The sequence below is a fragment of the Camelus dromedarius genome, chromosome 19 (assembly GCF_036321535.1).
Source record: "Camelus dromedarius isolate mCamDro1 chromosome 19, mCamDro1.pat, whole genome shotgun sequence".
Taxonomy (NCBI): domain Eukaryota; kingdom Metazoa; phylum Chordata; class Mammalia; order Artiodactyla; family Camelidae; genus Camelus; species Camelus dromedarius.
Genome location: NC_087454.1, coordinates 19,116,527 through 19,186,143, shown reverse-complemented (window position 1 = coordinate 19,186,143; position 69,617 = coordinate 19,116,527). Strand labels below are relative to the sequence as shown.

General features: G+C 47.7%; 3 protein-coding genes across 6 annotated transcripts; 2 read left to right on the top strand and 1 right to left on the bottom strand.

Moving 5' to 3' along the window:
* The first annotated feature begins 11,648 nt into the window (after positions 1-11,648).
* ZFP57 (ZFP57 zinc finger protein) lies at positions 11,649-15,758 on the top strand. The gene is given in 6 exon segments (XM_064476623.1): positions 11,649-12,374; positions 12,803-12,929; positions 13,405-13,482; positions 14,287-15,456; positions 15,459-15,637; positions 15,747-15,758. Coding segments are annotated over 6 exon segments (1,962 nt in total). The 5' UTR covers positions 11,649-11,978.
* MOG (myelin oligodendrocyte glycoprotein) lies at positions 14,114-25,582 on the bottom strand. Of its 4 annotated transcripts, XR_010376827.1 has the most exons (9): positions 25,350-25,582; positions 23,715-24,062; positions 20,340-20,453; positions 19,039-19,059; positions 18,675-18,695; positions 17,239-17,355; positions 16,917-16,937; positions 15,180-16,494; positions 14,114-14,796 (listed from the first exon to the last, which is right to left on the bottom strand). XR_010376827.1 is itself a non-coding variant. In XM_010994246.3 (8 exons), the coding sequence occupies exons 1-8, from the start codon at positions 25,432-25,434 to the stop codon at positions 16,208-16,210; spliced, it is 1,014 nt and encodes a 337-aa protein (XP_010992548.3). In that variant the 5' UTR covers positions 25,435-25,582; the 3' UTR covers positions 14,114-16,207. The 4 variants fall into 4 exon arrangements, 3 of the variants coding, with proteins under 3 accessions (XP_010992548.3, XP_031290937.1, XP_031290936.1); XM_010994246.3 differs by having other exon boundaries at positions 14,114-16,494; XM_031435077.2 differs by lacking the exon at positions 14,114-14,796 and having other exon boundaries at positions 16,379-16,528; positions 25,350-25,581.
* Positions 25,583-40,853: 15,271 nt separating this feature from the next.
* GABBR1 (gamma-aminobutyric acid type B receptor subunit 1) lies at positions 40,854-68,255 on the top strand. The gene is made up of 23 exons (XM_031435086.2): positions 40,854-41,001; positions 41,443-41,533; positions 42,220-42,423; positions 43,179-43,364; positions 44,742-44,762; positions 46,180-46,340; positions 49,682-49,816; positions 50,198-50,368; positions 51,400-51,501; positions 51,938-52,003; positions 52,447-52,638; positions 57,803-58,045; positions 58,667-58,730; positions 59,987-60,064; positions 61,404-61,554; positions 62,047-62,179; positions 63,435-63,551; positions 63,652-63,759; positions 64,153-64,246; positions 64,984-65,111; positions 65,671-65,799; positions 66,014-66,157; positions 66,784-68,255. The coding sequence occupies exons 2-23, from the start codon at positions 41,443-41,445 to the stop codon at positions 66,955-66,957; spliced, it is 2,892 nt and encodes a 963-aa protein (XP_031290946.1). The 5' UTR covers positions 40,854-41,001; the 3' UTR covers positions 66,958-68,255.
* The last annotated feature ends 1,362 nt before the right edge of the window (positions 68,256-69,617 follow it).

Below are 69,617 nucleotides of genomic sequence, written 5' to 3'. Positions count from 1 at the left end.
GGAATTAGGATTCAAGCATAGCCCTGTTAGGTTTCAAAGCCCATGCTCCAAACCATAAATAGTATAAACAAAAGTACAGAGATGAAATGCCAGAGATCCTTAGTGGCTTATTTATGACCTCACAGTAAACTCAGTTTAGACCAGGGATGACACACAAAAAGTTGATAGTCCACTTGTGTTGCCATCAGCCTGTCCTATACATAAACCTAGGGTAACTACAAATTCTGATCCCCAGGATATCAATGGGGAATGATCTCATAATGATTTAGGGTGAAGGATGATTGGTAGAGTAAGGCAGGCAAGCAGAGGGGTGGGCGATCAAATAAGAACAGAATTCAGAACAAAAGATAATGGGGCAGAGATACTATATGTGTTGATAGAGGCAGAGATGGCCCGGCTCAAGAAACTGCACAAGGGGGATGAACTGATAACACTGAAGTCGAGAATTATCTCAGGAGACAAAGAAGGCTGTGGGACTCAGCATACTCTCATAGATGTGCTTGGGCAATGCATCTCCAAGGAGCCTGTCTCTTCACTCTCTCAGTCCCTGGTACAAGACTCAGAATGGTCCACATTGAGTTCACAGGAGAAGTATGCTTTTAGTTTATATGAAAGCCTTAAAGTTGGCCCTCTGTATCTGAGGGTTCTCCATCCACGGATTCAACCAACTGTGGGTGGAAAATATTTGGAAAACAAAATTCTAGAAGTCTCCCAAAAGCAAAATTTGAATTTGCCATGCACTGACAACTGTTTACATAGCATTCACATTGTACTCACAACTATTTACATTATATTTACAAACTATTAACATAATTTTACATTGTGGTAGGTATTATAATTAATTGAGAGATAATTTCAGTTATACAGGAGTCTGTGCCCAGGTTATATGCAATTATTATGTCATTTTATATAAGGGACTAGTGCATGAATTTTGGTATCTGGAAGTGATCCTGGAACCAAGGTATGTTAGGGGGTAGTCTGCAGACACTGAGGGATGACTGTATATGCTCTTATTTATATGTTCTTATTAAAGGAGCATTTATTATTCTTCACCATAAGAATGCAGTGGTTTCCCATTGGGACTGGCCCTGCTGTAGTCCTGCTTATTATCAGGTTTTCTGTTTTTGAGGGACATACCCTTGGCCTTGGCCAAAACAATTGGGTGTTTTGGTTCAGTCAGTCTGTAATCAAATTTGTTCTGGTATCTCCCACATTCTAATCTACCTTTGCTTTTTAATCTTACAGATTGGCTTGGGCTAAAGTATCTAAAGATCCCAGGATTGCTGCAGGTCAGCAGTCCCCACTGGAGAAGAAAATCTTGGTAAATAAATTATCTTCACATCATACAGTTTGAGACAACTAGGAGAAGGAAAGTTAGGTTTAAAATCCTTTTGCCCAAGTGACACCTTCTGGTAGTGTGTCCACACTGACAGATGTTTTCTAGCTAAATCTTTACTTGCAAAGCAAAGTATTATTTTTAAAACTCCCAACACTATGTTTTTCAAAAACTGTTATTTTGGTAGTGGGTACTCCTACTTTCAGAGCCTCGCAGGCTCCCCTAGGAATGATGGAATCAAAATCACTATTACTTACTCCAAAGTAAATGAAAGATCATGTGTCCTTTCTTGGTGTCAATAATGAAGATAAGCTCCTATTTAAATGTGTTCAAAGTAAAAAGACAGTCACATCATAAAATCCTGTCCCTCACTTTGGCAGAACTGAGGTGGCATGCATACAACATCAGCAAGACAACTGATAATTCAAAAATATCAAGAGGAGCGGGAAGCACTCTGTAGGGAGCAAGCGCTTTCTCCTGACTACTGGCTTGCCAAAGCGGAGTCTTACTATAATAAAAGAAGTGATGGAAGAACAAGAGACAGGCAACGAAATCAAGAAGAGATTAGAGGGGGAAACAACCCAAAGCGCAGAGAGACAAAAACGGTATTATTTGGTACCTGAGAGAGAAATGAAACACATAGAAAGGCACATACATTGAGTAGGACAGGTCAGAGAGTTTAAGAATAAAAAATTTAGGCCATTACCACAACGCCCTAGTGGAATAAAATTCCCCAAAATTGTGCCAGAAAAGCAAGGCATCCAGAACTCACAGAGAAGAAGGCAGGTAAATGAGAGGGAACAGATGCAAATTAAAGATCACCAGGAGCACATGATTCGAGGCAGAGAACTTGTAGAAAAAAACTCCAGGAAAAAGTCTTGAGAAAAGCCCAGAGCCAGCCGCCTACACGTGAGAAGCTTGAGAGAGGAAAGAAAGAGATAAAAGAGTTTGAAAGCATTATTACATATCCACTTTTCCAGCCATGCAGTAGCAGTCGGATTAAAGTGAATATTCTTATGGAAAAGCCTCAGAATAGAGAAGAAGAGAATACAGATATCAAACCATATCAAAGAAAATTCTTAACTATGCCACGCTTCTTGAGAAGTCAAATAGGAAAAATAAAAGATTAGTGGAGTTTCCGTGCTTTTATGATGAAGCCATGTCTCTTAAATGAACCTTTTTTTTTTTTCAATGCTAGTTTTCTTCCACAAGGTTCAGTGACTATTCCCATTTATGTCTGATACAGAAATGTCAGATAGGTCTGGACTTTAAAACTAGCTTGGCTATTTTTAGTCGCCTTGTGTTTGTTCAAGTTGCTTATCCTTTCTGATGCTTATTTCTAATCTGTAAAGTGGGAATCATAGTTCATAACATTTATGGGAGGATTTCATTTTTGTGAAACATTAGCATATATTAGATGTTTCATAAATGTTAGATTTCCCACTTGGGAAGCCCTGGGTTGAGCAATGATGGTGAATTCGGAATTGTTCTAATCTGCCTCTTCCATTCCCCCTGCTCCCAAACTTCAAGGTTAGCTTGATGAGATTGCTGTATGTCACTATATGGTCTTTTATTTTCCATTCGTACCTTTATCAGGGAACTGCTAACCGGGCCCTAAAAGTCTAACTTGCACCATCCAATTTATTTGTATTAGAAGCTTAGTTTTGAGAACCTCCTGTGTGCCAGGCATTGTTAGTTACTGGGGGTGAATAAAGAGAAGTCTCTGCCCTTAGCTGGTTTATAATTAATGGCATAGATCACTTTAAAAACGAATAATAAAATAGTAAGGGTTATGATAAAGGTATGTGCAGGTGTGGACAGAGTGGGGACACCTAGCCTGGCTGAGGTGAGCAGGGTGAGGAGAAGGAAGTCAGAGAATGGAGGGTGGTAGTCTCTCATGTCTCTTCCAGCTCTGTATTTTGTCACTTTCTGTCACTCCAGCAAGACCTTCCCAATGTTTGGATTCACTCGGGGGTAAGCAAACTGACCTTCTCTCAAATAGATATTCTCCAGCACTCATTGTTAAATCAGAAAGCAAATTTATGAATTTAATGGGAATTGTGATTGCCAAGCAAGATGAAATTTGTTGTTTTCCAGTTAGTTCATTTTCTTTCCAGACACCAGAAATTTGAGAAAGTAGCAGTTCAGAGTTGGTGAGTAGAGAATCAGAGAAATGGAAACTGGATGGCTTAACAAATATTATACTTTAGTTATGATAATCGGATGCCCACCCTTCTGAATTAGCAGGACACCCTTTACCCAGGATATTGCTAGATCAGCACTGTCCAATAGAACTTTCTGCAATGATAGAATTGTTCTATATTTTTGCTTTTCAGTATGGTAGCCATTTCCCACATGTGGCTATTGGACATTTGCAATGTGATTAGTGCAAATGAGGAACTGAACTTTTAATTTTATTTAATTTGAATTAATTTGAAATTGCTACATATGGCAAGAGACTGCCATATTGTACAGCATGGCGCTAGATAAACATAACTCCCGTGTTCTAGGCTTCAGTCCCACAGTTAGTTGTCTGTCTTTGACAATATTTGCAGCTATGATAGATCAGTGCTTATCTTACATTAGTATAAGTTTAGTGTCCTTTATATTTGAGAGGTTCCCTAATCCCATGAAGTGATTTAAAAAACACAGTAGACAACTGTGTGGAATGAGGTGGCTAAAGTTGCTTAAATTGGGTTCAGGAACTGGCTCTCTCTTTGCTTATTCTGGAATATGACTAGGACACATACCAAACTTTCATTCCTACCCACCTGATTTGCCTCATGCAGACTTTTTTGTCTTGTCTGTTCTCTGGTCTCCCATCATCACATCCCAGCTTTAGATTATATACCTTGTAAAGATGTGGATTATCAAGATACAAGAGGCAGAAGACTTAGAAATTCAAATCGATAGGGTAATGATAAACCCTTTGAGTGAGACTGAAAAGTAACCTGTCAATAATTGTTTACCACGAAGATACTCACTGCTGGACACACAAGTTGGTCTCAGCTGCTCTTTTCCCTCCAAATCTAGCATAAAAGCAACTGGTGATCTCAGGGCAATTTCATGCATCATATGGCCAAGAATAAAAAACTAGATCATTCCTTTTTACCTATAAATGTGCTCAAATATCCCTCCTCTAAATAAGCTACTATGCTACTTCCTTGCACCCCTTCAAAGCCAAGTCTCTTAGAAAGTCTATACCAGCTCCCTGCATTCTGGCTTCAGTGCTCATCAATCCACCAAATCCCTTAGAACAAGATAAGTGAGCAGGATAAAATACCAGACTAGGAATAGAAGCACTGACAAATCCAGGCTGTAGAACTATTGAATTGGGTTCCTCTAAGGATGGGACAAGTCTGAGACTTAGACTGAGCTGAGTCAATAGTTGAAGGTTAAGAAGGTCCAAAATAGAGATTATCAGGTCACAGGGGAAGAAGACAAAGCAGATAATTACTATGACCCTCATACCCAGGTACATGAGACTTTGAACTCATCAAAGCATGCCTGATATTATCTTTAATTATGAAAGTCGAAGTGGCTTGAAAATTGAGCCTGAGGATATAAGGTATACAAGATTGGTGTGTTATTTTAAATAGAACTAATTATAAAGTTTCTCATTGGAATAGAACCACAATTTAGAATAAGGCTGAACACAAGAGTATTTTTATCCTTCATGGGGGATGGTAAGCAGATCAGCAATGCCATTCAGCATAGGCTTTCTAAAATTCACATGTTTCCTACTCTCAATTCAAATAGTGAATAAAGTGTTTCTCACCAATCATGACTTATATTTTTATTCGTAACCCTATAGCAGAAAGGAGAAATAGTGGAATGGTGGGAGAAAATAAAACTTTTTGTCTGCCATGTGTCAAAGACCATTTATTTTCTCATTTAATCATCAACATACCTTGATTCCAGGGAAATGAACACTTCCTGACTAAGCTGAGAATGAACTATCTAAAGTCTTCCATATTGACAGAAAATTATGTTGAGAGGAAATTTAGCCAATGGATTTCTCAGTTTTTCTGGGATGTGCATGTAATATATCTAGTTACTCCTTTATTTATATATGTGAAGTTGTGGTCTATAAGTGTGGGTTTTCGTCTGTTTTTGCCTGTCCAGTGTCCCTTTTTCTCATAAACAAAATCCCACCCTCAGGGAACTGCTTACCCCCACCACAAGTCCCAGCCAATCATAATACCATCCTCTTGGCTATAGCGCTTGACATCAGTGTAGCCAGTGATTGGCTACAGGGGTTGGCATGTGACTCGAATGGCCCCAATCATAATCCTTCCCTGTTTCAATAAGAGGGACAAGAACATTTTCATAAAACTTACAGAGGTTGATTATGTCCCCAACTTTGGTCTGTGTGGGACTTGGGACTTAATGAGCAGTGAACTGAAACAAGTGGTCATTATCCTTATAATCTAGGACCAAGTAAACCCAACAAAAGAATCCAAGTAGCTGGACCAGAGGTAAGTTTGGATCTCTTAGACTTCGCCTTTAGCTGGGCTGCCACCCAGAGGATGTACCAGCTAGGGCAGCCTGGGGTTGCTGTTTGGCTCTTAGGAAAAAGAAGCATCATGTCCAGGGATTTCCAAAATATGACCTCCCACCCCTTTCATCTTGATCATTACTAGAGGAGATGATACTTTCAGGGGGACAGCAGATTCATGACCAAGATGTCTTACTAAGGTATGTGGGCCAAGAGGAGGTGAGGAAGAAAGTAAAATATCATTTTTAGTCAGCTTTTGAGAAGGCTGTTTCAGCCTGTGAATGGTGGTAGGAAACATGAAAGGTCCATTGATACCTTAATTATCATCCCATTGCCAAGTGGTTTTGCAATAAAAGGCACACCATTGTCATGTTTTCTGGGAAGCTGAAAACATGACACAGATTAGCTTCAAGGGGCATGATGGTATGGATGGAGGAGGTGACCTAGAATAACAACACTGCACCCTAAAGTGGCAACAGTGGAGAGGCACCGCTGATAGCCCTGAGAGGGGGTCAAAGATCCAATAAAGTCCATCTGCCAGGAGCAGGTGTGGACAGTGCTTCTTTCTATGTGGATTCCCTCATTGTAAGACAAGTCAACTTTTGGCAGTAGTCATAAGTCCAAATCAGAAACTGATTCCTTTACTTTGTGCCCAGTCTGTGATGGTGAATGTCTTGCCATGTCTGGTATGATATGGACCCAGGCAGCAATGGGGATAATCTTCACAAAACGTTTCCATCAGCAGCTTGATTCTGGTCGATCTTATCAGAGACCAGGCTCTTCTGTGGGCATTCACCTGAGTGACCCAGATAAGCAGCTATGGTTTATTTCCACAGTATGTAGCTCCAAAGAGAGATATCTAGCCAGTCTAGTTTTTCAAACGGCAGACCAAATAAGCAGGCCATTGGCAACAGCCCGAGAGTTAGTAAAATTATAGGAAGGTTGATCAAAGGGGTTATTGGTGAGAACTATGAAATGGCCTTGAGCTCTGCCCACCAAGCGGAGCGACGACATTCCATTTTTTGATTCTGCATCACTGGCAATGAGATTGCACGGCTGTGTCAGCCAGGGGCAGCATTGGGTTTCAGCTTACCCAAACCACAGTCTCAGTCACAAGCATTTAGGGACTCTCTGTGGACTGAGAGCCCCATTGAACCAGCAGCTTTGCTTCAGCTGGTAGAGTAGGGGGTAAAGTTTTTCCCAGAGCGATATCTGCCACTTTTCCATGTAAAGTAGAGGTGTTGAGGCCAGGCCAGCTACATCCTTAAATATACCATTTCCAAGTGAAGATTATTGGGTTCTTCCCACTTTGTTAGAAGTCAAGTCCAAGTTGACCTACCCTCAAATGTGAATATTAAGCCAGAATGTCCAAAGGCCTCCATGGGTCAAGTGTTTAGTTTTGATAGGAGCCCAATTGCAAACTAATGCTGCTTTTCAAAAAGAGTGCACCCAGTAACCATGTTAGGAAGGTGGCAGGTCCAAAACCCCAAGGGGTGCCACAGAGAACAGGCTGCCTCCCTTTGCCAGAGGCTCCAATCAGCAAAATCATCCATCACATTGACTTGCAGCTGTTGGTTCACCTGTTGGGAATTTCCTTTGTGAACTCTGAAACTGGTCCCTATACAGTGAGGACAAGGAAAGAGCAAAGAAAGAGGCAGGCTGCTCCAGATTGGTTGGTGGCTGTTTTAATAAGCACAGGAGCTTACATATGAGGCTTGTCTTTGGTGGCTGCAAGGAGAGTAGATCTCTGCACTGCCCCACCAGAATCTTAAAAGAGGTTCAGTCTTAACTGGGTTCAATCACATATTCAGTCCAGATGGCCTCAACAACACATTCTCTCAAGACTGTGTCCTTGAAATGGCTCTTTGTGTGAGAATGGCAGTTGGAATTTACATTCCAATGACAGGGGAGGCAGTGAGGAGCCTTGGATTGCCTGGGTCTGGCTCTCAGGTCCACTGGCAGTCACATCTTCTCAATGATCTCCTCCAGCAGTGGCTCAGAGGGTTTGTGGGGCTCCAACAATAGAGATCTTGCCACAGCTTGCTAGATTGTTACAGTGGGGTGAGGTCTTCCATTTTATTGTCTGTTAATGAGAAAGAACTGGGGCAATGGTTACAGACTGAGAATCAGGAAGTTGATTCATGGACAGCTGCCCAAATAGTACCGTGGCTATTAGTAAACTTCATCCTGGAGTCTTCATCATAAATCTGGTTGTTAGCTCAAGGGTTTGTGTTAGTATTTGGAACCATGTAGATCAGAACCAGAAGGGCTTCTCCCTTTTCCCCTTCTTAACAGCCCTCTATTCTATCAAACTCAGGCCCTTAGAGTCTTTATACCCTGGCTCCATAAATAGAGGTTCCCACAATACCTGGCTCTCCTCCAACTCTCTTCCCCCACCTCATCCTCTTTACACTCAGACCTCAATATCTGTCCTATAGCTTGTTCCACCTCAGTGTAGTCCCCCCAACCCCTACCCCACATTTCACAATGCTCCTCCGTTGCTGTCATGAGTTGAATCAGTTTCCCTTACTTGGTTTCTTCTCTATTTTAGGACTTTGCACTGCATCATAATGCATATGGTGCTGCTCTACTGTCTAGCTAGAAACTCCTCTACTCAGTTGAGCATCTGCTGCAAACTAAGCATTGCACTGAATGCTGCCGAGAGAGCTGCGGAGATGAATAAAACTGGTTCTGTCCCAATCCCTCCACCCAAACCTATGGTCTATTGCTTACTGAATGAATGAATAAATGTCCTATTCATCCCACTTTTCTTCGCTGATTCTCAAGATTTGAGGATCAAATCAAATCTGCAAACTATGGTGTAGGGGCTAGCTGCCTAGTTTTGTAAATAAAGTTATGTGGAAGCAGGGTCAGGATTAGGGTAAGACAAGTGAGGTAGGTTCAAGCCTGTGTAGGGTCAGATCCTGTCTTTATTGAAAGGATGATTTAGTTCCTTTATGGAAATGGAAAGCATAATTGCTATCCCTCCCCCAGCCTGTTTTCATGTTGGTCTAAATAAGATGGTAATCTGCGCAGCTGCTTCAATCCCATGCTCTTCCCACTGCCTTCTCCACCAGCAGAGTATCTCCATCTGACTGTACAGGAGCCTCTCAGCCTCTGACATGAATTGTACATCCGCAAGGGCAGAGCACAGTGTCAGGTCCCTTGAGAACGCTAAGAGACTTAAACCTGCATCTGCCAGCCATCCAGTACTAACCATGGAGCCGAGACTTAGTGTGCAGACCTGAAAGTCTGGTTCCCGTCCCAGTGCAGCTCCAGCAAGGCTCAACATCTCTCAGCCTGTCTCCTCACCTATTAAGACAGAATAGCAATTCCTGCCTCACAAGGTGTTTGTGCAGATTTAATGGAGGCTATGTTTACAAAAGTTTTGTATATATTGTAAAACCCCATGCCAATGTGAAAAATAAAAAATCATAATACAAAGTGGTGGATGGTTAAATGGTAATTAAGTGGAAAGAAAATAAATGATTTTTGTTAAGCTGATTAAAAAAAACAAAGGCATTGCTGAGAAAGGTTGAATTGGATTCGGTTACATGGCCATGGGAAGTAGACCTTTACCTGGGCGTGGTGCTCTCTGCCCCCACCTCTGTCAGCTATCATTATTTAAGTCACAGTGAGTGTTCTCCTCCTTTGCTTTTGCTTTCCTAAGGTGCTATATGCCTCCAGGTCTCTTTCTGGGGACCCATGAAGGTCTCATTTTTCCTTTGGGCTCTGGGTGATGGTGGTTGATGGTTGTGTGTTTTAATCAGAGGTAATTTAATCCTTTTTCCCCAAGAGTCAATTAAGACTGGGAACAAGGAAAGATCCCAGCGCTAGGTGGGACCAGTGGTTGCAATTGGTCAGAGGGATGGGCTAGTGAGGCGGGGCGGGCCCTCTTCCTTTTAAGCTTCCTAAATTGTGAACTCTTGACCTTGGCGGGCCCACAGCTTATCCCGGCAGGGTACGCGGTGGGCTTGCGGAAACCAGCGGGGAGATCGGGGCCGGGGCGGGGCCGCGGGCGCCCGGTAAAAGTGCGCTGGGGCGGAGCGGGCTCGCCGCTGGCCCCCACCCCGGAAACCCTGCGTCCCGAAGTCCCAGGCCTCGGCACGCGGCGGGTGAGTAGGGACAGCCGGGAGTTGAGCTCGCCGCGGTGGAGGCTAATGAAGGGTCTTTGTCCTGTGCTCCTCCGCCCCTGGCCTCTGCAAGGGAGCGGAGCATTGCCTGCTGATCTTGGAGGAGCTTCCAACCTCTGGGGCCCCTGGGGAAACCTGCGTGAGTCAGGGTGTGGCCTGGTGCGGCGACCACTCCTGCCACGTTGGGGATTTGGCCAAGAGAAGGGGCTCCTGGCACGTGTTGAAAAAGATGGGATCCCAGCAATGAAGTTTTGGGGCAGATGGGCATCATCGGGCAGTGCCGTCCCAGTCAACGGGACCATTTCAGTGGGTACTGATGAGGTGCCACGCGATGGTGACCAGAACTTTCCGTCCCGGCCCGCGGGAGCCCTCGAGCCTGGAGTGCAGGAGCTGGGCGTGCGACCTGTCTGGGCAGGAGTGGGAAGGGCCCTCGAGGGACAGAGCACAGAGCCCGGAAGGCCGCGTGAGAAGGGCGAAACTTGAGGGTCGTTTTGCTTGACCGAAGGGCAGAAAACTCTACTGGTTGGAGCACCTGGGGAGGGGGCGCGAAGGCTGACCCCGCGAAGCCTGGCAGATGTGTTGGGGATTTGAATCGTTCTCAGAACTGCTGTGGGAAAACACCGACGGATTTGGGGGTTAGAGGGAGATTGGGTGGACTCAGAAGACTGGAAAATGGCGACACACGCCCTCGAGGGAATTGCTTTCTGGAAGGGCGGGGACAGGCCCGGGAACAGATAGACCGGCCTGCGCCGGAAGTCTGTTGAGTTATACTCAGCCTCCCTCCACTCTCGGGCCAGCCGGTTGGAGCTCTGGGCCTTGTGACTGTAGAAAGTACTACGGGAGGCAATAGTGCCAGGGGCAAGCAGTAGCTGCCAGAAATTAAGTCTCCACAGTCATGCTCCCTTCCCAAACCAGAGAGCCAGCTTTGAATCTGGGCCGTGGGCCTCTTTTTGACAGCTACTGACAGAGATGGTACTGAGAACAGGAAAGCCAGACCTTGGGGATACTATTATTGAAACTGTTTGGAAGTATTACTTTTATTACCTTTGGCTGGAGAGTAGAACCACCCAGACCTGCACACCTCATTTGGAATGACTGTGGATGGTCTTGAAGGAGAGGGAGGGAGGGAGGGGCGGGGCGGAAGCTAGCTTCACCTCCCAGGAATGCATCTTTCTCTTGCATCTGCCTTCTTTTTAGCCATCCCATTAACTCCATTCCATTGTTAAATGCCCTTTTCCTTGCTGGTGTTTTCAATTCTACCACCATCCAAAAAAGTGAAAGGAAGAAAGTCAACAGGTTTTAATATCTTTATTCTATTCCTTCCATCTCAGGAGGAGGTGGGAGTTCAGCCATGTCTGCCTCTGAGCAGGAACTTCCCTCGAGGGCCCTGCGAGCCCTGAATAAGTGTTTGCTGTTGAGTTGTCATCGATATCATTCTTTACAAGAATCTGTACCTGTTAAAAATCCACATAACCGTATATTTTGGGGGCCTAGATGGGATCTTAGAGATCTCCTTTAATCTCATTTTCCAGTGAAACCAGAATGAAGAAACTTGCGCAAGGTGGTTTGTGACAGATCCAGGGCTGGTTACCTCAGGCATGTGCTTTCTTTCCAGAATACCGTACTATTGCTCTAGAGAGGGCTTTGGGACAGCAAAAATCATGTCCTCAGCAATACAGAGTCGAGGCTTTGAACACTAACTCTGCTGTGGACGAAGGGTATCCTTGATCACGTTACCTAGCACCTCTGTACTTGAGGTTCCTTAAAAAGGGGTCAGTAGTTGCTATCCCATGGGCCAGTGCTGAGAGGTTTTAGGTACAAAGCAGGGGGTCAGTGACTCTTGGTGGCCCTGGACCAAATAAGGAAGCTGTTGTTCCTCATTCCCCCTCTTGCTGATATGTTTTGTTTCTCTCTGATCTCAGGTTCCTAGAGGTGGCACCAGCCGATGGCTGGAAGCAGGGTGAACCAGAAGGCAGACATCTTCTGAGCCCTAATCTGGAGTTACCGAACAATGGTGACCGGGTCCCTGAACTCTATAGCCTAGGCTTGGAGGGGACCAAAGGTGTTCTTGGCTATGAAAGAAAAGAATTTGGACGACAGAACCTAAAAGGAAGACTGCCCCCTGGAGCAGATACATTTGCCACGGGAATCCATGTCAAACTCTGGGACCTTTGCAGAATCTCTCTGTCTACTCAGTTGTGGGGAGGTAGATGGCTCCAGGAAGGAGTCTAGTCAGCCTTGGGGGCCAGGCCAGGAGTGGATAGAGCTAGACAAAGACAGTATGAAGGAGAAGGTGTTTGACCAGCCGAAGACAATCGAACCTGTACAGAAGCTGCTCTCTGGGGTGGACGAAGAGGCTCTGCAGGAAGCCGTGAAGACAGAGTGCTGGTGGAAGATGTGGGTGAAGGTGAGACCAAGCTAGAGAAGGAGGGACCAGTCCTGGACCCTGGGAGCCCTTTCACCCATTTTCCTGTCTATAGACCAGATGGAATCTCAGACTATTCCAAGCTGAACAACACCCAGGAAAAGAGGCTCAAGGCTCTTCTCAGTCTCCCTTGGCATCCTTCATGGAGTACTTGCTGAAGTTCATCAGAGTGGCAGCCTTTTTCATTTGTTTCCTTTCTATTTCTATTCATTATATACCCCTCCTTCCTCCCCCAACATTTTTCTTCCCTCCTCTCCATCCTTCCTTCTCTGTCTGCGCACTGAAGTTGCTGTCTATTCATATTTCTCCCCTCCTTCCATAGTTTCCCTTTTCTCTAAGTTTTCTGAACCTTGAGACTGAATGTCTGTCTGTATGCATACAGACTTCCTGAATCTCTCCTGTTCTTCCAGAAGCCAGTCTCCTTTGAGGATGTGGCAGTGAATTTCACTCAGGAAGAGTGGGAATGTCTAAATGCCAGTCAGAGGGTCCTCTACCAGGACGTTATGTCAGAGACCTTCAGAAACCTGGTGTCTGTGGGTAAGAGGCTGGGGTTCCCTCACCAGCCCCCTGTCCAGGACTCTGGGACACCTGGTTCCCCTGGGCCAGTAGATGAGTTCATAATTAGCTTTACTGACTCTTGGTTCCATACCTTCAGGTGTAACAGATCTGGGTCACTAGGCTCAGGGTACAAGGAGAAGAAATGAAAGCTTGCATGAAGGCAAAGATAACACTTGCAACATGATGACAGTGTTCTCAAAGTTTGCAAATTTGCCTATTCATCCAACCAATACTTACTGAGTCACTCCTATTACATACCAGGCACTTTTTAGGAGCTGGCCTTTTGAGTGTCCCCTCCCTGTACCTGAGTGTCCCAGATTATGGTTCTTAAACCAAGGGTACAGAAGAAGGTAGCCTGTTGTCCCCATCAGGTGTGAAGGGGCGGAGCCTGGGGGGGACCTCAACTCTTCCTCTCCTTCCCCCTCTCCAGCCAGAATCTTTCTGTCTAATCCAGATCTGATCACCAAGCTTGAACAAGAAGAGAAACAGTGGAGAGCAGATCTCTGTCCCTCAAATGGAGGTCTTCATTCAGGTAAGAACTGCAGAGGAGAGAGGAGGGTGAAAAGGGCCCGAGACGTGCCTTGGGAGGATGGAAAGCTGGCTAAGAGGACCAGGGCTCTGCATCTCCACTCCTAGCCTGCATCCTCCCAGCCTGGTCAGACTTGGAGCTGGGAGGAACCTTGAGATCATCCGTGCAAGTCCCTTGGCTTCAAGAAGATGAGTATGGAAGCCATTTGGGACAAGTGAATAGCTTCAGTTTCTAGGGACAAGTGAATAGACTACATGTGGGCTGCTTATGTCAGTGATACCCCTGTGATGAAAAAAATCCTTCCTAAGAGAAAAGAAAGGGAAGGGAGGTGAGCTTGATGTTGAGTTGGATTAGTGGAGACTTGCTTCTGAGAGTTGAATAAGGACTTGAAAGAAATTTAAGTCTGAGCTGACCACACCTCCTGGTTTGCCAGAACAGCCCTGGTTTATGCTTCACACAGTTGCTTGATTATTAATGCCATCTCCTTTCACTCATGTGTCCCAATTTACAAGGTCACCTGTGGGTGTCTGTGGAGTGCTGGTGGGAGTATGAACAATATTGAAAAACAACAGGAAACAGATTTCAAGAAATGTGGTTATAGGTTAAAATTTTGATCTCTGATATTGTTGGAAGATTCCAGTTAAATTTTTATTTGCTTTTATTTCGAAAACCCTGAAGTTTTTTTCTTATCTCTGGCCTCTGAGGTCTAAGAGTGAGAGTGAATGTTGGGCAGGAGAAGGAGGGCAAGAGTGGGGGAAGTAAACTGAACTGAATGGAGAGCTTGTTATTCTTCCTTGTTCCCCCCAGGAGGCAAGAAGGAGAAACTTGAAGAACAGAGTCAAAGTGAGAGAGATCAGGGGACTAGTGATGACAAGAAGGTCCCTCTTGCTGGCAGAGGGGTGAGCCCCTCCTCCACTCCAGCTGGGTCCCTGGACAGGACGTCAGTGTTGCCCGCATCCTGGGCGGGGCCACCCTTTTCCTGCCACATCTGTGGCAGGTGTTTCAGCAAGCGCTCCGGCCTCCACAGCCACCAGTTTGTTCACAGTCCCAAGCGGCATAACATCACCTGCGGCCAGTGTGGGAAGTCATTCCGGAACCCCAAGGCCCTCAGCTACCACCGGCGCATGCACCTGGGGGAGAGGCCCTTCCGCTGCTCGCTCTGCGACAAGACCTATTGTGACGCTTCTGGACTGAGTCGTCACCGCCGCGTCCATCTGGGTTACCGGCCCCACTCGTGCCCCTTCTGTGGGAAGTGCTTCCGGGACCAATCCGAGCTCAAACGCCACCAGAAGACACACCAAGGCCAGGAGCAGAGGACTGGAAACCAGAAGCATATTGTGAGGATTCCAGATAGCGCAGCTGGATTCCAGGGACTCACAGCTGGGAACCAGGCACCAGTGGCCAGGACCCAAGGACCTGCATTTAAAACCAAGGGTCCTGAGGCTGGGGCCCAGCCATCTATAGATAAGAACCAGGCACCTGTAGCCAAGAACCGAGTGATCACTATGAAAACTCAGGCCCCCGTCTTTACAACCCCAGAGCCTGTGATCGGGACCCAGGCGACCAATACTAGAGCCACCTTCCTGGATTCCAAGACCAACTCTCACCCAGAAAAGCCTTCAAGATTCAAGGTATCTGGCTCTCACTGTCCCTTGACTTTCAGCAAGAGAGCCTGTCTCCCTGGCCCCCAGAAGGCCCACCTCACAGAGCAGTCCAACTGCTGCTTCCACTGTGGCAAGTCCTTCACTTTATTCTCGGGGCTGGTCAGGCACCAGCAGACTCACTGGAAGCAGAAGGTCTACCGCTGCCCTATCTGCGACGTCTGCTTTGGGGAGAAGGAGGACCTTTTGGGCCACTGGGGGGGCTACAAAGCCAAGGGGCTGTGGCTGGGGAGTCCGCATCAATGCTGGGCACTCCTGGGTCAGTGGCTTGGCTTCTTTCATGATACACCCCCTACAGCAGGGAAGGAAATGGATTTTTTTCTGGATCCATACCCCTGGAAGAGGGAAGGAGGGGAGGGGAGAAGGGAGGCAGAGGAAAGAAAGCAACTAAAGGTCTTGGAACAGAAATAAATGACCTTTCTGTCCAGGTCTTTCTCTGTTTGGTTTTCCTGAAGACTAACCTCCAGGGTAAGGAGACTGGGGGTAGAGGAACCCAGGTAAGGGGGTAATGAAGGAAATCTAGAAAGGAAAAGGGACAAGGAGTGGCACATGGAAACTTGTATTGTTATTAATTAGCACCTAGCTTGTTTCTTTTGTGTCTGATAGACCATCAAGTAGTAATTGTTGAATAAAACAGTGAACACTCCAATAGGTATGAAGATGGGAGAATAAGGATGAGGTGGGGGGAGAGTCTGAGGGACCCGTCTGGACTAGATGTGGTTGTAGAAAGAGTTGAATGCAGGCACGTTGCCCAGTTCCCATCCCTGGCTCCCCTGGCTCCTTGGAAGGCTGCCGGGCAAGATGGAGCTCTGGCCAGCCTTCTGTGGGTTCCCCCCTTCTCCTGGTTTTGGTTAGGGCTCCCCATGTCCTCACTCTGCAGGAGTCACTTGGCTCTCGGATGTTTTGGACTTTTCCTGCGCCTTCCCTTCAACCCTGCACACCTCTCAGCTCCGCCCCTCAGGGCTGAGATCTTGGAAGAAACAACCGCCATTTGCAAAGTTGGCATGCTGGAATTTGCAGCAAGGAGGTCCCTGGTCTCCAGTTTGTGGCAGAGACCCTCTTTTGTGTTACTCCCCAGCACAGGTGTCCTCTAAAGGAGAGAAAATCACCAGCCTGGCTGTGGCCAGAGAGGGGTTCCAGATGGGAGACAGGAGCAGAAAGATGTGGGTAACAATCTGGGGAAAGGGAGAGACAAGGTAGATGACAGAAGAAATTGATCCGACTTGGAATCCAGAGCATTCCCAGAAGTGCAGGTTGGAATGTCCCCATAGCGAAGAGGCCAATGAGTGTGCAACTTGACGAATGTGACATCCCCTAGGATCAATTCTTGGAGCAACCAGGCTCTTCTCCACCCCTGCCGAGATGCAAAATTATTCAGAAGGGGTTTCCTAGAAGGAGGAGAAAATAACTTGAAAAGTCTGTTGGTAGTTTCTATGATGAAACCATTAAACCAGGTAGAATAAAAGCCCCGTGAAGTCATCTGATCTCTGTGCCTGCCTCAGTGATTGGTCTCAGAGGTAAGGCACAGGGCAGCTGCTGTAGGAACGGGAGAGGAGGCCAGCTGGAGTGTGATTCCAGGAGAGGGGCATGGAGGTGGGCAAATCAGGCAGTAGGTGGGCGTGCCCCCAGCTTCCACCTCCCAGGAGGAGTCCTCCCTCCCTCCACCCATGCTTGCCCACCCCTCCTTTCCTCTGGGATTTTGATCCCTCAGTAACCCCCCTTCCCCTGGCTGCTTTCCTGGTTTTTTGTTCTCGTAAGAAAAAGAAGAAGACTTACTTAGCTCTTCAAGAAATTGCCCTGGAATCAAAGAGAAATAGGTGATGGGGGGAAGATGACCAGCTCCCTCCCCACATCCGCCCTGTGGAATTCACAGTTGGGCACCTCCTACCCCCTTTCCACTAAGAGACCCCTCAGATCTCAGAAAATGGTCCTCATGGATTCTCTGGGGAGCCGGGGATTGGCCATGGGCACAGAGCAGAAAGGAAGTCCCAGCTCCGACTCTTGGGCCCTGCGTCCATGCACCCTTTTTGTTTCCCCTCCAGGGCTGGCTTGGTCCCCTACTGCTCTGTTGGTCCTATTTGCTGCCCCACCACTGCACCTGCTAGTCTGCGATGTAGCCAGTTGTAGCAGATGATCAAGGCGACCACGGGTCCGAGAACGGGCACGATTACAAACAGGGTTATCTTCCAGCAGGGCACCCTCAGAAAGTGGGGATCTGAAGCGTTTGCCACAGAACAAGTAAGATTAACACGTGTTCCTCCTTCTGTCCCACCTCCACCCCACCTCCCCCATTTACTATTGGGTTTCTTAACCTGGGTTCCAAGAACACCAAAGGAGTCTGGGTAGAATCCAGGGAGTCCATGAACTTGGATGAGAAAAGCACTACGTTTTAATTTTTGCTAACTTTGAACTGAATTTAGCATTTTCTTCCACTAAAAATGTAGGTAATCAGTTATCAGCAGTCCTTTTGACTTTATCATCAATGGAAACCATATTCTTATCAGAGTTGTTGCAGAAGTCTCAAAATACTGTTTATCAATATTTTGAAATGGCAAGTTACTAGACCTGCTGCTACATTATTAATGTATTTTTGTTATTTAAAGGGACATTTGTCACAAATTTGTTTATATTTCAATGCAATGGTTTTCTTCGTAATTCTGCATGTTATATTTTATGTGTACATTTCAAAACATCCTGGGAAGGGAGGGGTCCACGAGGTACATCCCATACAAAAAGAGTGAAGACCTTTTGTTATTCAAATCCTACAAAGCAGAGATCCTATTCCTCCCTCTTTGAGTTGCAGACTGAGTGTGTTGTGCCTTCTGCACTCCCGATTAAATGCCAGGGTGGAGCTCTCCTGTGCTAGGTCTCAGGGGTACCTAGAGTCAGGAGGAGAGGCTGTTCAGGAAGGCTTCTCCAAGCAGGGACCACCTTATAATTTCTGCAACATCCATGCAACAGATATTTGGGTGCCCTTCTGTTGTGGGCATTGCCCTTAGGCACTGGACGCTCTGCAGTGAGCAAAAAGGACAGACTCCATATCCTTGGGCCAACATTCTAGTGGGGTTTGGTGTCTTCACCCTCCCCAAGAACCTTCCCTGAGTAGTCATGTGTAGTTACAGCTCCTCATTCTGTACTCAAGAAAGCTCATTCCTCCGTGTGAGTTTCTTTGATGATATATATGTACTTTGTTCTCCTGTTAATTTGTGTATATCGATCACCTCCTCAACTAAGCATCAATTGTATGTGCAAAGAATCTGTTTATCTCCCCTTTGTAATTCCTGAAAAAAGAAATAAGGCACATAAAGAACTTGTAATTCCTACAGAATGAGTTAACATTTGGGAAGCTGTTAGTTATAGTGTAATTTATAGTGTATTTGCTATTTAACCAATCCTAGACGCAAATGATGACATTCAAAGAAAGAACAAGAGAGGGAGGAAACCACCCAGGAGCCAGGGGTCTTATCTCCCCAGGTGACAGGAACCAGTGAAACGCCAAGCTGACCTGGGGGAGCTGGGTACCCCAAGACTTACCAAAAGTCCGGTGGAGATTCTCTGAAAGAAGAACAGATGGAAGGGACTTAGTGGGGCGCTCAAAATGATCCTGTCTCCTCTGATCCTTTGTTATTTAATCGCTTACAGTTGCTTCTAGTTGTGAGGCATGATGGAGGAAAGGAGACTGTAGGATTTCACTCTACCCTGGCTGAAGGGCAGGGAAGAGGAACGAGACTTTTCTACAATTCTCCGCTGGTTATAGGAGTTTTCAATTGTGAAGCTCCCGCCTGAAGGTCGCACAGAGTATTGGGACAGAGGCAGAGGTGGTCTGAGAAAATGACCATTTCAGTTATGCCAAAAGACCAGGAAGGAGGGCTGGGGAGGGACAGTGCCCAGAACTCACCTATTTCTGCTCGAAGTTTTCCTAAAAGAGAAAAAGGTGACACTTTTAGTTCCAGCTCAGGCACTAGATGGGGCGCCTCCACACCCAGCGCCCTGGGCCTTCCTATGGGCTGTTTCTCAGCTGCCTGGGAGCGTCCTTAGGAGGGTGAGAAGGGCACTGAGTTTGAAACCAAGAGTTCAGCTCTTTCCCTGACTATTGTCTGGGTTCCATATTGCGGTAAAGAGAGCTGAGAACCCTGGTAGACACTGTCCACCAATACCCCAAATCAACCTAAAGTTTTATTACCGCCCCCACAGCTCTCTGCTCCGCTTCTTGGTGGCACAGTTCACAAAGCCACTCCACCCCCTGCTGAGTTGTCACTTTGTAAATCTAAAGCCACTTCCCACCTGAATGAGGAAGGAACTAAATGTTTTGTTGAGCAGCTACTTGGTGGCTGGCTCAGTACTAGGGACTTTCCATAAGACTCGCCCCTTTAATCCACCCTTATGATGTAGGAGGGAGGCTGTCGTCTCCACTAGACAAGGCAATGGACGCTTGGAGAGTTCAAGTCACTGTCTGAGCTGGCTTCTAACCCAGGCTGCCTAACCCCACCAGTCAGGTTCTTTCTGCTCAGCCAAGTGGGCTGAAGACCTTTCTCATTTGGGAGAAGAGGTAACAGTATCTGGGATGAGGTCAAGGGGAGAAGATCCCACCAACATCCCCCCTGACATACTCCAAGCCCTCCTGGCTGCTTTACCCTCTTAGGAATGGGGGTGGGGGATTGAAGGTCCTGCTGGCTTTGGCTTTGAGAGCACTTGGTTGGGGGAGAAGTCTCCGAATGGAAGCTCTGGGCACAAGAGAGCTCCTTAGACCGCTGAACCTGAGTCCTCTGTGTTGAATGGAAAAGCAAGAGGAAACAACTTTCAAACACCTACTCCATGGTAGGGACTTTTACTCACAGGATCTTTATTTAAACCTCCTAATAGCACGGTCCTGCCCGATTCTGAAGCTCACACTCCCCCAGGTGCTTGAGCTGCTAGGGCTGGTACAGGGCCCAGAAGATGGAAGATTAGACCTGAGCTCTGCCACTTATAAGCTGAGTCAGCTTGAGTAAGTCTCTGAATCATGCCAGGCCTCAGTTGCCTCTTCTGTAAAATGGGGTCCTGTTATCTAAGTGATATTTACATTTGGTAAGATGTAAAACTTATAATTACAGAGTGAGTTCTGAACCCAGAAGTCACTCAAGAGTAAACATTAACTGACCACGCTCCAAGAGGCCAGGTCACTTCGGGGGAGGGTGCCACCCTGCCTCCAGTCCATACCTCTCAGTCTGCGCTGCAGGCAGAGGAAGACAAGGCCCACAGTGATCTGCAGGAGGAGCACAGGCAGAACCGCGATGAGAACCAGCACTCCAGGGTTGATCCAGTAGAAGGGATCTGAAAGGCAGAACCGGCATGGCCCAGCGCTGTACCCTCGACTCCCAGCCCCATGCTTGAGGCTCCGTTAAGTCATGTTGAAGAAAGGAACAATATCACCAAGATTCAAAGATGAAGACTTAGAGCCGACATCTTAAGTCACCTGTCACCTGATTGAGCTTAGTTAAAGGAAAAGTGGTTGTTTCCAGGAAAGTCCAGTGGCTTAGAATAATAGGAGTCTAGCCTCTATATTGGGCTGGTCCTGGAGAGTTTTAAGACCCACAGAAGGGACTTAGATCTGATCCTCCAGGCCAGGGGGTACCTTGAAGGACTCCATGCTGAGGAGTAACAAGATCTGATTTATCAACTGCAGGACTGGGGAGCGGGGGAGGGAGGTCATTTAAGAGGCCATGGTCATAGTGAAAATAAAAAACACGAGCCTGAACTAAGACAGTGATGGAGGTATAGGAAGTCAAGGGCATCGGTGAACTTAAACAGGAAAAAAACATTTATTTTCAGTAACTTTTAAACTGAAATTTAATGTTGCTTTCAATTGTGTTTGTAGGCAACCCCCCACAACAATGTGAACAGAACTTGAGAATTCGTCATTCCTAAAAATCAAGTATTTTCATATCACATCAGAATTGGTGCAGAAATCTCAAAATACCACTTAAGTTCAACATTTTGAAATTACACTAAGCAAGCTTGACAAAATAAATCAAACCTGAATCTGACTATGCATATTCTAATCTATGAGTTTACAGGAAATCCAGGGTTTGAAACACCGTCCAAACAGCATGGCAATGAAATCAGCAAAATCTAAACCATCGGAAACTCTACAGGACAAAAACCAACCTGTGGATCTTGTCTGGATCGGATTCAAGCAAACCCAATTGTAAAAATACATTTATAAAACAATCAGAAAAATGTGAGCACAGAGTATTGGTAAATGTCTGTTAAAGATGTCATTATAGTATTTGGGGTGTTTTGTTTTGTTTTGTTTTGTTTTTAGAGTTTTTCTATTTCAGGCTTACATTCTTGAGGATTTAGCAATGAAACGATAATGCTGCCTAGGATTTGCCTGAATGTTTCAGTTGGGGAGGATGGTAATGAGTGGAGTCAAATGAGACAGGTTGCCGGTCCTTGGGTCATAACTGTTGCAGTCAGGTGATGGAAACCTGGAGGCTCATTATAATAATCTCTCTACTTCTGTATATGTTTTAAGGTTCATAATGAAGAGTTCAAAGAAAGGATTACAGGCAACTAGGAATAAAACCACAAAAATGACAAGAAAAATATGAAAGTTGGAAAGAAAGACTAGAAACTCTTTAGAGAAAGAAAGGAGATAATTACACCTGAAACTTGGCAATCATATAGTTACTGCATTTCAGCCCTAAATTTGCCTCAGCTTCCTGAATCCCCAGGCTAGGTGGGTGGTCCATTGTTTACTCCTAAAACACTTTTTTAAAAAGACTCTTAGGCATGGAGATTATGACAGGAGGAAGGTTGGAATGTGGAAACCAACCCAAAGGAAAACTTGGACAAGTTTGAGAAAAACTCCCTGAGGCAGGTTTGTTTTTTTGTTTTTTGGGCTTTTTTTGTTTTGTTTTGTTTTGTTTTGTTTTGTTTTGTTTTGTTTTGTTTTGTTTTGTTTTGTTTTGCTTTGCTTTGTTTGATGGTGGGGATAGGGAGTTATTAAGGTAGGAAGTTGCTAAACAGAAATGAGGAAAATCTGCAAACTGGAGAGGTCCTCAATATCAGACATCTTGCCAGGTAAAAATAATCCCCCAAAGAAAACAGCTGTGTGGAGAACATTCTGTGACACACAAAGCTATTTTCATGTCCCTGAAATCTGTCTCTAGAAATAGGTCTTTGTTATCCCGCATACAATGCTATCTTCTGGTCCCAGCACTGCAACTGGAGCCCTGGCGATACTAAAGTGACCGATTGTCTGATGTTGAGCTACAGGTCAGGTGGAGGGAAAGGAAAATGACCTGAGGTTCCGGCCTCCCAAGAGTTTTTGCAACTAAGTTAGTTTTGCAATTAACTTTCTTTTCTTTCTTCCTTTTCAATGAAAGTACTAGGAATTGAACCCAGGACCTCCTGCATGCTAAGCATGCGCTCTACCACTGAGCTGTATCCACCCCCTCCAAATAGCAATTAACTTTCAAAGCTCCGGCTCCACCCACTTCCCCTTGTCCAAATCTTAACCCTTCCAGGGTAAAACAAAAAACAAAAAAAATGCCCAAGTCATCCATAGCACAAGACTTACTGAAAACGAAATTCTAGAGAAAGAAAGCAGTGGAGGTAAAACCCATAGGTAACATCTCTTTCTATGATTATATTCAGATATTTGTTTTACTTGTTTACTTCACTTGGACTGTATTTAGAAGAACAGGAATATGTTCTTCAATAATATTCCTTGTCTAATAAAACATCACAAATACATCAACTGAGGGATTCATTGTACTAGAATTTGATCAGTTTGACTCGTTAGGAATAAGGCTTTTTTGTTGAATAACAAATAAACAAAAAGACAGTCTAAAGCAAAACAAGAAGGGGAAAAGTCCACTTGGATATTTTGATTAATTTTCAGATTACTCATATTCCCCTCCAGTAGCACAAAATAATCACGAATTGATTACTTTGGATTTTGCTGCCTATCTTTACAATTTTTCCTATTTAAAATTTTAAAAAATTCTCTGTATGTACTCACAAATGTACATATTATACATACTTTTACATAAATGGATACATATGATCATATGGATAAAATTATGGCCTTTGTTCTTTTTTGTTTAGATCACACCCCATCCTCCCTCCTTTCCCCCATGGTGAATTAGCTTTCTTAGGGATATCTTTTTATATATTTCTCTGATCTTTAAAACATAAGCTTTTGTCTTTGTTCTCTGCATTCTGTAGCTTGCTTTTATCACTCAACAGTATCTTTGGGATACCTCCAAGCCGGTGGTATGGTGCTAAAACAAACTTTTAATGGCTGCATGATATTCACTGTATGGATAACAGTGTTTATTCAATCACTTCCCAACTCATGGGCATGGACTCTGATTCCGGTTTCCTTCCCATGCTGAATAATGATGCAGCGGACATTGTGTGTGTATAAATTCCCAGATACTGATGTGCATACCTCTATGGCTTGGATTTCCAGGAGTGAGGTGTTTGGATTGAAGGATCTCATTTCAGTGGAGAGGATGATTGAAGTCTCAAAGGGAGGTCTTGGCCACTCAACAGATCATACCTACTAATATTCGCAATACTCACCTTCCACTTTCAATTCCATCGCTGCCTCCTCTTGGTAAGAATGATCTCGGAAGAAGCAGGTGAAACCTCCCTCATCTGAGAACCTGACTTTTCGGATCCTGAGGGTCACCTTCCCCTCCCCAATGGTCTCTTTCAGCAGCTCCGTGCGGCCCCGGTATTCAGGCGCCTGCTCTTCGTCTTGGTCCTTGCCACTTCGGTAGAGATGAACCACCCTGGAGAAGGGGGGCCGGTACCACCCCACCTCCATGCCTGTAGCATTCTTTCCTGGAGATATGCGACAAGGCAGTTCCGCTTCATCCCCTACCAGAGCTCGGATGGGATGCCCTGGTCCGATTACTCTGAACTGTCCTGTCCAATACGCCAAAGAAAAGAAACTGGGCATCAGAGGGAACCTTGACAAACAAGCATGTCGTGGGAAGGGTTGCTTCCAAATAGGGAAAGAAGACACTTGATCAAAACAGGGCAAGAAGAAGACACTTGATTTTTAACAGGATTTTTTGAGGGGTGGGGTGGAGAGGTAATTAGTTTTATTTATTGAATTACCTTTTTAATGGAGGTGCTGGGGGTTGAACCCAGGACCTCATGTATGCTAAGCATGTGCTCTACCACTGAGCTATTTCCGCCCCCTGAATGCATGTTTTAAATAACATTCTACAGCCAGAGAAGAGTTCATTTTTTTCTTAAAGGTCTCTGGTTATAGAGATATTTTGAGTGCCCTGGATAGAACATTCTAGCATGTGGTCATCCCAGCCTTTAGGTCTCACCTTGGAATATAGCCTCCCTCTTCAGATATGGCCAAATTGACCCTTATTCTCCCATTAAACGTTTTGCTTTGGTCACTTCTCTGCAGCCCTCTCTCCATCACTTCTCAGCCCTCTTTCTTGGTTTGCTCCCTGGTCCCAAATTCTTCTCCTCTGAGATCTTCCACCCTAGAGGTGGCTCTCTATCCTTCTTTTTTTCCTCTGTATCTTCAGCCCTGGTACAGCTCCTAGACCCTGCCCTGTACATACTCCCAGTCTTTTTTTCCTCTGTGGGATATCTCCTCATCAGATTTGGAGCTACTAGAAGATGAGGCTGGATTCTCCACTAGACCTGCAACGATTTCCCAGGGGCGTGCATGGCCTGGGCCTCCTCTGATAGGTGGCTCCCTAAGGTTGGAAATATGTCTTTTGACAGCAGAGCTCCTCTATAAAAACTTACTAGTGCGCGATTGTGCAGAACAGAACTCCAAACACGACAAGACACTATGACTCAAAACAAACATTTATGGAGATTTACCAAGGGACAGGCATGACTAAGCACAGTATAGACCTCATCTCACTGAACCCTGACAGCAACTCCCAGAGGCTGTTATTATGATAGTCCCCATTTGATAGGTGACAAACCGAAGCTGGAAAGATAGGTAAGAGAGAGTTCAAGAAGAGCCTTCAGTTAAGGTCTTGTGATGGAGTTGGGGTCCCTTCTGCAGGCTGTAGGGAAACCCTGAAGGTGTCTGAGGGGAACCCTGTCAGCACATCTACATTTCGGAAAGACAACTTGTATAGCAATTTGAGGATGAGCTGAAGGAGGTGAGCCCAGAGAACTAGTCTTTCTATTCTCAGGAACTCCCAGGGCAGGAATAAAGATAAATCTTACCTGCGGAGCTGGAAGATAGCTGGAGGAGGAGGAAGAGGAGGGATGGGAGGCAGCTGGGCAGAGAGGCGCTCAATAAACTTGCCATCACTGCTGTCAGTGGGGACAGGGAGCCCCTGCATCAGGGTCAGGCTAAGCAGAGGCCCTCAGGGCACATGTCCCCTACCACTGAAAAAGCCCCAGGGGAGTATCGGGGAGGGCAGTGCTGCCCAGGGGCCCTGCCTCCTCCCCACAGAGCTGCAGCTGTGCTCCCAGGAACAGCCCCGAGTCATCCTTGCCAGGCACTTACACAAAAGGGCTACAGACGGAGGGGATGACCAGGGCTTGCCTTCCCCACCCCCTCAGAGCTGCGGAGCAGAGGCTGCCTGGTACTGCGCCTTCCTCCCCCGCTCCCTCCTGGTGGCCCAGCCTTCGAAGGGGCTTCTAGGATCTGACCTGCTGGGATGGACCGTTCACTGGACCTCAGGATGAGGCTTGCCCATGTGATCTGTACCCTTCAGCCCCTCTTCTCTAAGTTTTAGCCAAGGGAGAGGGAACTTTGTTGGATTTTTTTTTTAAAGAAGGAACATTTAGACTTGGTTTCCTGTTTCTAACTGTTTCATAACTGTCATCACCAGGTCATTCTTCTTGGTGTCTGACCTCCCACTGCAAGTCCAAATGCCCCTTCTGGTGTTCAGAGGTGTGATGGGTTGCTTGGGCTTAGTTAGCTTCTCGCTCCCAAGGAATATATTTAGGAAAATCATGAATTGAATGTCAGGAGTTGATGGTCACCTGTGCTCAGAGGGACAAACATGAAGAAAGGAAGATCCGCACAGTCAGCAACTGTCAGTCAACACAGGCACCGAGGATGGACCAGCACCAGGATGCGGGCATCACTCTCTGGTTTCCTCAGTGTCTTGGGGGGAGTAAGATCTGGGATGGAAATATGACCTTCTCCCTTATCATCCTTTTCCCCAGACTCAGCTAATCACTGAAGGATGAGACTAGTACTAGCACCAGTTTGAAAAATATAGAAATACAGTTATTTGCCAGTTGTAAAATAAGGATGTTGCATCCAAAAAAAAAAAAAAAAGAAAAGAAAAAAAAAAGTCAGGACAGACTATTTATTTATTTATTTTGAGGATGGACAATTTAAAGCCATGTTGTCCAATACTGGTCAATCACTGGTCACAAGTGACCATTTAAATTCAAATTAAATAAAGTTAAAAATTATGTTCCTTGATTGCACAGAAGCCATGTTTCAAATGCTCGGTAACACACAAAGCTAGTGGTTACTGCATTGAACAGCACACATACAGACCATATCCATCATCAAAAAAATTATATTGGGTGGCACCGCTCAAGGGCTAGGAACATGACTGGGACATAGATCTTCTGCTTTTGTCTGTGATGAGCACAAGGGGCTAGAAGGCTGGACTCTGGTCAGCTGAGTCTGGGAGTTGTGTGTTCACTTTTCTCTGCAAGGCAGCCGGAGTTTGGGCACAAGCAGGCTGACTCTTCTGAAGAGTGAAAGTCAAGGTCTGGAGGATGAATTAGGTGGGAAGAGGACTCTCTGTGCATGCCTGATTTCCTCTCCAGTGGGGAGTCTCTCCTTCCAGAACCTAAAATAGCCTGTGATGTTCTTCCTCTGTGATACAAGTTCAGGTTCAGGTAAGAGATCTATGCACAAGATGCTTTCCTGGGCAGCGTTTGGGGTTGTAGAGTGCTCAAAATTGTCTAGCACTAATCCAGTTGTCAACAGCTGGATGGGAGATGAACATGGAGTGGAGGGTTGGGAGAGCGGAGACTGGGAGGGGCTAGCCAACCAAAGCCACTTTGGAGAAATTACAGCATTTGAAACAAACAAACCAAAACCAAAAGCTTCCCACCTTATTAAAAGCTTCTAGGTGCCACTGTTCTAAGTGATTTGCATGTATTAACTCATTTAGTCCTCTGACAGTGAATCAAACATTAAATTATTATCATTCTGATTTGACAGATGAGGAAATTGAGGCACAAAAGAAATTGTCACCTGCCCAAGCCCAGACCACTAGGGGGTGGCAGAGCTGGGATTTGAAGCCGGGCATCCTAGCCCCAGCACTGGTCCTCACAGTGACTACACTACTCACTCTGAAGAGCTTGCCTCACTCACTTCCATGCTGTCAACTGCCTCACATCTCTGGAAAAGGGGTGGATTTCTGGAGCTGGGGCAAGCCTACCCTTGGATGACATGGTCTCTGGGCAAAGATGAAGCAAACAAGGGAAGGGACCAGAGACCACCAGCAAAAATGAAGCCAGTGGTGTTGTCATTTACAGAAATTCGAGTGTAGGAACATTTGCGTTTTGCTGGCCGTGGAGCATGGTGTGGATGTGTCTAAGAGGTCAGACCACCCTGTGTGGTTGGTCAGGCTGGTCATTTCCTTCAACTCTTAAATATTACTTTAGTTTTATGCAGGGGGCATGGAAAAGCTCAGTGGTAGAATGCACGCTTAGGATACAGGAGGTCCTGGGTTCAATCCCCTGTACCTCCATTAAAATAAAAAAGCTCTATAGTAACTTTGTGTAGCAAATGCAAATATTCTCAGGTTGTTTCTTGCTCCTCAGTAATTTCCATTTAATCTATATCTCTTGCCCTGTCTGGTAACAGGCCCAGTACATAGTCATGTATGCAAAGTTGACATAATGGAAAAATGATAATGTGTATGTTAATTAACACACTATCCATATGTGAAATATTAAGCTCTCAATAAATGGGAGCTTACCTAAACAGTTATCCAAATGCATAAGCTTTTCCAGATAATGTAAAAATATGTATTAATTCACTTTTCTGCTTCTTGTGTTGTTTACTTATTAATGCATAATTCCACATTAATACAAAATATAGCTCTTTTTTAAAAAACTTTAAACCTGGATTCTTATGTATTTGTTTATTTGGTTGTTCATTTGCTTCTGTTTCCAAATCCAAAATGGATAAAATGACATACTTTAAAAATCTTTCAGCCAACTTGTTTTCTCTGAATCCTTCTTCATATGTGCCGCTAGAGGGCGCTCCAGGAGGAAGTCCCTGCATGTGAGGACTAAATCCATCCTCCCTCCCTTTTTAACATAAATGGTAACAACAATTTATCTTGGAGACAATCTATGTCAATACCTAAGGAACAACCTTGTTATTTTATACAGCTACACAGTATTTTATGGCGTGAATGTATCCTACTTATTTAACTAGTTTCCCAGGACATTTAGATTTTTAAAATCTCTGTTTTACTAGGTTAAATACACATGCATTCAATCAATTTAAATTAATAAATACTTAACAGAAAGTGCTATGTGTCAAGCTTTATATTAGCCTCTGATTATAAAAGTTTCAGAAACAAGGTTCTTGCTTTCATGAAAGTTATATTCCAGTTATTTGTACCTATATTCTAGTTACATGTTACCCGAGGGCGCAAGTCAATGAGTATTAGGCAGTTATTTTCAATCTTTTTGCTCTTACATATAATTTGACAATAAATATCAGTCTATTAGGGACACCTACATCATTTGAGAGGCCAGGCACAGAACGAAACTATGTGGCCCCTTGCCCCTTATTCAAATAGCAGAAAAAGAGACTTTCCTTTCTTCTGTGGTTTCTTTCTTTTTTTCTTAATAAGGGGAGGTAATTAGGTTTATTTATTTACTTACTTAAATTTTTTTTTAATTGAAGTATAGTTGATTTACAATGTTACTTTCAGGTGTACAGCAAAGTGACTCAGTTATACATATGCATTTTTTCTTTTCAGATTCTTTTCCATTATATGTTGTTATAAGACATTGAATATAGTTTCCTGTGCTGTACAGTAGGTCCTTGTTGTTTATCTATTTTATATATAGTAATATGTGTCTGTTTATCCTTATCCCCTAATTTATCCCTCCCTGCCCTTTGGTAACCATAGTTTATTTTCTATGTTCTCTACTATCTTTTAAATGGAGGTACTGGGGAATTGAACCCAGGGCCTCCTGCATGCTAAGCATGTACTCCACCACTGAGTTATACCCTCCTCTCTCCCCTATCTTGGTTTCACATCGTGGTCATGTCAGCTTTGTTTTTGTTTTTGCTATTTCATGTCCTGTTCTTTCAGGTGCAAGGGTATTTAGGGGAGTGAATGCAGGCCTTCCCAAGTGCCGGGGGTCCTGCCTCTCAACTTGGCAAGAAGGGGTCTCCTCTCCCCTGTGCCCAGGCCCCTACTAGGAGAGAGAAGCTCAGAGGGTGGCAGTGGTTCCCTCGGGGAGTTGGAGGCATCTGAAAACCAGTTCTGGAGAGGCTGAGAGGCACAACCAAGCTTGAACATAGGCTCCAAGCCCTCAGCGCGTGTTCTATCACCCCATCAAACTTCACTTACAACACACAAATTGATAGATAAAACTATTAAAAATTTCAAGATAGTGACACAGAGCATTAGCACCCAAACACAGTATCCTCTTCTAAGCAAGGGGCCCTCTGCGACTTCTTTGGTGGGAGGCCCATGAAGTTCACTGCCTTCTACACAGGTGGAGTCGTATACTTTGCACAGGTGGATACATGATAGCTCAGCTCTCTCCTCTGTAAGTGGGGAATACTGACATCTACCTCACTAGGGCGGTCAAGAGAATCACATGAATGAGTCCATGTGGACTGTGAATGTTACCAAGTAAATAGCTGTTAAGTGCTCACATTAGCCCTCACATGCAGAGATTTTTCTTCTGGAGCTCCCTCTAGTGGTACAAATATCAGGAGGAAATTGATATTTTCTTTTCTACTTTTGTGGCCCTATTTTCCTAGTATTTGTGTATTTAAATTGGTCTGTAAATTCCATGGCGATTCAATGATTGATAGACGATGAAGTGTCTAATTTATACCCTCTTAGTTTCATAGGCCTTTTCCTAGCTGTAGGATCCTACAAGAGTATACATTTTCCTTTCCCAACTTTCTCTCGCTCCTCCTTGTCTTTTTTCCATCTCCCTGACGCCTTTATTTTTCGCCAGCATCTCTGCAGTATCCTGCAGGTGAAAGTCTGGGAGACGCTCCCAAGTCTGCCTCGCAACTGCTAACGTAACGGCTTCCCCACCGAGAATTGGTTGCCAGGAGCCTTTGTGGGCGGAGAATAAGGCGGCGACTACACATCCTCAGTAAAAAGCCAGGCGCCTGCAAACGGCGGCGCAGTGACATCTAGTTCCAATAGGCAAAGCTTTTCTTGCCCTTTTGCTTCAGAACCACTGACCTTGGTTACCTGCTTTCCTCCTCTGTCTGCTTTGGCCCAATGCTTTAGTCCAGCCTGGACGAAGGAGGGTTAAAATGTTGCGGGGCCAATATAGCAGGAGAGGGAAGACCTAGGTGGCTCTTCTGGCCCCTGGTCCAGTCTCTGAAAACATCCACCTGTGATGGCTCTTCGGTCACTACGCGATTGCTCCGACACGAGGAAAACATGATGGTAGCTATTTTGGAGCTGGGCGACTGGCATTTTGCCCATCATCTTGGAGCCTGTCCATTACAGTCCTTTCCCCTTCTCCCTCCAACTCCTAGCAGAGAAAACTATATGGAGAGAGAATTCTGTAGTCTCGAATTCTTTCAGGACTCCTAATATCCCTATTCCAGAGTATGGAGGACCCTGAATTTTCACATATAATAGGATTTATAGAAGCTGGATGCTCAGATGCAGATTCCAGCTCCACTCAGTTGACTGATGAATATGTCAGACTCCAGTTGACTGTACCCTGGGCTTGGACAGATAAGACCTGTGACCTTGAACAGATAAAGAAACCTCAGTTGCTTTAACTGTAAAATGCTGATTATACCACCCACCTCATGGAGTTGAACTGAGAACTGAATGAGACAGGGTGCCTAACGTGCTTAGATTTGTGTCTGGCTTTGGGTGTCTGGGCGTAGAAAGTCAGGCTCACAGGACCAGGACCCAAGTCTTTCTCTCGGTGTCATCTTCCCTTCTGCTCTAGGAAAGGAATCGGAAACAATCCCATTTCTGTGTATATTCCCAGGGATGCTGATGCTTCTGGAACTTTGGCCCCGGCTGCTCAAGAATCCTCCAAGTGCCAGATGAGAAGACGGAGGTCCAGATTTTTTTTTAATTGAGTCCGATCAAATTGACTCAAACTTGGACTTCCTTGTTGAGTGAACTTTATGACAGCCATTTTGACCAACCGGAGCAATTTGGTTCCCACTTGCCCTTGGTTCTCAGCAGCGTTCTGAATGGTTGGTACTGCCAAGCCACCTGATAAAGGAGGCATGTGTAGTTATAGTTTTGTCTCTGAAAAAAATGTCATGGAGGATATAGCTCAGTGGTAGAGTGCATGCTTAGCACACACAAGGTCTTGGATTCAATCCCCAGTACCTCCATTAAATAAATAAATAAATAAATAAACCTAATTACCATCCTCCTCCCCAAAATAAAAGAAATAAAATGTTATAAGCTATTCCAGAACAAATGAAAAGAAGACAGACCATTAAAAAATGGATCCATCTTTTTAAAAAATGTTATGGAGGGGGAAAAATGATTATGTTAATATATTTAACTGTAGGATGTTTAATATACTTTCTGAAATCATTGATTCAGTAACTGACTTACTAACAGTCACAGAAATCTAACCAGCTCAGTTTGTCTGTTAAGGCTGTTCCCTTACGGAAGGACAAGAATTTTGAAAGGTGCCAGTAAACTATGAAGGGGACTGGGGCCTTAAAATTACACATGCCTCCTTTATCGGGTGTTGGATGTGGAGACGTGTATCTAGGGGGAGGGTGGGGTAGACATGGGTACACTGGTTGTGTGTTGGTTATGGTTACACTTCTGGTGTGGCCTTGAGATATTGTGGTGATTTCTACTAGATCTGCTTGGCTTTCTGCCTAACTGGAGTTAAACAGGGCTCTGCACTATTGTATTCAAATCAAGGCTAGGAAACTGCCAGAAACGAGGCATTTCCTTTTTATTTCTTTTTGGTTTTGGGGGGACGAGGGTAATTAGGTTTATTTATTTTTATGTAGTTATATTTTAAATGGGGCTACTTCAGATTGAACCCAGGACCTCATGCATGCAAAGCACACACTCTACCACTGAGCTATACCCTCCCCTCTCCTTTTTATTTCATACACTGTTTAATATAACTTCACGGTGAGCATATGGCCTTTATATTAATGATTTTTTTTAAAAAAGTTACAAAACAAACCTGCAAAGGCTCCTTAGTTGGGAAAAATAACTATTTCTGGAAGGACTTAAGTCTGCCTTGTAACTAGTGCCATCTAGTGGTCAAACTAAGTTATTGCTCTGAGGTTGGACGCAAAGCAAGCGCAGGGAAGATACTGGGGAAGTTCAACCGGGATCTGCCCCTGTGAGAGTAGAGTGGAGACGACATGTCATAGTCGTTTGCCAAAGTTGTACAGAGTTTAAATTTACTTAAATATTGATCCATCAATGAACTTACATTTAAGGACTTGATGGTGTCTAACATGCCAACATCGAATGCTAATCAATGGAAGAAATTCTAATTTTCATTCATGTGGAGTTTTTAACTTCCTCAAAACGTTTTCTATGATTGTACTTGTTCCTCTCAATAATATGCAACATAAGCAGATTTATTCCTTTTTGCAGATGATGAAATTGAGGCCAGAGGTGTTGTGAGGGGCCGAAAGTCTGCCAGATGGCTATTGTCAGGGTGAGACTAGAACCCCGGACTCTAGGCATTTTTTTCCCAGGTGTTTCTACTGCAGATAGGGGTGGAGATATACAGGCTTGATTTTATATTTAGATATTTTATTGGATACCGTGACCCAGTGGTTCTCTAAGTTTTCTCTACCATTTCTATAGCTTTTGTTTTATTTTCTATCCCTTTTTATTATTTGCCCCAACCTAAATTCTGTTCGGAGGTGTGATTTTTAACAACAGAATTAAATTCGTGTACAATTCATTTTTTATTAATCAGATTTATTTTTTAAATTTTATTTTATTGATTTAAGTGGAAGTATTGGGGAGGTACTGGGAATTGAACCCAGGACCTCATACATGCTAAGCATGTACTCTACCACTGAGCTATTACTCTCCCCCATTTTGTTTTGTTTTTTTTTAACTTCAAATCCTGTTCTCTTTTACCTATGCTTTGCTGCCCTCCTTCATCTAAAATAATTTCCTAAATTATATTCCCTATGAGGCTGTCTCATAACAGAGAAAAGTAGACATGACAACATCCTAATTTAAAGTCTCTCCCCCCCCACCTCTTTCTCTCTCTCTCTCCTCCAAGCAAGGAAACATAACCCTTGATTTGCTCTTTGTTCTTCACCACAAAAATACACGTAAAAAAGACAGTTTGTAAATAAACAAAATACATAGGTGTGCCTCACAATATGGAATAAAAATGTTCTTGTAAGCTGTGTTTTTATAAATCGAACAATTCATATTTCATTAGATACACATGAAGTCTAAATTGATTCCATTCTAAATATTTTCAAAATAAAGCAATTCTATTTCTAAAGTATATTTTATTGAATTCACCTGGAGAAAGATCTATCCACCACCCTGCGCCCCACTACCCATAAATAAAAGCAAAGCAACCTCCTTAAAAAAAAAAATCCCAACTATTAGTTTTCTCTAAGGCTGAAATTACTCCCAGATAGAATTTGGAGCTTGCATGACCCCTCAATGCCCACAGGAGGAAATTACTTAGGAGTTGAAATTAAGAAAAATGGCTGGAGGTGTTTAGCCTGGTCCCTTTGTGCCTCTGTTTTGAAACATTTCATCTACCTCCTTGACCAGTTTATCCATCATCCCCACCATTAACCTCTAGTTTGCTTTGTCCTCTTCCATCATAGGCCCCTAGACCTAGAAGCTGGTAAGAACCTAGCAAATTCAGGGGCACTTGCTTGGTACACTTTTCCTGCTATTTAAGGTTTTCCCCACAATAGCCGTGCTTGGGTTGGGCTTAGGGAGAGAGATTTCAAAGGGCATCATTTCTAGGGTTGAGGACGGTGAGCACAGGAGGAAGAGGAAAGAAGAAACCCTGTCTTGCCTGCTAGCTGCTTGACAGCGACCAGGGACAAGCAAGGTTTCCACTCCTTCTCCTAAGGTCCATTGTGTCTTGGCCTCCCTCTTCTTTTTATTTGTCCCCTTCCCCTGACTTGCTTGTCATTATCCAGACAGAATGAATGTTTGCCCAGCTATGGTTGGAGATTCTCCACCTTTGTCCCTATTTCATAGCAGGACCTTCCAGTAAGACCAAGGAGGAGGCTGATCTTTGGAAGGGTACTTTCTTAAGAGCAGCAGGAAAAGCAGCAAGCCCATCTTCCTGGTAGCGTCTTGCTGTGCTAGTAGTCTGACTTGGGCCCCCATGCTGGCATGTGGAGGAAAACCTGTGTGTGCACCCAAAATTATACCTGTAATGCCATTGGAGGACTCTTGGGTGGTGGGAGACAGACAGAGGTCCTACCAGACTTAATGCCGGTGAGGAAGCTTCAGCTGGCTAACTGTAAGGGCTACTGGGCAGTAAGGGGAGGGTACTGGGCATCCCAGCATCATGGACAGCAACACAAGAGCATCTGCAAATAAGACAAGTAAGTAAAACTAAGGGGGAACATCCAGAAAAACACTAGAGGAGTTTTCCTGGAGAAGGACCCTGCCTGTGTCCCCGCCTACCCCCTGCTCCATAGCAGGACGAATATACTCTCAATGGAAACCTTACCCATGTAATGATTAGCCCAGTGGTTTGTTTCATCCACAACAGCAATGCTGGTGTGCAGAGGACTCCCAGGGAGACAGACCCTGGGTGCCTGGGGGATGCTTCCCACAGCTGGTCAGCTGATGTGGCTGAGCAGGGTCATTGGAGTCAAACAAATGTTTTCTTATTGTCTTATCACGTGGGATACATTGGGCAACTTATTAAGTTCATTTGAGTTTCAATATCCCCATTTACAAAATGGAAATAACGATATTTATGTCGGAGAGTGTTATAAGGAGCAAGTGAGATAATCTGAGTAAAGCACACAGCTCCGAACTGGTTATACTAAAACAAATGCTCTTATTATGATCCTGGAACTCACAGGGTGGAAGAACCCAACCCTTTTAACTGATATCTAGAGGGTCTTTGACAAACAACAGACTCCACCAAGAGGTTAATAGGCTTGGAGAGTAGGGGGATAATTCTGCACAGTGGAGTGAATACTGATCTTTGAGCCAGAATATGTTTTTGTTGATTGATGTTTTATGAAGCTTCTAAACTGGCAAAAGGCACTGGGCAGCTTGTAATTAGGATAAAATGAGCACCATATTCAGGTTCCCTGCCCTCATGGGGCTTAAGATCTGGCCAGGAAGGCAGATATTAAATAAATGATTCCATAATTATTTTAGCGGGGGAGGTTATAGCTCAAGTGGTAGACTACATGTTTAGCATGCAGAAGGGCATAGGTTCAATCCCCAGTACCTTCTCTAAAAATAAAGAAAGAAATAAACTGAATTACCATCCCTCCAAAAAAAAAAAAAACCTAAATACATAATTATTTAATTACTAATGAGATAAGTGCTTTGAATGATGAATACAATATGCTAAGAGAGTGCCTAGCAGAATGGGGTTGGGGTTTATGTTAGTCTGAGGAATTCAGGGAAGGCTTCCCTGAGGAGGTGACATTTGAGCTGTTAATGAAGTGTGGGTGGGGAGGTGGAGGAGGGCATCTCCAGGCAGGGGAGCTGGGTGTGCTTGGTCCCTGAGTTGAAAGTATTTGAACAAGTTTAAAGAATGCAATCAGGCCAGCAGTGCTGGAGCATTGTGGATGAAAAGGGGGAGGATCTGAGACCTGGGTTTGTTGCTCAGCTCTGCTATTTATTGTCTGTGTGACCTTTGGCAGGTCACTTAAAGTTTCTGAGCCAGTTTTCTCATCTCACCAATGGCGATATTACCACACTGAAGCAGCCGGAAGGATTAGAGATAATGTGAGTTCTTTGTGAATTATGCACCAGCAAGGTATTATGTGTCTGTGTTGATCTAAGTGTAATAAATACTGAAAGCATCTGAAGGTGTGTGTGAGTCATGTTGGCTTTTAGAATTTCAGAATGAAGCTTGGAAGAATAGGGAAGGAAGAGTTAAAACACAGCAGGTGTTTGTTTACTCTAGATTCCTAAAAACAGAGCTGGCTTTGCATCTGCTGGAGGCTTTCCCCTCTGCTAGGATCTAAATGGTAATGTGGTTCTCTGGACCAGGGCAGGACCCATCTGACCCACTGAAATAGGGTCATGATTTCCATACAGGGCCTTAATGAGGATCCTCAATGACGTTTTTAAATTTCTAGTTGGTTACCACAGATTTGTTCATGTGACTCCAAAAAGCATCCATTTGTAAATATTTTCTCATGCTTCTGTGGTCGATTCCACCCATCCTTTTCTGTAATTCTGAAGTCCACAATGCTCTGAAAACCAAAAATGTTGTTTCTAATCCATTTGGTGGCAAAACCTGGCCTGACTTGCAGCCACTTTGTGGCAAAGCCAGAGCTGAGCTGTTTATAGTCTTTATTTACTCCACCTAATGTTAATAGTCATGCATTTCACTGCAGAAATATCACTGTGCTTACTATGGGCTTCAGGCCTGCATGTACACATCAAACAATGGAGTTCTCAGCACTCCGTAGTTTCTCATAGAAAAATGTGGGTGATGTGTCTGTTTACTCTGAGTACTATTTGGAGAGTGTGCTAGCGTGCTTAGAACAAGTGAGAATCATTAGAGATACCTGAATTGGACATATTGGAAAAGACAATCTGTTGCAGCAAAATGAACAAGCAAAAAATCCTCCCAACCAATGTCCTACGTGCATTATAATGTGTATGTTTTTTGAACTGGTATGAATAATTATGTATAGATATTCATATCTGGTATATACTTAATTATATTTAATTAAACACAGTACTTGTTTATTTTAAAATTATTCAGAATCCAATTGCCTTGTAGTGTTCCAGGAGTAGAAATACTAAGTTTGTTTATGCAAATTAGAAGGACAATCTCACCATTTTCTTTTTTGTTACTCAGGTTACTTTTTTTGTTAGGTTAACCTAGCATTTCATTACATTGTGCTCATTCATTATTATAGGGGGTACCTCATTATTATAGGAGGTACTGGGGATTGAATTGAACCCAGGAACTTGTGCATGCTAGGCATGCCCTCTACCATTTGAGCTATGCCATCTCCCATACAATGTGGCTATTTAATTTCATTGAAGTTTTGTGAACTCCAGACTGAGCTCCCCTGTATGTGCCTGAGTGAAGTCCAGCATGTAAATAACATCATGTTTGAATTTTAAATCTGTGTCTCATACATTTTTCTAAATAGCAAGAGCTGTGTAGGACCGAAAACCGACCCTTCCACCCTGATGTAAGAGAGCACAAATATCCTCCCTCCACGTGGACCACTGCTGCTTCAGATGGGAAGACAGAACTGACATACAGTTCTGACCTTTGTTAAAGGATGCCTTGGGGTGGGAGTTTGGTGAGAGAAGTACCTAAAAACAAAGTCTCTGAATGCATTAGAACGAATTTGGAAACAAACTAAAAGACTTGAATTCAAATATTGACCATTGATTGTATAGCTGGTGTCCTTTGATGTGCTTCTGAATTTCTCTAATCACAGTTTACTTGGTGCCAAAATTAGAACATTGATATCTACTTTGCACTGTTCTGTGAGAATTAAATTAGATATCCCCTAAAAGCACTTCGCATCTAGCAGATCATCAATAAATTAAGCTATTTTGTTATTATGTTTTTAGGGCTTATGAGGTGTTAAGTTCTAGGCTTTTTGCTCTCAGGGTTGGATGGAAGACAGAAGACAAGGCAGAAAAGAGGAAAGGAAGTGGAAGTATGGGAGATAAAGTGAATGAGGGCATTGGTCATTCTTAGGTAATCTGAGTGGGAACTCCATCATCTCTATGAAAAATAGTCAAAAAATTACGAAAGGAGGTGGTGCCGCCAAAGGCAGAGCATACAGGAGTGATGAACACATTTTGTATTCTGCTTTTTTTTCAAACTCATATTTTCTCAGTGTATGTCATTAGATACTCTTTTAAGCATGTTTTTATAACTACTCCTTTGAACAGATACATTCCAATCTATTGAATCAATACTCTGTGATTTGGACATTAAGGTTGTTTCTCTTTCTGATTTAGCATCAGCAGTGTGGCAATGAATGTCACCAAAAGAATTTTCAATTTCATAGAATCATAGATTCCTCTTTTCCAGGGGGGATGCCATCCCTCCAACTCTCTCATCCAGCAGAGTAAAGGAGTCAGGGCTTCAGGGAAGTCAGAGACCAGTTTCCAGAATGCAAGGCTAGATGAGGACCTTGAGAGCTTGTTTGTGGGCTCCTGGGGGAGAATGGCTCCTCAGATACTCCCTGTGGAAAGACCCAGCTGGGTCTAGGAAGGGTGTCCTCTGGGCACTCAACCTTGCCAGGACCACCCAAGAGCACGGAGGGAGGGTACCCTGCTGGCCAGACAGTTGTACTAGCCCATAAACTGGGCACAGTCAGGAAACTCCTCTTTCCAAAGCAGTCTGAGAAAATTCTCATCCATATGATGTTTCTTTTTTCCCCTTGCTGTCAATAACTTTATTTTAGTTGGCATCTACATTTTTGGGTTCTACCCTGCATGAAAAACACAGTCCACTCAGAAGAGAGGTGGTTAATATTTTGAGTGGTTAGAAGCCTTGCCCCACTCTCTTCTCTTCTGTCCATTTTTCTGGCTCATTAATCATTCCCTAGGGAAGAGTTTGAAGATTAGTGGGCTGTCTTTTTTAATTATAACAATGGAGGGGGGGCACTATGGGCACTTATGGGCAGGGCAGGGGAATAAGATATTCTTCAAAGGATAGCCTGCATAGTGAAGAATTGTCCCTCCTCCAGATTCTCAAATATCCCCTAGGACATTCATGTAGGTGAAAACTTGTTTTTAATTATCTGAGCCTAGAATTTAATAGTTTAAAAAAAACGGTTTTACTATACAATGAACTTTCTAGGAAGGAAATTACAGTTCTGTGCAAATTTAGGGAAGATTGACTTTGCTACCCAGAGTTGCTCAACATTTCCTTAAGTCATTTCATTGATGGCAACATGCTGGAAGGTGTTGAGTCACCCACTCAGCACCTGTATCAGCCTGTATTTTAGCAGTTCCAGCCCCGCGATTCTACGGATAAGTGTCAGCATCTGCCTACTTCGTTATGACTTCAACACTCACACGGTAAAATACGGTTATGCTATTTTACTACAAATTACCTTTTTTCTTATGTTACAGACAGGGAAGCATGTTGATTTTGTTTTTCAAAGTTACATATGTAGGTACTTTAGATCATCTCTGAGTTTCAATTCAGCGCAGTAAAGGAGTCACTAAAAGATGTTTGAAGGCCTGAAGGCTGAGAACCTCAGTTCTTATCAATCTCACAGTATTTGGCTTTTCCCTACTTCTTTCCCAGGACAAGGCAGAAAGCTTTTTTTTTTTTTTCTTAAATCTTCCCCCAGAAGGCGCCCACTATCTTCTCACTCCCGTGAACAACACACACGCAGATACACACAGACACACTCGTACACCTTCCATCACCAGACAGCAGGCCGCAGCTCAGGAACTGTCCAAAGGCCTGCATTTCCACCACTGTCTCTGGAGCTGCCAGTTCTGCCCTAGTCAAGAAGTACTGACTGCTAGGCCTTGCTGAAGTAGAGAAGAGAATGCTGGCTCCTGCCCACTTGGAGGCTCGCTATTTTTCTCTTGCCTTTCTTTCTTTCTTTTTTTCCCCACTCCTACTTCAGTGTCTCTCCTCGATGCTACCCCCCATCTCTGAGCATTTTCTCCCCAAAGCAGGCAAGCAGCAGTGCTCCTGGACCCACGGAGCCGCTCTGGTCTCCAGCTCTCTCTTCCCCATCCAACTGCGGTCGCGCGGAGGTGGCACCTGGCCTTCACCTCGTCTCCTCCCCGCCCCTCCCCCATCTGACCCTGGCTTCTCCTTTCTGTCCCACCCACCTCTTTCTCCTCTCGGCCTTCGGCCTCGGCCTCTCTCATCTCACCCCAACCAGGGCTGCCTTCTCTTTGTGCCACCGTCTTTCTCCACCTGCAACCCAGATTCCCGGTCTCAGCGCCAGCTCCTCCGCCTTTAGCTGGGGCTCCCTCGCCCCTACCCCAGCTCCCCGCGGTCTAGTCCCCGCGCGTGTGTGCTTGTGCACCAGTGGCCCTCGCTCCTACCTCGGAGCCCCGCTCCTCCGCCGCCTGACCCCCCCAGCCCCCCCACCCCGCGCTGTGGGCGGTCCAGGGCGGGGCCGGGATCCGGGGTGGCTCCCGGGGCTCGGGTTGTGGGAGGTGCCCCCTCCCAGCCCCCCCCCCGCTTGCCCCCGCCCCATCTCCTCCCGCACCCTCCTCCTTCCCTCCGCCCAGGAGCTTTCCCCGGTCCCCGGCGCCGCCTCCTTCCCTCCCGGCTCCCCGCTCCCGCGGCCACCGCCGCCCCGGGGAAGGAGAGACGGGGGTGGGGTTTAGGGGAAGCGAGAGAGGAGGGAGACACCCTTGCCGGGCTGGAGCCTGGATTCGCTGGGAGGAGGGACGGGAGGAGGGGAAAGGTGGAGGAGAGAGGAGGGGGGGAGTGGGGAGGAGCGGCCGGGCCTGGGGCCTTGAGGCCCGGGAGAGCCGGGGAGCCGGGCCGGCGCGCCGAGGTAAGAGCTAGGGCCCCGGGGGAGCGGGGCTCGGAGAGGGGTACGCGGGGAGGGCCGAGGCGGGGACCGCGGGGCTGGGGGAGAGGTGGGGCGGTGGGGACGGCACCCGGGAGCGGCGAGGCGGCCGATCCGGGGAGCGTGGGGATGCCGGGCTCGGGCGAGGCGTGGGGGCCGGGGTAGAGGAGGTGGTGAGAGGTGGAGTCCCGGGAGGGTGGAGGGGCCGAGGGAGGCAGGAGGAGGGTGGGGACTGGCTTTCTCTCCTCCTCTCCCCCCACCCCGCTCCGGGCTCCGCCCCCGCCTCCTCCGCGGGGCGCTCTCCCGGTCCCCGGGCTGAGCCGGGTCGGAGCCTTGGAGGCCACCGGAGGGAGGCCGGGCCGCCTGCTGGGTCCGGGCCGGCGCCGGCCGGGCTCGGTCCGGTCCTCACGGCCGCCTCTCACTCAGATGCTGCTGCTGTTGCTGTCGCTGCTGGCGCCGCTCTTCCTCCGCCCCCCGGGCGCGGGCGGGGCGCAGACCCCCAACGCCACCTCCGAAGGTGCACCCTTCTCCCGCGACCTCGGGCACCCCTCCACCCCGCTCCCCTTTTCGTGCACCCCGTCTCCTATCCCGTCAGCCCGACATAGCATCCCGGCCTGGCAACGCCGTCTGCTCAGCCCCACTTTACTACTCCTGACCTCCTTTCTCTCACCCCACATTATTACCCAGCACGCCTTTTCTCTGCCCCCATCACTACACCAGGCCACCTTTCTGTGACCCCGCATCATTTCCTCAACCCCACCCCTTTTTCCTGGCCCCACATTGCTACCTTTGTTCTGCTGTTTTCTTGGCCCCACATTGCTGTCCAGGTGGCCTTATAAGACCCCCCTTCACCTCTCATCCTAGTTCAACTCCGATTCTCCTTTGTCCTCTCTTACCAAACTCACCCGCGTATCATACCCTTTCACACTTTAATTACTTTTCTCCATTACCCCAACCAGCACTCTTCCCTTTCCACTTGTGGGCTCTCTGATTAGCCCTAGCTCTGGCTCCCTATGCTGTGTCCTTTAGCCCAGGGTTCTGTACCCATCCCCACTCCCACCCTCTCGCACCTCATCCCATCCCCTCTGTCCTCTACCTGCCCATTGACCACGCCCTGAGCTCCCCTGTCTCCCGCTGCTGACTGCCTTTTCATTTTCCGCCACCATCCTTCTCTTTACGCCTCTCCCTGGACTCACCCCTCAGGTTGCCAGATCATACACCCACCCTGGGAAGGGGGCATCAGGTACCGGGGCCTGACTCGGGACCAAGTGAAGGCTATCAACTTCCTTCCTGTGGACTATGAGATTGAGTATGTGTGCCGGGGCGAGCGCGAGGTGGTGGGGCCCAAGGTCCGAAAGTGCCTGGCCAACGGCTCCTGGACAGACATGGACACACCCAGCCGCTGTGGTGAGTAGCCTCACAAAGCCTCTCCCCTCTTCAAGCCAATTCTTGCTGCCTCAAACTTAGGATTGTTGCTGGCAAGTCAGCATTTTAAACCCAGCGTAACCAAACTCACAAGTACATTTACTAAACGACTACTATGTAAGAGGGACTTTGCTGTGTGCAGTTGGAGGCAGTAAGGTTAGCAGCCTGCACATTTCATTTCATCCTCCCTTCATGAGGCCACTGACCATTTGGGAAAATAACTTGGTTATTCATCTTGTGAGTTCATCTCTTTGAGGATTATTCGTGGCAGATGAGGCAAAAACATTCTAAAATAGTTTCATCACATTTTTGAATACCTGTCTCCAATGCAGAGACCATACACCCCCCAAATAAAACCCAGTTTATCCTGAGTATAAAAGCCAACTATAATAAGGCAAATCTGATTGTGCATCTAAAGTTACATACAGCCACACATCTCAAAGCCAGAGAACCACCCACTGTAGCTGACTTTGAAGAGATCCCATTTTATGTGCTTATAGCTCCATCTTGGGTTCTGATGATGGAAATGCTTTTTCCTTTTTCCTTTTTTTTCCCGTGTGGATGCTTACAGGGCTAAGGGGGGAGTGGAAACTAGAGAAGTGAATCATGTTTACATCTGATTTCCTGCAGAGTAGGATGCTTGTGGACCCAAACTCAGATCGGAGCCCCCTCCCTGCTCTCTAAGGGGCAGAAGGCTTCTCCAACTCGCTTCTCTCTTTATTTTCCTGTTTCCACAGTCCGAATCTGCTCCAAGTCTTATTTGACCCTGGAAAGTGGGAAGGTTTTCCTGACGGGTGGGGACCTCCCAGCTCTGGACGGAGCCCGGGTGGATTTCCGGTGTGACCCCGACTTCCATCTGGTGGGCAGCTCCCGGAGCATCTGTAGTCAGGGCCAGTGGAGCACCCCCAAGCCCCACTGCCAGGGTGAGGGGAACAGCTGCCTGCATGCAGCTGATGAGGATGCTTGTGAGAGGATGGGAGTGGGGTGGGAATGGATGGGGTGGGGAACAGGATACTATACAAAATGGGGGGCTTTGGGGAGGCAGAGGTGAATGCCCAACTCTTTCCTCCATCCACCTGCCTCAAACGTCCTCCTGCTGCTCCCCCCCACCCCTCGTTTCCACTTTACCTATGTTGGGGGCTTCTTTACCTTTCTCTTTTTAACATCTCCCCCCTGCTCCCAATTCTTGGGTCTCACGTTTTCTCTTTTCCTTTACGAATCTCACCCTCCATCACCCTTCTTAAGGTTTGAATATTCCAGTTTCCCCCAGCCTGAGTTCCTTTGTCTAAACTTAGAATTTTCTATGCATAACCCTCTCCTAAAATTGATTCCTCTCCACTCATCATATACTTGAATTATTGTAAAGACTCAGAAATAAATCACATGTCACATTTAGAAAAATTGGTAAGACTGGAAAGAATATCCGGGATGGAAAATTACCAGGGTAAAAAGTAAAAAGACATGAACGTGGAGGCAGGACTATCAGAGTATTAAGGACAGTCCAGGGATAGGTTGGGAAGAGGACAGTCCTTTTCTAGACTTCCCAGAAAACCTCCATCATTCCCCAAGGGACTCTGACATGTGTCCACCACCTTTTTTGACCATCTAGTTCTGCAGACTTCCCCCTGGGCACCCACATTCTCCCTCTGCAGCCTTCTCTCCTGGGATGCAGGCATAGCTCCTGCTTCCTCTACCCCTGTAAACTCTTTCAAGATCCCTGGACCTGGCTTTCCTCACTTCACTTAATTATTCTGCTTGTAGTTTACCATTCCATTCTGGCAAGTGTAAGTCCCACGGTGAGAGGGGAGGGATTCACTATGAAGCTAATGAAATTTAAGCCCCAAGGTTCTTTATTTACAGAGGCCTCTTCCTGTGCTCTAATAACATAGAGGGTTCTAATAATGTGTTCACATGGTCATAGGTTTTTGTAAACATTGCAAAAGTAAGCTATTTCAACAGCTTAAAACCAACGCCTTTGTAGTTTTTTTCTCTTAAAGAGAGACCCCCGATTTTATACTATCTAGATTCAATGAGAGCAATTTCTGCCCATGTCTTAGCTGTTGGCCCTCCTGTCTCAAATTCTGTTGTCCTATGAAAAAATCAAAGAAGAAAACCAACAAGTCCTGACAAACAGCCCCACCTTGCTCTTATCCCCAGGCACCCTCCCCTCAGAAACGCAGGCTTCTGCTCCCCCTCGTCTTCTTCGGCATGGACAGGTGTGGGAGGGGGCTGGGGATCAGGCCTGGGAAGCTGGGCGCCACTGGTAACTCTTCTCTGATCCCCGTCTTTCCTGCTGCCAGTGAATCGAACGCCACACTCAGGTGAGATCGGAAACCCTTCTCGCGTGCACTGCAAGCCCCTTCCCCTTACTCTTCACCCTCCTCCCCCAGGGATTCTGTCCCCAGGCTATGGGTTCTCGTCCTCCCCGCCTTCCCCCGCACCCCCACCCCAGTACGCGGCCAGCCCTTTCATTCCCTACCTGTTTCCAGCCTCCTGTCTCGGTTTTCTGCGAGGCTGCGGTCCCTCCCATCTCCCTGCTTGGCTGCACTCTCCTCGGCTCCGCCTCCTTCCAGACTCTGCTTCTGCCAAATGGCAGAGCCCCAGCAGGGGGCGGCAGGGTGCTGGGAGACCCTGAGCTTCCACCCCGTCTTCCCCTGTGGGGTTCCTTCCGACCTTCTCTGGAACCTTTTCCTGCCTGCCCTCGCCCTAGGATTTCACCTGTCGACTCCATCAGCTCAGGCCTCACTCTCCCTCCTTCAGATCCTCCCCACATCCTTTCCTTCCCTGCGCCCTTTCCCTTCTCTTTTATCTCAGTTCCTTCTCAGCCTCTGTCCTCCCAGCCCCGTGTTCCCGTCTCTCTCCCCATCACCCCTCTTTGGCTCAGCCCTGCATCTTCTCCACCCAACTCTCTCTCTCCAAAACTGTTCCCCTCACCCTCTCCGTCAGCACCCTCAGTCCCTCACCCCATCTATTCACACCCCCATTAAGACACTCAGGCTCCAGCCCTTTTCTCTTGCGTCCCACTCTCGTCTTTCCCTTCTCCATCACTCGCTGCTCATTGCTTCGGCCTCCCTCCGCCCACCCCGCCCTCCTGGCACGCCCCTTCCCCTCTTTCCTCCTCCCCTAGATTCCCCTTAGGTGGGACTCCTCCCTTTCTCGTCCATCCCTTTCACCCTAGGGGTCGCATCCTCCCTCTCCTCCCCTCCCCTCGGAGGGTAGTTCCCACAGAAGCGCTGGCCTTCATCCCCGCCCCCTTCCTCCCTCCCTAACGCTGCCCCCCCACCCCCACTGCCGCGCGCCGCCCGTGACGTCAGAGCCCCCTCCCAGCCCTTCATCTCCCTCCTCCTCCTCCTCCCCTCGGTCGGTCAGTCAGTCCGCGAGGAGAGTCCGCGGTGGCGGTGGCGGTGGCGGGAGCGAAAGCCGTGGGGGCCGTAGGAAGCCAGGCTTCCCTGCTTCCCCGAGGCCCTATTCCCCTCCTCCGCACAAAACCAGGGATGGAGGCGCCTCTCCGACATCCCCTCAGCAACCCTCCCCAGAAAAAGTGTCCCCCCTGAGCTCCTCCTCCTCCCCAAGCAGCTACCCCCGCCCCTGCCATGGGTCCGGGGGCCCCCTCTCCCTGGGTGGGGTGGCCCCAGCTGCTCCTGGTGGTGATGGCGGCGGGGGTGGCTCCGGTGTGGGCCTCCCACTCCCCTCATCTCCCGCGGCCTCACCCGCGGGTCCCCCCGCACCCCTCCTCAGAACGGCGCGCAGTGTACATCGGGGCGCTGTTTCCCATGAGCGGGGGCTGGCCGGGGGGCCAGGCCTGCCAGCCCGCGGTCGAGATGGCGCTCGAGGACGTGAATAGCCGCAGGGACATCCTGCCGGACTATGAGCTCAAGCTCATCCACCACGACAGCAAGGTAGCCCCGGACTCGGGAGTGGGTGGGAGGTGAGGGCTTGCGGGTCAGGGGGCCAGCTGCACGTGCCTTAGTCTGAGTCGCTCTGGGATTGCCAGGCTGACCCCTCCCATGTGTGGCTAGCGGGAGACAGGCTGGAGGTGCGGGGGTCTTGGGGAGAGTCGCAGGGGCTGGAGGTTCAAGATGAGGGTCTAGAGGTTCAAGGTGGTTAATCACGCTGCAAGGCAGACCCTTCTGCTCCCGGAGATCCTTGAAACCACCCGTGTCGGAGTGGAAGGTTGGAGAAATTGTCAGTGGGCTTAGGGTACCAGACGATCCTGTTCTTTCAGGGAGTAAACTAACCCTGGGTTGGGTGGGTTGGGGGATGGAGGGAACCAGGCGGGCAGCTGGATCAGGGGTTTACATTTACCATGGTAACAAGGTAAATCTTGGCAGCAGGTTGGAGCTGGAAGGAAGAGGGACCCAGTGAGGAAAATTTTGAGAGACTTGAGAGCTCTAGTTTATTTATCACAACAAACAGCAGGGTGGCTGTTAGCCCTCCCTGACTCCTCATCCCTTCACCCCCAACCCTGTGGAGGATTCCTGGAATGTGGGACTATAAGGCATACTGTGGTTGGAGAAGGCTAGTGGTCAAGAGATGGGCAGAGGCACTAGGAAAATGAATGTGATGTGAGGTCCACAGAGGAGCCCCCACAAGAGCATGTGGATGGAGAGGAGTCTGGATACAGGGAAGACAGAACAGGAAAGAATGGCAGTAGGGAAGGGAGACTAGAAGGAGTGGTGAGGACAGTGAGAGATCCTGGGGTATACTGTGGTCGTTGGCTTTTGTTGTGGCCTCTAAAATGTGAGAAAGGAAAGGGAAGTGGGGTTAGGGAGGCAAGGAAGGGGGGGGGGGAAGGTAAGAAAATTTGGGTCCAGAGGTAGTAGGGGATAGTCTTACAAGATTCCTTTCCCACCCCATCCCCTACATGAATGCCTGGGAGTATAGGGGAGAATGTGGCACAGGGAAGGAAGGACATTTGGGGCCTCAAACTTATCTTCTGACAGGTGGCCCTACAGACTTGAGGGATTGGGGAGCATGAAGGTTTAGTACAGAGGCGAGGACTTGGTGATCTTACACCCAGGGTGGACTGGGGCTTTATGTTCACTCTTTAGAACAGTGGAAAAATTCTACACTTGGAAATAGGAATGTGAGAGAAGAAGGGGCAGAAGTGGGGTTGAAATTAGGGTGCTTGGGGAAAAGAAGGCACAAGGACTCTGAGGAACTCGGAGAGGGACCTTCAAATCCCTTTTGACCCTTTCACAGTGATTCTCAAACTTCAGTGTTCCTAAGAATCACCAGAAGTGTGTTAAAAATACATACAGATTCTAACTCAGGGATGAGTCCCAAGTATCTGCATCTTTACCAATTAAAGTCCTGTTTCGCTAAACCCAGGATGCCTATGGGAAGAGCAGCAGGGCACAGGGAAAAAATTAGATGTTAGGAGAGGCAGGAAGAGAAAGAGGGTCAGCTCTGATGGAGGAGTCAAGCTTAGTAGAACAAGAGAAATAATTGGCTATGGGGTGGGCATCCGGGGAGAAAGGCAGGGAGGCAGGGATGCAGGCTTTATGACAGGGGATCGCAGGGAGTTAGGGAGCCCTGTGTGTGAGCTCAAACTCATCCACCATGACAGGTGATTCCCTGGAGGTGTTGGGGAGCAGATGGGGACCTGAGAGAAGGGAGATGGAGGAGAAAATAGCAGAGACAGCGAAGGGGAGATGGAAAAGCAGACGAACTGGAATGTGTCGTTTCCGGATCCTTGCAGAGCAGAGGAGAGGGAGGACAGAGGAAGTCTATTGGGGAGGGGGTGAGAATCATGTGGCAGAGGGAACATGCAGTGTTGAGTAAGGTGTGGAAGGGGGAAAAGGATGTAAGAGAAGTCAGGGAAGGAAGGAAGAAACAGAAGAGACACCACAATGTGGTGGCGTACATTGTCAGTCTGTATCTTACATGTTCTTATATGTCCTCATTGTTCCAATTAACCTTATCTTCAGACAAGAAAGGGAGGGGGCACTGAGGGTCCATGGGAGAAGCTGGGGGCAGGATCTGAAGTGATAGATGCAGGGAGAGAGCGGGAGGGTGGGACGTGAGAATGGTAAAGATACACAAAGATGCCCAAGTGGGAGAGATGCAGAACCTTCAAACCACGCAGTTAAGCAGACACTGAGCATTGCCCTCAGCAGGGATTGGGATGGGTGGGCAGCCGAGAGCTGGTTCTTTGGTCCAGCCTCCCCTGGCTCCCCCTTCTCCAACTTCCCACCGTGTCCCAAATGTCAGGCCTCAGTGGGAAGTGAGCAGACTCTAGGGGGCCTTCTTTATTTCCTTTGATTTGTGCCCCCCTATCACCCTCCCCAATCCCCTGTGTCTCCTGTCTGGCTCCTCTGCCCGGGCTCCCCACTGGCTTCCATTTCTTCCCCACTTCCTCTGGGGCTCCAGCAGCTTCTGAAATGTCATGTTTCAGCAGGAGGGGAAAAGGCAGTGGGGGCCCCGTGGCTGGCTCTCCCTCCCCCCACTCCCCTCCTCCCATTACGCCTTTCCACTCTCAAGCTGTCTGCATTGTTTACTTTCCCTCTCTTTCAGGCACCCCTAAAAGCATCTGATTTCTTGAGCATCCCATTCTATTTATTCTCTCCAGCTCTCCTCTCATCTTGTTTCTCCCCCGCCCCTTCCGCCCGCCCCCAGTGTCTTTTTACCTAATGGACCTGTCAAATGTCAGGGCGCAGCAGGAGGGCAAGGATCACTGAACCAGGACCCCCTGGCGGCCTTGTCCCTATTCTCTCCTGTTTATTTATCTCTAGCCCTGAAAAGAGAAGAGGGAGGAAGAAAAGGCAGGTGAGGAGAGGGAATGTGCAGAGGTGAGGGAGGACTCTTCGTAATCTGGCTTTAAGGAAGCTGCCTGGGGACTTGGGGAAAATGTATTCATATTCCTGCAGACTCTTTGCTACTCACAGATGTTTGAAGCATAGAAACATGGGTCGGGGGAGGGGTGGTGGAGGGAAGGTGGGCTAGGGGATGTACTGGGAGGAGGGAAGGCAGTGTTTGCATTCATACTGATGGAGGGGATGCAGAGGAGGGGGTGGGTAAGGCGCCAGGTGCAAGACAGTGAAGTGTGTTTCAAAAATGAGGGGAAAGGAGACTCAGGAAGAAGACATGGTGATCATGACAAAAAGGTTTCAGCAGAGGGATGGATAGTTGGGGAAGTAACCAGGTGGTTGGAGAAAAAGAAAAGAGTAAGACATGCAGGGAGGGGAGGAGCCCTGGGAGAGCTCCGTCCTCCTTCCCCTCCGTCCTCGTCCTCGTTCAGTGTGACCCAGGCCAAGCCACCAAGTACCTGTACGAGCTGCTCTACAACGACCCTATCAAGATCATCCTCATGCCCGGCTGCAGCTCCGTCTCCACGCTCGTGGCTGAGGCTGCCAGGATGTGGAACCTCATTGTGGTGAGTGTGCGTGGGGTCAGAAGGTGGGGCTGGCCCCTGGTGGGCTGTCCTAAAGAGAGCGTGTACTGCGGGCTTGTATTTAAGAGGACCGCTTCCAAGATTCAGAGTCCTTCGCAGACCCGAGCTAGTTGGGCTCTTAGCACCAGTGGCCTGGTGGGGCTGCAGCTGACCTTGCTCCCCATCGGAAGGAACGGAAGTCGCATCAGTGAAAGAGAACCGTGTTGGTGAGGGGTGTGTGGGCTTCTGAGGCTCACTCTGCCCTGGGCAGAGAAGTAGGGCAGCTGGAGAGGGTGAGGGAGAGGAGCCCAGAGGCGGGGAAGGGTTGAAGGAGCCGTTAGCGAGGCTGTGATGACCACCCTCTGCCTGTCCCTATTCTCTTAGCTTTCCTATGGCTCCAGCTCACCAGCCCTGTCAAACCGGCAACGCTTTCCTACCTTCTTCCGAACTCATCCGTCAGCCACACTCCACAATCCCACGCGGGTGAAACTCTTCGAAAAGTGGGGCTGGAAGAAGATCGCCACCATTCAGCAGACCACTGAGGTCTTCACCTCGGTGAGCAGGGACAGGGTGAAGGGGGCCTTCGCTCAAATCCCAGGGCAGAGAGATGGGTCATGGAATTCATCTGGGGGCAAAAGCCTTGATTCTTTATTAAAAGAGGCATTCCGAGTGGGTTAAATGCATGTTCTTCCTGTAGCCAGTGGAGTGAAAGAGTTGAGTTTCCAGGACCCTTTCCAACTTTTTGGTTTTAGGATTTTTTTTTTCCTGCTTTGATGCTCTGTTCCTGAGACAGATAGACCCCAAATGATCCAGTTCTGTTAAAGTAGGTTCACTCCAAAGTTGAGGCAAAATAAGGGAAAGACTATGAGATAAGAACCTAGGGCAGTGGTAGACTCCAAGGGCACTCAAGGGGGCGATGTGTGTGTGATGGGAACAGAGGGTACAGAGAGGGAGGAGAGAAGGAGAGAGAGGGGAGAGAGGGAGGCAGACAAGTGCACATACATGGCCTGGTAACTGACTCTGCCAGCAAGATGCGCACCTACAAGGGGGCAGGGAGGGGGATTTCCGGGGGTAGAAAGGAGATACCTGGCTCTGTACCTAAAGAAGCCCACCTGCTCTCTGTTATTATTCTACTCTTTGGGTCCTCTATTCACACTCATGTTCAGCGGCCCTTTAATCCTCCCCCAACCTTCTCTCAGTGACTCAGGACACTCTCTGATCCTTCTGTCTGTCTGCCCACTTGCCTCTTGAGGTTGACATCATCCTGGCTGTACCAGACTCTGCTTCAACTTTTCCTGGTTCCTTTGATTTCCTTTCCCCCGTTTTTGCTGTTGAGTAGGAGTGGGGCGATGGGTGACTTTCCCGGACACAGGCCCTCAGGGGGTGCTCACTAAGCACCTTCCCAGTCAGAAGCCACATCTTAAGACTCCAGATGCTTTTCTTTGAACGCTTCCCACCGGGGACAGAGCTGTTGAAGGAAGGTTCAGAATTGCTCTTCCTTTGCTCTGAATATACAGTAACACCTCCAGCCTTTACCCCATTGTGCACCCTGTGCCTTTTCTACTTGTTCCTCATCTCCATCCAAGACTCTGGACGACCTGGAGGAACGAGTGAAGGAAGCTGGAATCGAGATTACTTTCCGTCAGAGTTTCTTCTCCGATCCAGCTGTGCCTGTCAAAAACCTTAAGGTGGGATGGCCGGGAGTGGTGGGCTTAGCCTGCGAAGGGACCGGGCTGGGGAAAGGGAGAATGTGGTGGTTTGGAAAGGAGAGTCAGGCAGGGAAAGCTTGCTTTTTTGGGTGTTGAGATATAGTTGACATATAATGTTGTACAAGTTTAAGGTATACAATGTGTTGATTTGGTCCATTTACATACTGCAATTTGCTTACCAGCGGAGTGTTAGCTAGTACCAGCATCACGTCACATAATTTTGATTCTGCAAGACAGTAGCATCTCTTGGGGAAGTTGAGCTCCATCTTCCAGTTGACATTTATCCACTACCCATTGAGCAGAACCCTGCACTAAGCACTTTGGGACGGGAAATCAAAGCTGTGAAAGCGCTTGGCTTGGTCCCTCTGGCGTTTCCAGCGTCCCTCAGGAGCTCTATTCTCTCTCTGTTCTGTAGCGCCAGGATGCCCGAATCATCGTGGGACTTTTCTATGAGACTGAAGCCCGGAAAGTTTTTTGTGAGGTGGAGTTGGAATATGAGGAGGGAGGGGCACTGGGTGGGCTCTTTGCCCTGGGTGTCTCCTGGGATCTCCTCTCTGCCTCTCTGAACAAATGATCAGAGGTGAGGATTAATATGAGATCCCTGTCTATTGGCTCTGACTCCACATCTTGGCTTCTCACACACAGAACACTTGCTCCAGGCCTCATTTTCCTATCGCTTTGTGTTTCTGGAGGAGCCTGTGAATCCTATCTTTCCTGTCTGACTGGAAAAGACCACTTAGAAGTAGAGGTGGGGTTTGGGGGACTTAGAAGGAGGAGGAGACTTTCCTACTTCCCCCGAAACATGTAGATGTCTCTTTTCAATTCTCTGCCCTTCTTTGAATCTTAAGAGGCTAAATAGTATCAAGTAAGATAATGACAGAGAAATGAAACAAAGACCTAGCCCTCCTCTTCGTCTGCATTCAGGTGTACAAGGAGCGGCTCTTTGGGAAGAAATACGTCTGGTTCCTCATTGGGTGGTACGCTGACAATTGGTTCAAGATCTATGACCCGTCCATCAACTGCACAGTGGACGAGATGACGGAGGCGGTGGAGGGCCACATCACCACTGAGATCGTCATGCTGAACCCTGCCAACACCCGCAGCATTTCCAACATGGTGAGCACGTGAGGGCTTAGAAGCTGGCACCTGGGCCAGTGGAGGGGACTGAGGGGGCCTCTCAGGAGAGGGGAGCAGGTGTGGAGTTTGGAGATACAGAGGGGGCAAGGGGCCTCTGTCTACCCTGAATTTGTTTGTTGTGTGTTTCCTGTGGATTCCACCTCTGCTGTGACTTCCCTGGGCAGGAAAGGGGGAGTAATGAGAGTGGTATGTTCAGTGGGCCCTGATGAGTTGCAGGGCTGTTACCATAGAAACAAGGAGCAGTTGGTAAGAAGTCAAATGAGGGAGAGGCGTTAATGATAATGTAGATGCTGTATCCGCAAGCATACCTTTACAGGAGCGCTGTTCCTGGAAAAAACAAAAGCATTTTATTTTCTTGGTGACTCCAGAGCACTTTAGAGTTGCTGAATATTCACTCCTGATTGATACTCAATTAGCTTGGCCCTTGATGCTTTTGAAATGATTCTCTTTCAGAATTTTAGATGAAGGGACTTTTGAAATCATTTAGCCCCAGACAGCTGGTTAGTGACAGACCTGAAGTTAAAAGACACATTCTCTGATGTGGGAATCAGCCTCCAGGTGAGGGGGGCACAGGGAGTAGGGAGTGGTGCGATGGGAAGACTCCTCTTGCTCAGCACTACATCACAGAGAGTACAGGAATCTTGGCTGAGCTTGAGAGGGCAACCTTGTGTCTGCTTATTATACCAAGTGTAGCCCCAAGTCTGGAATTCTTGCTTTGGAGAGCATGCTAAGGGCGAGTGAGTGGTTGTAAAGCCATCTGACTATCTTATTTTTAAAAAGCTATAGTGATAATTGCTTTTAGGTGGCAAACCAGGAGCTTAGATACTTGAATTCAGTGATTTTCATAGCTACACTCTGATGTAGATTTTTCATTTCCATTTTATATACCTGGAAATTGAGGCTCAGAGAGGTTAAGTGATTTATCCCAGGTCACCAGCTACTGAGTGGTGAAGCTGGAATTGAATCCTAGTTGAAACCAGCTCCAACCTGCTCTGCCCTATCACCTCCCATGGAAAACCTTGAAGCCTCACTAAGAAGCTTGTACTTTATCAGCTAACACTGTTTAGCAGATGGCAGTTTTTGAGCAATGGAGAAAGGAGATTCAGAAGGTTTATTCTGGCAGTGGATGGTGATGGGTCAGTTGCCGTGTGTACTCTGATTGTGGACACTGTCTTGGGACATTTCCAAGGGACTCTATGTTTAAGGCATCTTGGTTGAGAAATACAGTGGAAAAATTCTGCAAGGTCACTTCTCTGTAGAGCACCTGACTGGTGAGTTGACCTTGAGAACCCAGGGAAGCAGAGGAGCCAGTAACTGAAGCCAGAAAGGCTTGTTGGTGCCCTGAGTCTAGGACCTGCCAACTGTGGCTTCTACCCCGTAGCAGAGAACTAGAGGAACCTCTGATAGGAAACAGGGATTTGGCTGGGGGTGTAAGGGGGCATCTGGACTTTTGGAGCAGGATGAGTTGACGAGTCTCTTTCTGGCTCTTGGTCTCTAGAGAAAGATGGTGCCTGCCTTTGAGGCCTAGGGGTGTCACTAGGTTTGTTTGGTAGCCTAAAATGCTCGAAGAAGAGGCCAAGATTTTTCAGAGGGTAGAAGCAGTCTTAACAACTGACTAGAGAAGAGGTTATAGATGAATCAAATAGGAGCAAGACAAATGGATCAGAAGCAAGAGTTGAGCCTATGGCCCAGAGCCTCCACACTGAGAGGATGGCCTTACATTTAGATCAGTGGTTCTCAAGCTTCTGTGAACCACCTGGAAGGTTGGTTAGTACACAGACGACTGGGCTCTTCCCTTGGAAGTTCTGATTCAGTGGGTCTGGGGTGGGGACTGGGAATTAACATTTCAACAAGTTCCCTGGGGATGTTGGTACTACTGCTCTGGGGACCGCACTTCGAGGATTATTAGAACAGTGGTGTGTGTTTTTTTTATAATTGAAGTATAGTCAGTTTACAATGTTGTGTCAGTTTCTGGTGTACAGCACAGTGCTTCAGTCATACATGGACATACATACATTCATTTTCATAGGAACAGTGGTTTTTAATCAGAGATTGCAATGTGTAGAGGCAGTTTTGGTTGTCCACAGCTGGTAGCTAACTGGTACCTAGGCCACGAATGCTTCTCAACAATGCACAGGATAGTCTCCCACAACAAAGGATAATCCTGCTCAAAATGTCAGTGGTGCGGCGCTGGGGAACCTTGGTTTAGACAGAGTTTTTAGGAGCCAGATATGGGAGAGTGGGTTAGAGTGGTTTTGGAGAAATATAGCTCTGGGTTAGAGCTGTAAGAGAGCTCAGGTATGAGGTAGCTTGCCTGGGGATAAGATTGTGGATAAATTCTGATTGGAATACAGGTCCCACCAAACCTGAGTACAAGACAAAATATGAAGCTACTCAGGATACACATTTTAGATCACTGTTGAGCATTTAGTCTCACATATAGAGACAGCTGTTAAAAAATTAAGATCATAAATCTGCACTTGGTTAATGCACTAATTTCTCTGGGCTGTGGAATTTTTGTTGTTGTTCAATTTTCCTTAAGCTGCCTAGTGACATTTCCATTTGAAAATTTACAAACATCTTTACTGACCTAAAGGGGAAAGATTTTTTTTGTAACTTTAGTCATGGGTTGGGGCAGTGGTGCCCCCAGTGGCCAAGTGGTAGTGGTGGTGACCTGGAGGCGGCGGGGAGGATGAGAATCTGGGCAGGGGACAGCACCATGCAGAGCACATGATTCCTTTCCCATCTGGGTGATTTTTGGACGCAGTGCTTACTCTGAGCTGAAGGTTGGATGGACTTGGAGGCTGAAGGATTACTCAGAAGGTCTCAGCCTAGCTGCTGTCTGCCAAGCTGGTGCTCTGCCGAGAGAGGCCTTTCAGCCTGCAGAGGCAGTGTGGAGTAAGTAGTTGGGAAGAGTATGGACCTGGAATGGGATTGAATCCCAGCTCTGTCATGTACTAGCAGTATAACTTCAGGCAAGTGAAACTTTCCTGTGCCTCAGTTTCTGTATCTCTAAAGTGGGCATATAATAGTGTTTACCTCATTGGATACTTTGAGAATTAAATAAGTTGATATACGTACCTTAGAAAAGATACATAGTAGGGACAATATAAATGTTAGATATTGTTATTGTTATCATAATTATTATAACATTTTTCTGTGTAAGGAGGGATGATATTAATGAAACACTTCAACAAAAGAATTAAGAGGACTTTGTGATTTAAAGAGTCTAATGTGATTCTAAGGTTTCAGTCTCATGTCCTGGGGAGTGTTGGGAGTGAAGAAAAATAGAGCTTAGTCTTAGATATTGTTAATTTTAGATTATTGACTACATAGTTACAAATGCCTTAAGATAGTTGGAGATACAGGATTTGAAACATTGGTCTGGAATTATAGATCTGAATATTAATAACAAGGATGAGGTGAGAGACAGGGAAATTCACAAAGGAAAAATGTAACTTACTTTATACCCAGCATATTATACATGCTGTTATTTTATCCTTATACTAACACTCTTCAAGGTAGTTAATATCATTCCCATTTTAAAGCTGAATAACTAACTCGTGCAGTTAATAACTCATTTGAGATTATACAGTAGGTAGGTGGATTAGTTAGAATTAGAATCCATTCTTCCATTTATCCAACCAATGAACATTTTTCTTAAAGACTTACTATAATTTTTTTTTTGAGCAGTGTAAGTTCACAGCAAAATTGAGAGGAAGATACAGAGCTTCCCCATTATGACGTCTGCCCTACTCGTTCCTAGCTACCCCCTTTATCAGCGCTCCCCACCAGAGTGGTTGTTACAGTTGATGAACCTACGTTGACATATCAGTAACACTAAAAGTCCCTAGTTTAGGCGAGGGCTCGCTCTTGGTGTTGTACATTTTGTGGGTTTGGACAAAATTATAATGACGTGTATGCACCACTGGAGTATCATACAGAGTATTTTCACTGCTATAAGACAGTGGACACTTACTCTTTGTCCACCACGGGGCACAGTGCTGGATGCTGAGGACTAAGAGCGAAATAGACCCTGGTCCTGTCCTCAAGGGGAGCAGAGCCCAGGCCTGCCGGTCTTCAAAGCCCAGGCTGTTTCCAGCCACCACATGGCCTGTCCTTACATTTCCCAGTCCCCTGTGTCTCCAGAAAGTTGAATAGAAAGAAAAGTGAGCAGGGTACAGGGAACAAAGATTTTTATCTATTGTTCATTCCTTCATTAGAGTATGTGTAGGTCAATACACACCGAATCTGAACAAAGTCGGGTGGTGCCCTGTGTATGACCTGTGCCTTGCCAACCGGTGGCCACTGAGCCTTTCCTCGAATGGTTTCTGGGAGGTGAGAAAGGGCAGATGTGACTTTCTCTATGTTAGGGGAGACATTTCCCCAAATTCAAGCAATTTACTTACAGTTATTTAGCCAAACACTGTTACTGCTAGGTATAGAAATTTGGGTTTCTTGATCCATTTCACGACACCGTTAAAGGAGCCATTATTCTTTTTAGCTTTCTTGGAGAGAGAAGACGGAGGGCTGGGAGGGGTGTAGATGGGGACTGAATGGTGGACTTCAAACAGGTGAGGGTACTGCTGCAGTCCTTGCTCTTCTGAAAATCCTGCAGTAGACGGTGAGCTGAGCTGGCATGCGGATGGCAGGAAGTTAGCGCCCTGAGGAAAAGTCTTCCCGGGTGATGAGCAGTGTGAGGAAGGCTGCGGTGCCACCTTTTCTGGGCTCTCTCAGAACTGGAGGAGCTGTTAGCTCCTTCGTCGGCTCTACTGAGAAGGTCTGACGGCTGCGAGAATGTCAGTGCTGCAGCTCTTTCCTGGAGAAGCCACATCTTTGCTTCGCCCTCTCTCTGCTTTCTAGCCTTTGCCATTCGTTACGCGGAGCGTCTGTTCATTAAACTCCTCTGTGTGCAGTTCTGAGCCAGCAGCCGGACACACGAAAGCCGCTGGACCCAGCCAACCCCGGCTCTAATCTAGCAGCTTCTGATCTAAGACAGATGCACAGGCACAGCTGAAGATTCTGAATGTTCATACGCTCAGTGTGACGACATGAACACACACCATCCATTCAAGTCCAAGTCTCAGAGCCAGAATCAGATGCCCACCCCCGCCAATCCTTTCCTCCTGTTCTTCCTCCCCAGACGTCCCAGGAGTTTGTGGAGAAACTGACCAAGCGACTAAAAAGACACCCTGAGGAGACGGGAGGCTTCCAGGAGGCACCGCTGGCGTACGATGCCATCTGGGCCTTGGCACTGGCCCTGAACAAGACGTCCGGAGGGGGTGGCCGTTCGGGTGTGCGCCTGGAAGACTTCAACTACAACAACCAGACCATAACTGACCAGATCTACCGGGCAATGAACTCCTCATCCTTCGAGGGTGTCTCTGTGAGTTACAGCCCCTCCCTGCACGCCTGTGTCCTCCCACCCAGGGAGCCCTCTCGGAGGCTCCTTCTCCTGGAAACATGTGTTCTGTCTCTCTCAGTTGCTTCTGTGCAATAAGCAGTCTCAGACCAGGGAAGCAGGAACCCCCAAATCAGAAAACCCCACAAAAGACTAGAAAGAAGTGGTACATTCCATTTCTTTCAACCTCTCCTCTCAGTTCGTTTCACTCCAGGTATTTATGAGTCAGATGAAAATCACAGGATTTTAAAAGAGGAAGCAGTCTGAATGATCATCTTATTCCTTATAAAGTGGGGAGATTGGCGTCTGGAGGGATTTGATGACTTGCTCTTGTCCCACAGCCAGAAGCCAGGCCCCCTGGTGCTCTCTCTGGGGAGTTTTCCCATTCAAATCTCCTGGGTGAGGCTTCTTTTCAAAAGGTTGATGTTTCTAAAATCTAGGGTATGGGCATCTGGGGTGTGTCCTATATGCAGGCAAATGCCATAAATAGAACTCATTCAGAGGCTCAATTACATCAAAAACATAAGGATTCAAAGAGTCCCTATGTTCTCTTTTCTCTTGTGCTTTTATCCCCTTCACCTTCCTCCACATATTTCTCCCCCTCAGGGCCATGTGGTGTTTGATGCCAGCGGCTCTCGGATGGCATGGACACTCATCGAGCAGCTGCAGGGTGAGCGCAGGGCCTTGAGGGGTCAGGGGAGGCCAGGAGGGGACAGGCTGGGGCCGGGCTGAGACACCCCTGGGAGCGGAACATCAGGAGACATCAAAAGATTGTCCTGGTGCCTCCCCACCTGCTGCCCTCTCTTCTAATTGTGTTCATCAAGCTTTTAAATAATAATGATGATTATAAAAAGCTTAGCTATGAGTGGGTTTCTTTGAGTTGCAGTGGCTGTGTCCTTGAAAGGTGCATGCAGATTGAAAACAGCCACTCTCTTCCCCCAGTGGTCCCTCTTTTAATTTGAGAAATTTCCCTCTGGTGGCTTGAGTTGAGTGGTTCATGGCTTGTCGAGAAAAGCCAAATGTAGGAAACGTGCTGTTTATAAAGGGGATCCACTGCATTTCCTTGACATGGAAGCAGTTATTCCTGACTTTTCTGCAGTACGTATAGTTTGGATTTTCCAGATGGTATTTTCTTATAACTTAGCACACTGAGGGGTTTGCAAAACTTCTGAATTAGTTTTTCAACTCCACCCCACTCTCAGCCTCTCACAGCATGGCCAAAAGAACTACTTCTTGGCCTCCTGTGAAAAGTTTCTTTCTTTGCTTCTCCCCCACCTCCCACGTCCTCTCAGATCTTCTTTGTAACCAGGACAAGAGGGAATGGACTTCAGCCAGGGTCAAAGAGGGTGTGAAATGGCTTTAGAAGGAAAAGTTATGGTAACTGGGGCAGCTCTAGAAATCTTAGCAGTGACTGAATTTCACTTTGTGGCTTTTTAAGAGGCGGATGCAACTTGTCTAAGAAATGAGAAGCCAAGTCAACGGAAGAGAAATTTCTAAAATTAAAATGAAAGCCTCTGGGAAAATAGATCCTGTGATTCTGTCTATCTTGAGAGGGAGAATAAGCTGAAACATGTTTAAAGATTTAGAAGCCAGAATCACAGTGAGAGACGTCTTGCTGAGAGAGGTGTGAGCCTGTGGAATGGGCGGCAGACATACTGCGGAGATTTCTTCACTGAAGGGCTTTAAACATATAAGATTTTCTGATTTATTTGCGTCGCCTTGGCATCCACCTTACAGTGCTTTTAAGTCAGATTGTTGATTCAGGCGACCTCCCCACCCCCAGGTCCTTCCAAGCATCCTTCAGGGGCTCAAGTGAAGGGAGAATTCGATACAACCATGGGGAATACTTTAGGGCAGTGGGAAGTTGAGGATGCCTGAAATGAGCTTTTCACCCATCTGTGGTCACTCCTATGCTCCTCCGTCCAGGTGGCAGTTACAAGAAGATCGGCTATTATGACAGCACCAAGGATGATCTTTCCTGGTCCAAAACGGATAAGTGGATTGGTAAGTGTATCCTTCAACCCCTCCTGAACAATAAAGAAAAATGGTCAGGTGTTTGAATGAGGGGCAGGTGCCATTAGGTTGAAATGTGCCAGGGAGATGGGCCAGGGACTGGGGTTAAGAGAAAGGGAACAACACCTCTGAGTTGTGGGTAGGGGAGACTGGTGTAACTGGAGAGGGAATAGGCGGGGTGGTAGCAATGCTCTCTTAAAAATAGTACATTGCTGGGGTAACTGGGGATTAGAGGGAGAGGGTGGGAAGTGGAAACTCCATTTGGATTTCCCAGATGTTCTGGTGCCTCGATGTGTCTGAACCAGCCACTTCACGCCTAGAGTTGCCTCTTCATCTTTGTCAGGAAAAGGGTTGCTTAAACTGTAGGAGAGGATGCAAAACCTCATTTAATTGTCTTCTGCTAAAATGTGCTTTTTAAAGAGAAAAAGGAAGCAGTTATATTCTTTGTGTGCCTGATGGGTTAAATAATAGGACATGGGAAAGGTACTCAAGGTGGGCAAAAGGCAGGTTCTATTGATCAAAGGCTTGGCATCTGAAGGATGGAGGGGAGGCGAAGCCATGGAAGCCAGCTGCTGTCCGCCCTGCCCAGCTGAAATCGAGTGGTTCTCGCACTGCTGGAGTTTTGAATTTTTTTTTCTAATTTGAATTTAGGACAGTGTTCTGTACTGCTATAAATGCTGCGTGGCCTAAATTACACTTTTTTTTTTTTTTTAAAGCTAAGCAAATTGAAGTTAGTCTTTTTTTTTTCTTTCTTTTTGTAAACTCTTTGGCAAGTTTGAGCTCTTCTTTAATAATTACTGCAAAACACCTTTGGGAGTATCATCCTGCCAGGGTTAAAATCACAGGTTAGTTTTTTTTGTTCAGTGCCTCCTAAGGTTAGGAGACCAATAGCTACTTTGAGGCACATTAGCTTTATGATTCTTTGATTGTCTTGTGCAGCTTTTGATTCGAGTTGTAAGAGACCTCGTAAGATTTATTTCTCAGTATCCCCTTCTTTCCCTTCCATTTTCCTTTGCTGCAAGAAAGAGAAAAAACAAAAAGAGCAACCAGTAACAACAACAAAAAGGCCCCTATAACTTTGGTGATACAGCTCAGCCTCTAGCTCCATCTTCTCATCTCATTTCTGATTGCGTCCCAAGAGCCCCAGCATCAATGAGAATTCCCCACACAGCAGCCCCTGTTCAGGGCAGTGCGGGCCCCCTGTCCTCCGAGCTAAGCCCCGAGTGTCCTTCAGCAGCTTGTCCTTCTCCCCTTCTCCTGTCCCACCTTTTTTCCTTTGTCCTCCTTCCTTTCTCTTCCCCCTCCTCTCTCCCTTCCCCGTGCCATGCAGGAGGGTCTCCGCCAGCCGACCAGACCCTGGTCATCAAGACGTTCCGCTTCCTGTCACAGAAACTCTTTATCTCCGTCTCCGTTCTCTCCAGCTTGGGCATTGTCCTAGCTGTTGTCTGTCTGTCCTTTAACATCTACAACTCCCACGTCCGGTAAGTTTCTCTTCTGATGTTTTCCCTGTCCTGTCTGCTTCTCCAAGATAATGAGCATGTTGCTTGAAGGGAGAAAGAAGAAAACCTGTGTAGGTCCGGAGGCTGTGCACCCTTGAGGTTTCCATTTTGACCCATTGCTTTCCCAGTGACCACTGGGAACGAAAACGGGACACCGGATATAACTCTCATCCCTGCTCCAAAGCAGCTAATGGGAAAATTGAAAAAAGGCTTTGGGGCTGAGTGAGGCAGTGCGGGCTCTAAATAGAGTGTGTGCTGGCAGGGTCCTGTGCCTGGAGGAGCCCTCTGCAGCCCCCTGGCTGGCCCACGACCCAGCTGGCTTTGTCTCTCAAGGCCCCTCTGTCTGCTTCCAGACTGCCTGCCTTGGTCTCCGGCCCTGAGGTTGGGGTCAGGCCGTTTGGGGAGCTGAGCCTCCCTGGAGAGGAGGGGTAATTCTGTTCTCTCTTTCTCCCACCCTTCCCGCCTCTGCCCTAGTTATATCCAGAACTCACAGCCCAACCTGAATAATCTGACTGCTGTGGGCTGCTCCCTGGCATTAGCTGCCGTCTTCCCCCTGGGGCTGGATGGTTACCACATCGGGAGGAGCCAGTTCCCCTTCGTCTGCCAGGTGAGGGGGGGTTGGGCAGCCCCCTGCCTTTCCTTCTTGTCTTTCCTGACCCTTGTCCCTGTTCCTTCTCCTGATATCACCCCTCTGGTCTCTGTCTGGCTCCCTCCCTTCTTTCTGTGCCTCCAGACTTTTTCATCCTGTAGCTCCCTTGTCAGTTCCAAGGTTGCCATGGCACGCCTTGCAGAGAAGAGGAGGGAGGTATCGAAGGAAGGAAGGGGGTCTGCCCAGAGAACCCTTGGACAATGGTGGCTTGTCTGTGGTGTGGGGGCTGAGAGCAAGAACTGTGGACTTCCCATGGGAGCCTGCGTTGCGGTTTGGAAGGACGGAGGCGGGGATCTGAACCAACAGCAGGGAGAGTTGTGGGGAAAGGAACGGTGTTACACAGGGAGGAGGCCCTGTGGGACTCTTGGTACATGGAAGGTTCTGGGGCTGCAGAAAAAGGCTGGCTTCAGCAGCGATATTTGTGTGGCTCTGTTTTGCTGGTGAGAACCCCAGCCTTTGCCCTGCCCATCCTCAGTCCTTCCTCCTCTGCCCTGTGCCTGTCCTCATCAAGCATCCATGCACATGGCATTTGCACACACATGCACCTACAGTTCCTCAGAGGCTCTCTGTCCCCAGTGAGGCCGAATGCAGAGGGAGAGGCAGACAATTAACTGCAGTGACCTGTAAGAGGTATCGAAGTGGGGATCAGATATGGGAGCAAAGAGAAAGCGGCTCCCAGTCAGAGTCGTTGTGTGGGCCTCACAAAAGGTGGCATTTGAATACTGAAGTGTGCAGGGGATTTTGTCAGCTGGAGGAATAAAGAATGGTTACCCCTGGAGCAGATGGAACATCATGTGGGTAGCAAAGACATGAAAAAGAGTAGATCAAGGGTGAGTGAGCGGTTCAGCATGGCTGTAGCGTAGGGTAGGTGAGGGCCTGGTGGGAGATGAGCCTGGGAAAGTGGGTGGGACCGTGTCTCGTGCCACATGCAGAGGTATGTGGGCTGCAACCTGTAGGCACTGGGGAACAGTCAGAAGTGACTGGCCATTAAAACCTGGAGTTTTTAAAGCAAGATCATCCTAGTGGCAAAGGAGAAGATGGGTGGGAGGAATTTGTGAAAGGTAGAGAGATTTTCCCCTCCCCTTTGCCCCCTGTCCCCTCCTGGCTGCGTCCTGCCTCCTATCACCAGTTCCCTCCTACAGCCCTGACCCGTCCTGGCCGCAGTCCCATCTGCTGCCCGTGCTATCCTGTCTGGCCCTCTCTCTTTTCTTAGGCCCGCCTCTGGCTCCTGGGTCTGGGCTTTAGTCTGGGCTATGGCTCCATGTTCACCAAGATCTGGTGGGTTCATACAGTCTTCACGAAAAAGGAGGAAAAGAAGGAGTGGAGGAAGGTGAGCTGCTTCTGATCCTTGGTCCCCAGTGCCTTGGCTCTCGAGGCTAGGAGGACATCCCCCAACCCCTGACACACCTGTGCTCTGTGTGTTTACCCAGACCCTGGAGCCCTGGAAGCTGTACGCCACGGTGGGCTTGCTGGTGGGCATGGATGTCGTCACCCTTGCCATCTGGCAGATTGTGGACCCCTTGCACCGGACCATTGAGGTACCACTTACTGGGAGGCCCTGCAGTGAGGCGGCTGAGCGGGGCTCATTGGTAGAAGAGCCTCTGGAGCTGCGTGTGGTCTGGAGGAGGAGATGCGCCCGTGGTGGGTGCTCTCCAGCCTCCTGCATCTCAGCAGATCTACCTCGAGGCTCTGGATTCATCAAAAGAAAGGAAGTGGTGGGGATCTGAGAAGGATGTACGCTTTCAGGCAACATAAAAATCAGGGAACAAGCACTTTCAAGGTGTTCCGGAAAGTGCTCCCGGACCTAGAGTGGGGTTTGGCATCATAATTGAGGGTCTCATAGGAAAGTGGGGGCAGAGTTGGGAGTCAGGGACTGAGCAGAGGTGGGGTGTTGGGGGTACGATGGCAACCATCTTTCTTGTCTCCCTTAGACTTTTGCCAAGGAGGAACCGAAGGAAGATATTGACGTGTCTATTCTGCCTCAGCTGGAGCACTGCAGCTCCAAGAAGATGAATACGTGGCTTGGTGTGTGGGATGCAGCAGAGAGGAGGGGCATGATGCCACAAAGGCCAGGGGAATAGGGCCAGGACAGTAGATTTGGAGAGAGAATTGTCTTTGGAAAAAGAGGCAGAGGGCTCTGTCAACCTAGTTTGAATGTCCTCCTCTTTGTCACTGTATTAATTTTTTCTGAGAATGGGGAATATCTGGTCTTTTGCTGCGAGGAGCTTAGGGTCTAAAGCAGAAATGAGGCAGGGCTTGTATTCTGCAGAGGGACCAGTGGGGATGGCTTCTTCTTCATCTCCAGACCTGAAACCATCTCCGTCTGGTTAGCAACCTCGAGTAAGCCTAGGGCTGTGAGGTTTAGCCCTCTTTGGCCTTTTTAACATAGCTCTGATCTATGACCACAAATGGCAAACCTACCTTCAGCGTGGAAAGCCATCTTCCCTCCTGGAGGGTAAAGGGGTAAGGCACTGTGTGTGGCCCAGGCCCTTGCTGACTGACAGCTGCTCACGACCATCATCTTCCTGTGTGACGTGGCTCCTAGTCCCAGGAGGAAGCAGTGAGGTGTGGGCGAGTTGGGAGGACACTGGGGGCAGTGGACAGGGAGGGGTGGGCTAAGTCAGAGGGGGCGGGTTGGAGAGAAGGCCCCCTTTTCATTGTGGACCTATCAGAAGGAGCAGCAGCAGGCAAAGGGCGGAGAGAGGAGGGGAATGAATGGAGCACGGAGGTCTTGTCCAGGTGACCCTTTCCTGCCATCCTAGGCATTTTCTATGGTTACAAGGGGCTGTTGCTGCTGCTGGGTATCTTTCTGGCTTATGAGACCAAGAGTGTGTCCACTGAGAAGATCAACGACCACCGGGCTGTGGGCATGGCCATCTACAATGTGGCGGTGAGCTCCCCGGACACCTGGCATTGACCCCGGGGACTGACCACAGCCACCCAGATGGGGCAGCCTGGGAAGAATCAGGGGCTAGATCTGGGATCAGTTGGGTGGGAGTCTTAAAATGTTTTTTAATGCTTCAGATTTGTAAAGCACTTTCCAGTCTATAAGCACACATTAATCTTCACACAATCACCCAAAGAAGTGGATATAGCATCCTCACTAGATAAATGAGGAAGCAGAAACTGGTTAAATTACTTGTCTGAGGTTCACTGGCTGGAATCTAAATGGAGATTTCCTGCCAGGGAAGCCCAGAGACTGACTGATGCTCGAGGACTCTGATGTGCCTATAGAGATGCTGGGAGTTCCTGCCTTGAGGGAGGGGCTGACCTAGAGCTGGTGCTGGTTTGGGACTGTTTGGGATTCTTCTCAACCTAGAGTTGAGGATGATCCCAACATTGGGTCTTTTGCAAATGGAAAGTCCCCCAGGAAACTGTCCTCATAGATTCCTTCCTGGGGAAGAAGACCCTGGCTCTTGTCTGAGCCCGCAGATCTGCTCTGCTCCCAGGTCCTGTGCCTCATCACCGCCCCGGTCACCATGATCCTGTCCAGCCAGCAGGACGCCGCCTTCGCCTTTGCTTCTCTGGCCATAGTTTTCTCCTCCTACATCACCCTGGTTGTGCTCTTCGTGCCCAAGGTGCGGTGCTGGGTGTTCTCCCACCCTCTCCTGCCCATGTCCTCTCCATCCCTTCTTCCCAGGACCCTGCTCCCTGGCCCCCTCTTCCCACTTCACCCCTTGTCCAGCCCAGCTTGTCCCTCTTATTTTTATTCCTTCCAACTCCAACCCACCATCAGCCAATCGCTGACACAGTCCCTGCTCAGCCATCTGTGTCCCAAACCCCTGCCCACAGATGCGCAGGCTGATCACCCGAGGGGAGTGGCAGTCGGAGGCACAGGACACCATGAAGACAGGGTCCTCAACCAACAACAACGAGGAGGAGAAGTCCCGGCTGCTGGAGAAGGAGAACCGGGAACTGGAGAAGATCATTGCCGAGGTGTGGAGGAGGCCCATGTCTCAGGTCGTGGGGAGGGAGAGCCAAGCCTGAGATTGGGGTTCAGGTGCATGTGATTTACCCAGGGGGAAGCTGCCAGGGAGTGAGTGGAGGAGGATAGGGAAGGGGAAACGGTAGAACCAGGATCTGTGCTCACCAGGATCCGGGCTTATGTGAAAGGTAATGTCGCCTCAGCAGACGGAGGGGGCTCTGGACGGCGAACTGCGCTGTTATCTGCTGGAGGCGAGGGGGTGGCCCTGGGCTGGGGTGGCCTGTGTGGGGCTTGAGGGTACTCTCCAGTGAGAGGGAGCTGGGCAGGCCCCCACGGTGTCCACTGCGCCCCAGCGTGGTGTCAGACTGCGGGGTGTTCCAGCTGGGTGCCCAGTTACCGGAAGCTCTGGGCACGCCCCCCCCACCCCCCTTTTATTTCCCTGATCTCTTTCCTTCAGCCCGTGCCCCACTGTGTTCTTTTGGCTCTCCTTGTTCTTCCACTGATGCCTCATTTTACTTTCTTCTGTCTGTCTACCCCTCCGTCTCCCCCACAATTTCTCTGCCTTCCTCCCTTTCCCTCCTCCCACCCCTTCCTGACTTCCTCTTCTCCCACTCGCCCAATCGTTTTCTTCCTCCAGAAAGAAGAGCGCGTCTCTGAACTGCGCCATCAGCTCCAGTCTCGGCAGCAGCTCCGCTCCCGGCGCCACCCTCCGACACCTCCAGACCCCTCGGGGGGCCTGCCTAGGGGGCCCCCTGAGCCCCCCGACCGGCTGAGCTGTGATGGGAGTCGAGTCCACCTGCTTTACAAATGAGGAAGGGGGTGTGAGGGAGGACAGGCCAGTAGGGGGAGGGAGAGGGAAAAGGAGAAGGGTGGGGGTAGGGAGGAAGCAGGGGGTCCCTCTCCCGTGTGGGAAGAAGTCGCTACTCAGTCCCATCTCTTGTAAATACCTGCCCCGCAGTGAGTCCCCGGGGGTCGTCCGGGTCTCCAGTTCTCTAGGAACCAGACCCTGTTCGCTCTCATTTGTTCATATAATTTTATATCCCTACTTCATTCTCCAGTTTGTACCCGGCTTGAAGCTTCTCACTCACTGGCTCCTCCGCCTCACTATGTACACGGGTCCCTTTTCTTTTCTGACACCCTCTGTCTCGTTGCCACGGCAACCCCAACCCTGCAGCTCCCTGGCCTTTGTGCTCTGCTGGTCCAGCAGGGATCTCTCCCAAGTGCTCTTTCTGCCCCAACAGGGCCTCCTCATGTCTCTCACCATCCTGGTCTCCTTCCAACCTACTTGCCCCTCCACTCTTTCACAAGCTTTGTCCTTCTTCAGTTCTGCCTCTCCAGGGCACTCCTTCTTGCCAAGGCTCACAGGCTCCTACGCTCCGCGGGCTCACACTTAGCATCGCGTGTGTCCTCCCCTCCCAGCTCGTTCCAGCGGCTCACGTGCGTGCACGCGTTTCACCTGTGCTTTCTTCACCCTTCCTGTGGTCCCGCGTGCTCTGTTGTATTTCCTTCACTCGTGACTGCGCTGCCCATCTCCGGTCACGGGTGTGCCCTTGTGAGGGAGTGTTTGGGTAGACGCGGGCTGTTTGTCTAGCATGTCTTCCCTAGTGCACACATCCAGGGTTACCCGTGGTTTTCCCTGTGTGCCCTTGTGCTGCCTCGTCTACCCTCTTCCCTTTGCACCTTAAAAGCATTGTATCCTAACAACGGAGCCATATGCACCCACTCTGCACATTGTAATGCACTTTCCCCCAGTTCACTCTTAGTGGAGCCATCCACATCCTCTCCTTGTCACACCCGGTTTCTGCTCACACTCTCCGCCTTCTCCTTCCCACTCGTGGACCACCCTTGGCCCCCATGCACTATCATCCTCTCCCAAGAGTGCTTCCTTTGGTTTTGTGTTTTTCTGGGGCAAGAGGGAGAAGAAATGGGGGCAGGTTTGGGGAGCTTCTTCCAGTGGACAGTTGGTGAGAATCCTGATGGAAGGAAGGCACCCCTGACTGTTGAGATGGACAGATGGTCCTATGGGGCGGGAGGTGGCGTCCCTTTTGCACTGTGGTATTTCTTGGGGAAGGAGCTCCCCAAATCTCAATAAACCAGTGAACAGAGTGACTCAGCGCCTCGTCCCTTACTGTGAACAGAGTGGGCTTCCGTCCAAGGAAGGAGGCTCACAGGCCTCCTCATTCATGAAAAGGCATTGAAGCGGAGGGGTGGAGAGAGGGGTTTTATTGACCCATCAGGGGCTTAGCAGGGCAGCGCAGGACATGATTGGGCTGGGATTAGTGAGGGATGACACTAGTGATTAAAAGTGTGGGCACTGGAGTCAAATGGCCAGAGTATCACATCCCACCACATGCAGAAAAGAGGTTCTCAATCTCCATTCCCCATGTCCTCATTTGTGAAGATAACAGTCAGTCATCATCATCATCACCATCTTCATCACTCATTCATCCACAGTGTAGGTGCCACAGTGTGGAGACAAGGTCTGGTGCTTACTATGGTTCTTGGCTCATACAGTATGTTGGGGAAACACTAGCCACTGTCACTACTGTTTCATGGGTTCTCTGGCAATGATGGACATGTATTGGGCGCCTGTGGCACGTGGCTGAATAGATGTGAGGACTCTTCTTCCTAGGAATTAAGAAGAACAAAAAAAATTACGACTGCAAGGAGGTAGTAGATGAGATGGCCCCTGAGTACTTCCAGCTCTAAAAGTCTTTGTCTAAGAATTCTGAGCATCTTGGAAGGAACTTGCCCTCCACATGAAAGACAGTATTGAATGGCCAGTGGAAAACAAAACCAAACCTCATCTAGGACTTCTGTGATTCTTTTTGTCCCCTTGGAGCACTGCTTTTCTGAAGCTCAATTTTTCTCTTTCTCTGAGGCACTGATTTTTTAAAAAAAATAATTTTCACATTTTTGCAAATGATCTGCAAGAATTGAATGGGCCTTGTCATTTCAGCCTCCTGCTCAGAGGAGCCAGCTTCTGAAGTTCCCCAAGAGCATGGGTAGGTTAAATCTTAGACCAATACTTGAAAACCATTGCATATCCACTTTGGACCAATAGGATTTAATTTGCGTTTTCCCTCTTCCCACAATGGAATGTTCTTGAGAGGGAAGCAGTCTATGTAGTAGATAAGCCTGCAGTGTGGAAAAATGAAGAGTTGGCTTCTGAAGCAGCAGCAAGAGCTATATCCCAGCCCTGGCCTTCATGTCAGGTGACAGCTTCTCTGCAAACAGGGGTGATACTCAAACTACTGAAACAATGTGGCATCGACTCACCTGGCTCCTAGAACAAGGAATGAAATACTGGAGACTCATGGAAAATGAGACCTGGGGCTGCTGCGGAGCAATGCATTGAGGGTTCTTCCAGCCAGGCACTGTGCCCCAGACCGTGACACAGTGGGGTGAGGGACGTGCACAAGTAACATGAAGGAGCACACAGAGTGTTCTCAAGGGGTGGCGGAGAGGAGG

Coding starts and splice junctions, on each gene's coding strand:
- GABBR1 (XM_031435086.2), top strand. CDS start 41,443: ATGCTGCTGCTGTTGCTGTCGCTGCTGGCGCCGCTCTTCCTCCGCCCC. Junction 62,180..63,434: donor AGTTCCCCTTCGTCTGCCAG/GTGAGGGGGGGT, acceptor CTCTTTTCTTAG/GCCCGCCTCTGGCTCCTGGG. Junction 63,760..64,152: donor CCTTGCACCGGACCATTGAG/GTACCACTTACT, acceptor TGTCTCCCTTAG/ACTTTTGCCAAGGAGGAACC.
- MOG (XM_010994246.3), bottom strand. CDS start 25,434: ATGGCAAGTTTATTGAGCGCCTCTCTGCCCAGCTGCCTCCCATCCCTC. Junction 17,356..18,674: donor GAATCTCCACCGGACTTTTG/GTAAGTCTTGGG, acceptor CAAACGCTTCAG/ATCCCCACTTTCTGAGGGTG. Junction 16,495..16,916: donor GCAATTTCTTGAAGAGCTAA/GTAAGTCTTCTT, acceptor GCATCTCGGCAG/GGGTGGAGAAGAGCCTGGTT.